General features: G+C 52.5%; 1 protein-coding gene across 1 annotated transcript; it reads right to left on the reverse strand.

The window, feature by feature from the left end:
• Positions 1-6,580: 6,580 nt before the first annotated feature.
• On the reverse strand, positions 6,581-36,846 carry QRFPR (pyroglutamylated RFamide peptide receptor). The gene is made up of 6 exons (XM_081091910.1): positions 36,329-36,846; positions 18,711-18,869; positions 15,393-15,454; positions 10,123-10,358; positions 8,441-8,538; positions 6,581-7,286 (listed from the first exon to the last, which is right to left on the reverse strand). Exons 1-6 carry the CDS (start codon positions 36,666-36,668, stop codon positions 6,943-6,945), a joined length of 1,239 nt encoding a protein of 412 aa, XP_080948036.1. The 5' UTR covers positions 36,669-36,846; the 3' UTR covers positions 6,581-6,942.
• Between the last annotated feature and the right edge of the window lie 34,401 nt (positions 36,847-71,247).

Below are 71,247 nucleotides of genomic sequence, written 5' to 3' on the forward strand. Positions count from 1 at the left end.
GTTTACCTACGCCGCTATCTTGGTTCTCTCCAGTGCAGCCGTGTTAGTCTCACAAAAGCCGCCCTCTAATGAAGTGCATCTCATAACTTTCCCGCTCTCTCACAGAACCTTCAAGATAGTATCCTGCAGTTTATCCCATCAACTTGGCATTTTCCTTAGGATGTCTCAGCGCGAGGATCTTTCAGGCATATTGTGTGTTGAGCAGGGAATTCTTTGTGGAGTCATGCGTTCAACTTGTTGAAATGTTAAGGGGAGACACCAAAGGGATCTCTCACAACACCATTCCTCTACCGTCCCTACTTTTATTACAAACACCCAGATGCAGAAAAGCAAGACCAACGCAGACCGCCACCGGGGAGGCACTTTTGTGTGACAGCGATGGACCATAACCACGGCACGTCACAAGATAATTCTTATTGCAATGTCTCAGCGTTTGAACATAATAAGGCTGCATTTTATTTTATTTTTTTAAACATATTTTATTGATTTTTTACAGAGAGGAAGAGAGAGGGATAGTTAGAAACATTGATGAGAGAGAAACATCAATCAGCTGCCTCCTGCACACTTCCCACTGGGGATGTGCCCGCAACCAAGGTACATGCCCTTAACCGGAATCGAACCTGGGGCCCTTCAGTCCGCAGGTCGACGCTCTATCCACTGAGCCAAGGAAAGGCTGCATTTTAAAGTATAAATTATTTTACAAGCATTGATATTTTAGTTTTTGCACATTTTATACATTCTAGCTTTATCATGATCTTGAGGCTTTAGAAATGACGATTACCAAAGTTATGAGTATGTACTTGTTTCCAACATCATCCATTAGCTTTGTTCAAAGCTACATCCCATTCTCTGGACTGGCCTGGACAGTGTCTAGAGCTAACACTTTGGCAGGTGCAAATTTAGCATATAGAAGACATTCGACAAATTTATACTGGATGGATGGGTAGATAGATGGGGTTAAAATGTGCATGGCTCCCTCCCTGACTGAGTGGCTCATTGACCGGAGTATACTCTCATACACCAAAAGGTTCGATCAATGTTTCTCTCTCACGCATCCATGTTTTCTTTTCTCTCTCTCTCTCCCTTCCTCTCTCTCTAAAATCAATAAAAACATATCCTCGGGTGAGGATTAAAAAATTAGTTAATTAGTTACTTTTTTTTTAAACGTGCATGGCCCCAATCTCATTGTAAAAGGAATTCAGCTGATTGCACAGTAAGGTGGCCAGGGTTGCCCAGGGGGGTAGGTGGCTGTTTTGGTTACTGTTGTCTGGTAATAATACAGTTTGAAGTCAGGAAGCATGCTGTGGTCACCTTTGTTCTTTCTCAAGGTTGCTTTGGCTATTCGGGATCTTTTTTGTTCCATACAATTTTTAGGAATGTGTGTCCTAATTCTGTAAGAAAAAGGTGCCATTGGAATTTTGATAGGGGTGCCATTGAATCTGTAGATTGCTTTGGGAAATATGGACATTTTTTTAAAATATATTTTATTGATTTTTCACAGAGAGGAAGGGAGAGAGAGAGAGAGAGTTAGAAACATCGATGAGAGAGAAACATCGATCAGCCGCCTCCTGCACATCTCCTACTGGGGATGTGCCCGCAACCCAGGTACATGCCCTTGACCGGAATCGAACCCGGGACCCTTCAGTCCGCAGGCCGACGCTCTATCCACTGAGCCAAACCGGTTTCGGCGGGAAATATGGACATTTTAACAATATTAATTCTTCCAATTAGTGGGCATGGACTATCTTTCCATTTATTTGCATCTTCTTCAAATTCTTTCATCAATGACTTACAATTTTCAGAGTACAGGTCTTTCACCTCCATGGTTAAATTTATTCCTTGGTATTATTCTTTTCGATACAATTGTAAATGGGATTTTTTTTTTCTTAAATTCTCTTTTTTTCTAGTTTATTGTCAGCATATAAAAATCCAACATTTTTTGTATAATAATTTTATACCCTGCAACTTTGCTTAATTCATTCATTAGTTCTAACAGTTTTTGATGGTATCTTTAGGGGTTTCTACATATAAAATTATGTCTGCAAATGGTGACAGTTTTACTTTTTATATTTTAATTTGGATGCCTTTGTTTCTTTTTCCTGTCTAATTGCTCTGGTTAGGATTTTCAAATATTATACTGAGTGAAAGTGGTAAGAGCGGGCATCGTTGTCTTGCTTCTCATCTTAAGGGGAACGTTTGCAGCTTTTCACTCCTGAGTATGATGTTAGCTGAGGGTTTGTCACATATGGCTGTTATTAGGTTGAGGTATATTCCCTCTATACACACTTTGTTAAGAGTTTTTATTGTAAATAGATGTTGAATTTTGTCAGATGCTTTTTCTTTATGGGTTGAGATGATTCTATGATTTTTGTTAACGTGCTGTATCAGGTTGACTGACCTGCGGATATTAAACCAGCCTTGCACTCCAGCAGTAAGTCCCTCTAGATCATGGTGTGTGATCCTTGCAATGCATGTGGAATGCAGTTTGCTAATGTTTTGTTGGGGATTTTGGCATCCATGATCATCAGGGATGTAGGCCTATAATTCCTTTTTCAGTGTCCTTGTCTGGTTTTTGTATCAGGGTAATGCTGGCCTCATAAAATATGTCTGGAAGTCTTTCCTCTTTTTCCATTTGGGGGAAAATTTGAGAAGGATAGGTGTTAAATCTTCTGTGAAAGTTTGGTAGACTTCACCTGTGAATTACTCTAGTCCAAGACTTGAGTCTGTTGAGGTTTTTGATGACTGATCCAATCTCCTTACTAGTGATCAGTCTGTTTAGATTTTCTATTTTATCACTATTCAGTCATGGAAAATTGTGTGTTTCTAGGAATTTATTCATTTCTTCCAGATTTTTCAATTTGTTGCCATTTAATTGTTCATGTGTGTCTCATATAATCCTTTGTATTTCTTTGGGATAAGTTGTAACTTCTCTTTCATTTCTGATTTTATTTATTTGGTCCTCTCTCTTTTTTTCTTATTGAGTCTAGCTAAAGTCTCAACAATTTTGTTTATCTTTTCAAAGTGCCAGCTCTGAGCTTCAGCAATCTTTTCTATTGTCTTTTTGTCTGTTTCATTTATTTGTGTTTTAATCTTTATTATTTCCTTCCTTCTGCTAATTTGAGGCTTTGTTCTTTTTTAGTTCCTTTAAGTGGATTTTGTCAGCATCACTTCGCCTGCCACGCATGGCAACAAACACCCTTTGGAAATAAAGATTGTATGGACGTAGCGTAAATGATTTGGCCATTCCTGTGGCTGGGCACTCGGGTTGGTTTGTTTTTCTATGTTTGGGTCATTGTTTCTATTGATGAACAGGGGTGCGCATCACTTTTAACTTTATTAAATATATTTAATGTTATTATTAAATATATTACAGAAGGTCTATTGATAATGCTTTTTTCCTGGAAAGCCTCCCTGTAGCTACTAGAGATAGAAAGGGACATTTCATAATTATAAACCGGCCGCTCACCAAGAAAGACACGCGTCCTGTGCGCGGCACCTGTAGCGTAGCCGCGGCCCATCAGCAGGCTGGCCGGCGGCTGGAGGAAGCCGGGGCCCGTGGAGGACGCGGACACACGTGGAGCACAGCAGGAGACGGAGCGCACCTCTCCCAGCAACTGATGACCCACCACATGAGGCGTGGGCACGAGCCAGAAAGGAGACCCTGCGAGGGTGACGAGTGACAGGGGGGGAGATGACACCTGTCCGTGCGCTCACCTGTGCCCTCTGGACCTGCGCTAGCTGGTCCATCTGATTATGAACTGGGAGCCCTCAGCCTGTGACGCGGGGGATGGGACGGTGCCCCGCTCAGGCCAGGCAGTTTGGCCACACGGTCACTGGTTGGTGTGGCAGGTGGTCTCCCCTGGCGCCCAGGAGCCACAGGGGCTACATTTTGGCGGCTAGGAGTTCCTTGCTGCAGGTGGCATGGGCTCGCTCCAGAAACCCAGGGGGAGTGATTTCCACAAGCAGCGGAAGGGTAGCCCAGCCGGCGTGGCTCAGTGGCTGAGTGTCCACCTGTGAACCAGGAGGTCACGGTTCACTTCCCCATCAGGGCACATGCCCGGGTTGCGGGCTTGATCCCTGGTTGAGGGTAAGCAGGAGGCAGTCAATTGATGATCCTCTCTCATCATTGATGTTTCTCTCTCTCTCCCTCTCCCTTCCTCTCTGGAATCAATAAAAATATATTTTTTAAAAAGCAGTAGAGGGATAAAGGGCCTGGTTTTGGTACCGTTGTCCCAGAGCCATTTGGTTGAAAGAGTTGCCTTTCCCACTGAATCGTGTTGCCACCTTGACCGTATTCGTGTGTTTCTATTTCTGGTGTCTCTATTCTTGCGCATTTACATCTATCCTCAGGCCAGTGCCACATTCTCTTGATCCTTGTCATTTATGATAAGTCTTTAAATAAGGCACATAGCCCTGCGACTTGGCCCTTCTTTTTAAAGTTGTTTGGGACTTAGAATAGCCGGAGGCGGCCTGGCATGCCTGAGGCTGGTGTCCTGACCCACAGGCGGGAAGGGAGGGGCGTTCTGCAGACACAGAGCGCGTGTGGCCCCGTGATCCATCGTGAAGCAAAGGGCTTGCAGGTGTGTGACACACATCCTTTCAGGGTTTCGTCTTTTTGCCCAAAGGCCGGCAAGAGGGAGGCTCGGTATTCTTCCCCTCCCCAGCTCAAGGCCCCCTCTCTGATCCACAAGCCTTTTCCGTTCTCACTCCACGCACCCGATGAGGGGAAACCGGATGGAATGAAGAGAGAGAAAAGGGGGAAAGAGCAGATCCCAGGGTGCGAGGCCAAGGGGCTGGAGAGACTCAGGGGAGGGAGAGAGGAGGCTGTCCCAGGGCCCCTTTGCGAAGGTGGGGACTCCCCGTGGCCTCACAGCCTGCTCCCCACTCAGGACTCGCTTCTCCCGCTGAGAGTAGGTGTTCCTCAGCGATGGACTGGACCTCCTCTTCCCAACGTTCACAGCAAAGAGCCATGTCCGATGGGAAGGAGCGGCTGCTGCGGCTTTAGTCTCTGAAGCGGCATTAACACAATGTGCGTGAGGAAGGTCGCGCTCTCCCGGCTGCCGGGAGCCTGGCCCGAAACGCTCAGATCCTTCCCTGATCGCTCAGGGCTCAGGCCCGGCTGCAGGGCGGCAGCACCCACCCTGGAAGGACGGGCCTCTAACCTCACATGCTCTTCCCTGAGTCCCAGGGGGAGTGTGCCTCGCGCTTAGGAAAAGGCGCCGGAATTTGCTGATTGAGTGAGAATAACCAACATCAGTGAGTCCAGCTGGTCCCTGACGGCTTCGTGAGACGGAGATAATCGTGGCTGCAGGTGCCCAGGCATCGCAGGGCACCCAGCACGAGGCCAGGATGAGGCCTTTCAGCACAGCAAGCACCAGCCACCCAGCCTCGCGGCCTCCGTGCACCGTCCTGAGCCAGCTGGGCCACTTGGTCGCCCGGTGTCCTGCAGACGCCTTCCTGAAACCACACTCTTCCCCCTTTGCTTCCTGTCATTCACGCTCACGTCGCCACAGACAATGGAATGTCCGCCTCGAGAAAGACGCCAGCAGCCGCGTTCTCTGGTTCCCAGGCCTCCCCGGGGGAACCCATGCGGGAACCTGCAGCTGTGCGGGCTGGGACTCAGTGAGGAGGGAGCGCTCATCTGGGAGGCAGAGGAGGAGCCGAGAAGTGGGAGTTGAAGTGAAGGGAGATGTAGGTGAGGCCTAGAGTGGGGCGCCCTGCGGGCCTGCCTGCCCCTTTCGCAGGGCCATCATGGGCGCAGTGAATGCCATGGGCTCGGGGTTGATTCTCTCTCGTCTGCTACCTGCGCCAACAGCCCCTCCTGGAGCCAGAGCCTTTCATCCCGCTGGTACAGGGCGAAGGGCTCACAATGCAAACATCCAGGGCAGCCTGGCCCACCATGTCACCCTCAGAAGAGACTCCTTCTCCTTGCGAGTGGAGAACCCGTTACAATGTGGGCGCGAGTGGGCAGTCGGGCAGGCAAGGACCAGCCTCAGAAAGGGAGGGGGGCAGAGGGAGGCCTGAGGGCCAGGGGCTGGGACAGAGCTCGGAACACGGCCATCTGCTCGCAGCCGCTGTTCCCACAGGAAGGAGTGAGCGTGGGGGTTACGGGGCACGCTCATGGGCACAGCGGTGGTGACTGGTGGGACCATCAGAAGCTTAAGCCCAGCCCAGGCCAGACCGGCTCAGCAGATAGAGCATCGGTCTGCGAACCGCAGGGTCCCAGGTTCGATTCCCGTCAAGGTACGTACCTTAGTTGCAGGCTCCTCCCAACCAGGGCCCTGGTCAGGGCGCGTGCAGGAGGCAACCAATCGATGTGTTTCTCTCACATCGATGTTCCTTGCTGTCTTTCCCTCTCTCTTCCACTCTCTCTAAAATCATGGAAAAACATCCTTGGGTGAGGATTAAAAAAAAAGAAGCAGCAGCAGCTCAAGCCCAGGTGTCTGCCTCTGCATCACTCACCTGCCGCCTGCTGCTCCCCGTCTTCCTCGGCATTATCACCATTGGGCAGACCTGGCCGCCAGCAGCATCCCCAAGCTTCAAGTTCAAGGGGCCCTGGAATTACATGCTCGACTCTTACTCAAGAAGGAAGATGCCATTTTTATTTTCTCATCCAGTTTCAACAACACAGAAAAGCCACGTCACGTTGACTGGAGGGGAGACTACCAGCCACGCGTGTACGAGACTTTAAATCCACACGAATGATCCACAGGACGGGTCACTCATTTCTCAAAACTGTGCGTTCATGGTTAAGGTCAGATTTTTATGGGGAAATGACTCAAGGTGACTCCGTTTCATCACACGACCAGTGAGAGAAGTCTCTGGCCTGTGCTCACAGTCCCTTCCCTTCCGATGGAGATGTGACATTAACGATGAGGGCGCTGTTGCCACGTGCACCACGGCCTGGCGCAGCTGCTCCGGCCCAGGACGCGAGGGGGGCGGTCACCGGGGCCGCCCTGTCTCCTCGGGCAGGTCGCACAGCTTGACCTCGATGTGGCCGTGGCTGAACGCCTCGCCCTTGGTCTCCTCCACGGCGTCCTCCCTCCGGCCCAGCGCGGCTCGCTTCTGCGTCATGGCCGTCCCCGAGGGCCCACGCCGCCTCCATGCGGGGGACAGGGTTTCCCTCACCACGCAGCAGCACACGGCGGCCAGGAAGTTCTTTTTGAAGTTCTCGTTCATGAAGGCGTAAACGATGGGGTTGCAGATGGTGTTGGCGAACCCCAGGAATTGCACGACGGCAAAAGTCATCTTGATGGTGACCTCGTCGTGCTCCTCCTCGAAGCTGCCTGGAATGAGAGGCACATTGAGAACGCGCATCTGTCTTAATGGCCCGAAAACGAAACCTCTGCATCTTATCCGCCTTTGGGTTCATGTTTAAGGTCAGATTTTTATGGGGAAATGACTTAAGACAGCAAGGAGCATCGGTTCGCACTTGGGCGAGTGGTTGAAGGTGTGGGAACTGCTCCAGGCCACTCTCGGGGAGCAGGGGTGTCTGCAGAACACAGCCCCGTAAGGAGCTTTCATTCCCAGAGCAGCCAGGCTGACCACCACGCCGGGCCCAGCAAACGTGGGGCTCATGCATCCAACCGGACTGCAAGCTGCAGTTACCCTGGGAGCCGTGGTTGCTCTGCAAACGTTCCCTGCTACGGAAACGTGGTCATCCGAGGACCCCGCCACGTTGGAAGCCATGGGGAGACTTCCGAAGGGCGGGAATGCACGGGTTACTGAGTTCATGGGGCTCGGGGCAGGGCTCTCGCTGGGGACAGAGGCTGCCTCCTCTCCTGACACCTGTGTGACTCGGGGGCGCAGAAGGCACAGCATGAAGAGAGGGTGTCAGAGCGTTCCTGGCTCGTCTGTAATTATTAAAGATGTGGTCACGGTCAGACAGAATTCTCTGCCAGGGAATGGTCTAGTCCAGTGGTCGGCAAACTCATTAGTCAACAGAGCCAAATAGCAACAGTACAACGATTGAAATTTCTTTTGAGAGCCAAATTTTTTAAACTTAAACTATATAGGTAAGTACATTGTTATTAACTTAATTAGGGTACTCCTAAGCTGGCCTTTGCTAAAAACGTCCTCAATCTGAGGGGTTGACCTCAGCGAACGTACTCCCACTTCTTCTAACGCCACTTCTTCAAAATAGACTCGCCCAGACCAAAAATCGACTCCTGCACATGGGCCACGAAGTTTCAATCACACTGTACATGTGCGCCCGCATGTGGTATTTTGTGGAAGAGCCACACTGAAGGGGCCAGAGAGCCGCATGTGGCTCGAGAGCCGCGGTTTGCCAACCATGGGTCTAGTCGCCTTGCAAACACGAAAGAAACCCATTCAACATTCGGTACTTGATCGGCCCCGCGCATAGCAACACATTTCCCAGGTGCGTTGTGCATCCCGGCGGGAGACACAGCAGGGCCCGTCAGGGGAGGCCCACACTCACTGTATTCCACCAGCATGTGCACGACGTGGAAAGGAGCCCAGCACGCGGCGAAGAGGGCCACCACGGTCACCATCATGGCCACAGCCCGCTTCTTCTTCCTGGGCCCACGGGGACACAGTGTCGGTTAACCTCTCCCTGGCAAGCGTGTCGGATCAATGGCAAAGCTAGTAAATCAAGCCAGAGCCCGGACCGCTAACCATCATTCCACCGATGTTAAAACAGAGTTAACGATCAGTTCAGTGTGGGCTGTTCATCACCTTCCCGTCGCCATCACCCTCACCCCCACATCTCACATTATAAACACCCTCGGACGTGTGTGCAGAGGGGGCCGGCCTCCCGCGGGCTGCTGGGCACGGGTGATGTCATCAGTCTTCCCAGCAAGCCTTTGACGGATGCAGAAACAGGGCCCCGAGAAGGTCAAGTAACCTGCAAGGTCAGACTGGCCAGTAAGGGATTTAAAGGAATCAGGGCTCCTTGGGTTTAAATTTAGGCAGTCTGACTTCCGTGCCTAAGCTCTTATTCTTTTACATTGAAGGCCATTCGCCCCTGTGATAGGAAAATATCAATATTTATGAAATATGGGCAGCCCTAAGATATAATTAAAATGTAAACCTTTATTATATCTCTAAGGGACATCATTAACCAGGATTTCAAACTAGTTTTCTCCATTACTCCTGTAGAGGAGACAAGCAGGTGCAAGCAATCGGCTCATTCGCCTGGTGCTTTAAATCTATACAAGTTCATAGTCATTATTTCTCATTTCAAGGTGGCAGCCCTTTCTTCCCAGGAGGGAGGGAAGCTGAGTCCCTGGAAGTTCCAAGCTGCTGGGCATCTCCTGCACTGAGGGAGGATGTCTTCCTTCAAACTGGGCACCAGGGGGCGCTGCGCACGTGAAGAAATGCAAAAGTCTCCTCAAACCACTGGACTTCTTACCAGGTTTTGTTTTATTTTTGTTTTTAATGGCCATTCCATGTCGATTGTAAAATGAGCCATAAGTTGCATTTTAAATTTTCCGCTAATGAATGCAATCAAAAAGCAATGCCCTTTGGTAAAGATAAAAGATATCAATAACTAAAGAAAATAGCACGTTCTGGCTTCTCAAGGATTTTCCTAAGTATCATCTCACATATTTTAGCGTCGTGCCTGGGCGGGAGGCAGGAGGGACGGACTCCGTGCTCCCTGGGACCTGTGAGGAAGGCGGGGCGGGAGGAAGGAGACTTCTGGGCATCACGGGGATGTGAGTGGCAGGGAGGGGAGTCCACAGCTCTCCCACCTCGTCCTGCTGACATATCGACGGAACAGACACTGTCTAAACCCCGAGGAAGCTTCCATCTGAGAGGGTGGATGTGGGGGCTGGTGAGCTTGCTCTTTCTTCCTGCCACACACGGACCCTCAGAAGTGTACAGAGAGCTCATCCCTACACGTGAACGACAAATGGCACTAACAAACGCACCCCAGAATTCTGAGGTCCCCGGTAACCGTCCCCTCCAGCACAACTAATTAAAAACATTTGAGCCTGGCTCAGTGGTTGAACGTCCACCTAGGAACCAGGAGGTCACAGTTCGATTCCCGGTCAGGGCACATGCCCGGGTTGCGGGCTCGATCACCAGTGGGGACCATGCAGGAGGCAGCCAACAAATCATATAGATACGAAACTGAGGAGGATCTTTCACTAAACCGACCTGGCGATTTTTGACATCTCGTTTCCATGGATGGTTCGAAGCACCGAGCTGTCGCCCACTCTCCTGTGGATCCAGAGTTTGTAACCGATCTTACTGTACAGGCTGAGCATCACCAGCAGCGGCAGGAGGAAGAGGATGACAAGGATGAAGGTGGTGTAGACCTTCTGGTGCACGGGGCTGCTCCACTCCTCCAAGCAGCAGACGTGCTGCTTTTCGTAGAGGAAGTCGTACTTGACCTTTGGGATGAGGAGGGCTGGGTGAGGAGAGCCAGCAGCCACGGACCACGGGGATGCAGACCCTCATGTGGTTACCATGGGGACATGCCTCAAACGACATACAATTTGTCCTTTTGTTCTGAACTGGGGGGGTTTTCCCACGTTGCTGCTTAAATTCTTCGGAGATTTAATACTTTCTTTTCTATTTTAAGTGGAATTGAGGTCCAAAGCCTGTTCGCTTTCTATCTCTCTCCACTCTTCACACTCTGGTCATAAGCTTTCAATGGGGTACAAGAACACTTCATTGACCGACATATGAATGAAAATACCAGTTACAATGTCACCCCAATAAATTTAATAAAACAAGAGATTCTGAGGTGAATGAGAAAGTGGGATCCAAACTGATATAAAAATATTGCTGATATAAAAATATTCAGACTCACTGATAAGCCTTTGAGGGGTGTATTTTATAGAAAGTCAATGTCTGTTTATTAATACCATTTCTGACAGACTCATCTCATCAGTTCAGATGTATTGCTAGTAACAATATTAACACATTGTATGCGGGAAACGTATTTGTACGTTCTTCCAGTGTAGTAGAGCACGGGACACGTATTAATACGTTTTTTATAGACTAGCGGTAGAATGCGGGTAACATAGAAATACGTAAACTAAAGTTATTGTAATTTTACTGAACGTTGCCATTTGCGCAAAAAATTAGCAAAAATGGCCCGCGCCACCTGTTAGCGCATGATAAAAACTACCCGCAAACAATGTGTTAAGAAAAAGAGCAATGCTAATAAGAGATAAAGTGAACATTTAGCATGTATTCAAACGTCATTTCTCTGGATAATAGGAATAAACGTTAGGGAATTTATCAAAGCGACTGTCACTTTACCCACTCTGGCACTTCCCAGATGGAAGATACTTAGATCTTAGCCGTCCTTCTGCCTCCATCCCCAGCAAATTTTATCTCCACTCTTCAGTGCCAATTGAAGGGGGTGGGGGGGGGGTGGTTTGTATATTCACCAAAGATAAACTTCACACTCTGATCTAAGCGTTATTTACAGACACCACGAACTGGGAATGAAAACACTCAGTGAAGAGTAAGTTAAAGATCCAGACTCCCCGGGAACAGGACATCAAAATGAAATCCACCTGACTCCATGCAGAGGGTGCCAGCAGGGCCAACCACGGGGACTGCTCGCTGGCATGTCCTAGCGCAGCACAGGTGGCCGGCCGACAGGGACAGGTGTGCACTGGCAGAATGACTGGTTGCTATGACGAGCACTGACCACCAGGGGCAGACACTCAATGCAGGAGCTGCCTCCTGGTGGTCAGTGCACGCCCACAGGGGGAGCGCCACTCAGCCAGAAGCCGGGCTCACGGCTGGCGAATGCAGCGGCGGTGGCAGGAGCCTCTCCCACCACCAGGGCAGCACTGAGGATGTCTGACTATCGGCTTAGGCCCACTCCCCACCTAAGCTGGCAGTCGGACATCCCCCGAGGGCTCCTGGACTGCGAGAGGGTGCAGGTTGGGCTGAGGGACCGCCCCCCCACCCAAGTGCACAGATTCCATGCACCGGGCCTCTCGTTGTCCTATATGTCAGCCCTGGGAGGGAGCCTGCAAGAAGAAACCAAGGGGTCGACCTGGTGGTGCTTTACGGCACCAGGTGGCAGTGCCAGCCTCAGTCAGGCTCGCACACACTGGCTCTGATAGAATGTAGGCGCGAGAAGGAGGCCGCAGGATGCATATAAATACGGTTATTTGCTTTGAAGAATGAACTCATACTTTTTCCTGACAGAAAGCAAATTTGATTTGGCTGCTCTGCCCGGCAGCAAGCACTGGCTTTGTCACTTAGATTATGTGTATTTTCTACAAACTAAATTAGTTCTATAGATTTAAAATCTATTTGGAGCATGTGCTACAGTAATTGTATTTATTTTTGTTAATCCTCACCCGAGGACACTTTCCCATTGATGTTTAGGGAGAGTGGAAGAGAGAAGGGAAGACAGAGAGAAATATCCATGTGAGAGAAACACATTGTTGGTCTCCTGCACGCACCCCGACCAGGAGCCTGCAACCAAGTACATGCCCTTGACCAGAATCGAACCCAGATCCCTTTGGTCTGCAGGCCAATGCTCTATCCACTGAGCCGACTGGCTAGGGCTAAAATAATTGCATTTTAAAAGCAGACAAATCCCCTAGAGTTCTGTGGGCAGGAAATGGACCCCACGGTGGGAATGAACGGGGTTTCCTGTGGGAGAACAGGCCTCGGAGAGAGGGCGGGTCACAGAGTGCCGGAGCCCATGCTCCCGGAGCAGCCACCGGAGCAGGAGCAGCAGCTGGAACCCGGGCAGTTTTCTCTTGGAGACATCCGTGAAGTAAAGGCTCGGTCACAGGCCAGTCACACTCAGGGGCACCTCCCCTCCTGTCGCCACTCTGCTCCGTGGCCCCCAGGAGAGAGGGACAGGCAAGGAGGCGGAGAAGAAGGGGATGGGCATCCCCCCTCCAGCGGGCTGGGTGCTGGACCCACAGCAGCTCCCACCTGGGAGGGAGACGTTGCCGACCCACGAGGATTCGGCCTGATGGGGTCGTGACACCGGAATGGACACGTTAGCGACAAACTAGCACTGTCCTGGCGGTGAGGTGACCGGGGGAGCGCCAGGCCCGTGCCAGGCTTCGTCCTGCGTCCCACCAGGTAGCAGGGGATAGAAGGAGCCGGCCTCCTGCCCGCGTGTTGGAGCCTCGCTCACTCAGCATCCACTTAGGTCGAGAATCAAGCCACATGCTCCCGGACAGAGACGTGCAGAAAAGCGAAACAGGCCATTCTCTCACATCATCTACAAAATAAACTCCCAACGGGCTACAGGTTCCGTGCAAGGCCTAAGGCCTGAAAGCATAAATCTCCGAGAAGAAAGCACAGCAAGCAACTATCGGACATCCGTCTGCGTGATATCTTTTTGGACACATCCCCTCAAGCAAGAGAACAGAATAAAAACAATCAATCGGAACTGCATCAGACTGAAAAGCTTTTGCTCAGCGAAGGAAACCACCAACGAAGGGAAAAGACCACCGACCGACTGGGAGGGCTTATTCACGAATGGTGTGTCCGATAAGGGGCTGGACTACAAAACAGAGAGTAAACGCAGACAACTCAATCACACACACACAAAAATAATAATAATAACAATCCGATGGAGAAATGGCCAGGGGACGTGAAAAGGCATCTCTCCAAAGAGGACATACAGATGCCAGCAGACCTCGGAAAAGAGACTCAATAGCACTAATCAGCAGGGAAAGGCAAGTCAAACCCACAGTGAGATGCCACCTCACACCTGGCAGAGTGGCTACCATCAGGAAGTCCACAGACACACGTGCTGGGGAGGATGTGGAGCGAAGGGAGCCCTCGTGCACTGCTGGGGGGAGTGCCGACTGGTGCAGCCACCGTGGGAAGCAGGATGGCGATTCCTCAAGCTACTAAAATAGAACTACCCTATGACCGAGCAATTGCACTTCTGGTATTTACTCAAAAAAAGAAAGAGAGAGAGAGAGAGAGAGAGAGAGAGAGAGAGAGAGAGAGAACACTGATTTATAATGCAGCCCTACATTCATTGCAGCATTAATTGCAGCATTCTCTACAATGGCCAAGGTAGGGAAGCAGCATAGGTGCCCATTGATAGATGAGTGGATAAAGAAAATTAGGTGGCCTGGCCAGCGTGGCTCAGTGGTTGAGCGTCGACCTATGAGCCAGGAGGTCACGGTTCGATTCCCAATCAGGGCACATGCCCGGGTTGCGCGTTCCATCCCCAGTAAGGGGTGTACAGGAGGCAGCCAATCAATGATTCCCTCTCATCATTGAGGTTTCTATCTCTCCCTCTTCCTTCCTCTCTGAAATCAATAAAAACATATATTTTTTTAAAAGAAGATGAGGTATATGTGTACAATGGAGTACTACTCAGCCATAAAAAAGAATGAAATCTTGCCATCTGTGACAACATGGATGGATATAGAGGAATCATGCTAAGGGAAATAATACTAGGCAAAGACAAATACCATGTGAGTTCACGTATATGTGGGATCTAAAAACAAAACAAAACATAACCAGACTCATAGGAACAGAGACCACAGGTGGTTACCAGAAGGAAGAGGAGAGTGGGGTGAGCAGGGGAAGGGGAACAGTCAACAACATTGTGAGGAGTGCACAGGATGAAGATGACACCAGAGTCAGGGGGTGATCACATTATAGGGCCTAAAAATCCCTATATTGTACACCTGAGACTAATACACCCAATATAAGATTGCATACCAACTTGATTAAAATTTTAAAAAAATAAATAAATAATGCCAGGTTTTAAGTGGACCCTTGTCTGAGGCACATCTGACACCCTTGCTGGTGGACCTCACATGCTGTGTTGATTTCAAAAGCACAGAAGGACGCACAGTTTAAGCATTGTCTTAGGGAGTCCTGGGCGACCCCCACCTGGTTTTGAAGACCACTGTCTGTGCTGGGCACGCCCCCCAGTGGGCGGGGCCACTAGAAACCAGCAGGGCCCCGCCCCCTCTGTGACTCCCCAGGCAAGGCGGGGCCCAGCTGACCAAGAGGCTGGATAAGACAATCCCCCCACGTTTCCAATTCAAACTGCAATTTGTCACTGAATAGAAGACAGGTGAGAAAGGACTTAGGACAGAGAATCAAATAAGTAGATAATCGATCACAATTTTTTTATGTGACTTTAAAATAAAAATATTTGGAGTGACCCCCGCATGCTCACGACCTGACTGGCCACGCAGGATCCTCGGCGAGCCGCGTCCAGCTGCAGGAAGATGCACACCCTGACCCTGGCCTGTCTGACCCACGGAAGGTCAAGGAAGAGCGAGGTAAAACAGCGGGGAAATCTGAGCACGTGTTATCTGAGTCCGGTTGGAAAACCGCCAGTGAAATCATTGAGATCACGCAGATTCGCTGAAATCTCTTGCAGGAAGGAAAATGATTTCAATCAAGAGGGCGGGACATTCTCATAGTATCAATATCAGCCCCAGCCCCGAACCCACCTCCAGCCGCTGCACGTGCCACATGGGGGCTCCCACGATGACCGCCACCAGCCAGACCACACCTGTAACAGGGCACAGTTATCAGAATATGACTCAGCCAAGCAAAACATGTCGTGCTCAATCCTCTAAGCATACAGACTCCAAGGCCCCGTGTACCCCGTCACCTCCCCAGGAGCCGTGCAATGGTCTCCTTGCGTGTTCTCACCTCCACCCTCTCAGCCCCCTCAAAAGTGCTGCTGGAAGAGTCTCCCTAAAACACATTTCCAATGTTTGAACGTCGGTAACAGTGTCCCATTGCCTCCAAATAAGACCCGACTCCCTGACAAGGGTCTTTGTCATCTCACCCACCTCCCGCTTCCCTCCTACATGTCAGTCCATGTTCTTCGCACCGAGTCCCCTCCTGGGGCTACAGAGCTGGCTTCCGTCCCTGCACCGGAAGGCACCGTGCTGCTCCGCGCCTCCATGCTGGCCTCCCGGATCGGCACCTGCTCGCACGCTCTCTGTGCACTCCTGCTCCAGGACTTGACTCAGAGCTACCTCCTCTAACAGAGCTTCTCGGGCCACTGCCCTGTCCAGCTAGAACGGGCCACCTGGATTCTCCCAGCCAAATAGGTGCTGGTTGGATGAATGAAAAACTGAAGCATGACACAGATCACCCTCTACAATTTCTTCTCGAAGAGGAAAGTCTGTTTACCTTCACCGCCCTCAGATGGGCACTCTTTTCCTATTTATGTAACAAACACAACAGCAGAAACCGGAGGCTGTTGGGAGACTTGCTTTAAGGATGTGTCCTTCGAAAGGAGCAAGAGAATCTTCAGGGCCTGGGACGGGCCGGAACCAAGAGCCCAACATCTACTGCAAGTAAACTTCCTGCTCCCACGCCTCTTCTCTTTCCATATGAGCAGGACCAGTAGGGACACCGTGGGTTGTCTTGGGTTCAAGGAACCAAGGAACTGAGACTCACTTAAGCCACATCGGGTTTTTTATAAGGACACATACCACCTGGCACACTGCCCAGAGAGCCTGTATGATTCAAGACAGTTCTCTCTCTCTCTCTCTCTCTCTCTCTCTCTCTCTCTCCCCCCCACCTCCCCCCTCCCTCTCTTTCATCCCTCATTTCTCTATCATCTATCTGTCTCTCTACCTATTATCTATCTATCTATCTATCTATCTATCTATCTATCATCTATCTGTCTATCTATCATTTATCATCTATCATCTATCTATCTATCATTTATCATCTATCTATCATCTATCTATCTACCTACCTACCTACCTATCTATCTATCATCTATCTATCTATCTATCATCTATCTATCATCTATCTGTCTATAATTTATCATCTATCATCTATCTATCTATCATTTATCATCTATCTATCTATCATCTATCTATCTATCTGTCTATCTATCTATCTATCTATCATCTATCTACCTATCATCTATCTATCTATCATCTATCTATCTATCTGTCTATCTATCTATCTCTGCACATGGCCAGGTACATCTATTCTACCCCACTCCTCACTGTATTACGTTACCTTGTGTCCAGTCATTTCTCCAGCCACCAGTAGTGTTTGGGCGGAGTTGAGTCTAATTGGCTTAGCTCAGTGCCAATCCCGGGTGCAGGGCGGGCTCAGGGGCAGACACCTAAGGCTGGGGGAACACTGCAGAGGGGTCTGTGAGCTCTGAGCAGGGAAGTCTGGCATCTGCTGCTGGGGCAGGTGCACAGTCATGGCCGGAGGTGGGAGAGGGTCCTGGGCGCTCTGAGCAGGACCCGCCTGGACTGCCTGTTACCAACTTTGCTTTCAGATGGCGAGCCCGCTCTGCGCCTTTCCTTTTTAATAACTCCATCAAGTGCTGCGCTCTGGGCCCTCCGTCCACACCACCCGCTGCCTCTAGATGTCCTGATGGTGAAAAGCTGCCAATTACTAAAAGCCAAGAGGCCTTTGAATTCTTTGTAGGAAGGATGCGACGTACATTTGGGAAGAACTAAAACGAGCAATTTTGTCCTGTCTGGTTTGTCTCCTTGAAAAGAGTGGCTTCGGAAGCCCTGGGCCCCCCGGAGAGCGCGAGAAAGGCTGGCCCCACTCTCCCGTCGGCTAAGCGCTCTCTGGGTGGTCACTTTGCTAGTAGCCGCTCTGGGAGAGCGGAGATTGTTTCACCTAATGCGCTCCACGCTGCGAGGGGCCTGGCTGTAAACGGCTGGATGCAACGATGGGGAGAGTCCCCCTGTGACTGCGGCTCTGGGACGGGATGTTTCCCTCCAGGGCCCGCTCGGCAGCCTCGTGGACGGACGCAGGAAGCCAACTGCCCAGTGGCTGCGTCTGTCAGGGCCAGCAGCACCCGCCCCAGTGTCCCCGCGGCCCAGCCTCTGGGCAGCACCCCTGTTCTCCGCTTTTCTCAACACACTTTTCCTGCCCCTGTGCCTACTGGGCACCGTAGCCACCTCTGGGGTCGGGAAGTCATAAGGACTGTTCCCGCAGCCCTGCCACCATGGGCTGGCTTAGGTCGCGCCAGCCCGCTGGGAAGGTTGGGCCCTAAACCGAAGGGGCACATCTGGAATGAGAGGCATGGTGCTGGGGTGGCCCGGAGGGGAGGAGGAGGGAGAGGGGGATGGGGAGGATGGGTGGGCCCAAGGGGGAGGGGGAGGGGGAGGGGAGGAGGAGGGGGAGGTGGCCTGGAGAGGAGAGGTGAGGGTGAGTGGGCCCAGAGGACATCGGGGAGGGTGGGGTGGGCCCAAGGGGAGGGGGGAGGGGGTTGGGCCAGAAGAGAGTGGGAGGGGGAAGGGGGAAGAGGAAGGGGGGAGGGGAGAGGGGGAGGGTGGGGTGATCCTGGAGGGCAGGGGGGAAGGAGGGGAGACAGAGAGGACTGAAGCCGGATCACCTTCCCTTTGCGCCCGTGCCCGCACCCCCTCACCCCCTCACCCCCTCACCCCCCCGCCCCCTCACCCCCGTGCCCTCACCCCCTCACCCCCTCACCCCCTCACCCCCTCACCCCCCCGCCCCCTCACCCCCGTGCCCTCACCCCCTCACCCCCTCACCCCCTCACCCCCTCACCCCCTCATCCCCGCGCCCTCACCCCCTCACCCCCTCACCCCCTCACCCCCTCACCCCCTCACCCCCGCGCCCTCACCCCCTCACCCCCTCACCCCCTCACCCCCTCACCCCCGTGCCCTCACCCCCTCACCCCCTCACCCCCTCACCCCCTTACCCCCTCACCCCCGTGCCCTCACCCCCTCACCCCCTCATCCCCGCGCCCTCACCCCCTCACCCCCTCATCCCCGCGCCCTCACCCCCTCACCCCCTCACCCCCTCACCCAGCGTGCTGAAGGCCCTGCGGTTGGTGTAGCGGCACTTGGCTCGGAGCGGGTGCACCAGGCCGTGGTGCCGCTCCAGGGCGATGCAGGTCAGGGTGAGGATCTCCGTCACCACGGCCGTGCACTGGGCGAAGGGCACCATCTTGCAGACGAAGGCACCTGGGCCGGGAGACAAGGGGCACCTCAGAGGGGGCGCTGGGTCTGCGTGGGGTCCGTTCTCAGAGGGGGGCGCTGGGTCTGCGTGGGGTCCGTTCTCGGGGGCGCTGGGTCTGCGTGGGGTCCGTTCTCAGAGGGGGGCGCTGGGTCTGCGTGGGGTCCGTTCTCAGAGGGGGGCGCTGGGTCTGCGTGGGGTCCGTTCTCAGAGGGGGGCGCTGGGTCTGCGTGGGGTCCGTTCTCAGAGGGGGGGGGACGCTGGGTCTGCGTGGGGTCCGTTCTCAGAGGGGGGCGCTGGGTCTGCGTGGGGTCCGTTCTCAGAGGGGGGGGGACGCTGGGTCTGCGTGGGGTCCGTTCTCAGAGGGGACGCTGGGTCTGCGTGGGGTCCGTTCTCAGAGGGGGACGCTGGGTCTGCGTGGGGTCCGTTCTCAGAGGGGGGGACGCTGGGTCTGCGTGGGGTCCGTTCTCAGAGGGGGGGCTGGGTCTGCGTGGGGTCCGTTCTCAGAGGGGGCGCTGGGTCTGCGTGGGGTCCATTCTCAGAGGGGACGCTGGGTCTGCGTGGGGTCCGTTCTCAGAGGGGGGGGGACGCTGGGTCTGCGTGGGGTCCGTTCTCAGAGGGGGGGACGCTGGGTCTGCGTGGGGTCCGTTCTCAGAGGGGGGCGCTGGGTCTGCGTGGGGTCCGTTCTCAGAGGGGGCGCTGGGTCTGCGTGGGGTCCGTTCTCAGAGGGGGGGACGCTGGGTCTGCGTGGGGTCCGTTCTCAGAGGGGGGGACGCTGGGTCTGCGTGGGGTCCGTTCTCAGAGGGGGGGACGCTGGGTCTGCGTGGGGTCCGTTCTCAGAGGGGGGCGCTGGGTCTGCGTGGGGTCCGTTCTCAGAGGGGGCGCTGGGTCTGCGTGGGGTCCGTTCTCAGAGGGGGGGACGCTGGGTCTGCGTGGGGTCCGTTCTCAGAGGGGGGCGCTGGGTCTGCGTGGGGTCCGTTCTCAGAGGGGGCGCTGGGTCTGCGTGGGGTCCGTTCTCAGAGGGGGGGACGCTGGGTCTGCGTGGGGTCCGTTCTCAGAGGGGGACGCTGGGTCTGCGTGGGGTCCGTTCTCAGAGAGGGGGGGACGCTGGGTCTGCGTGGGGTCCGTTCTCAGAGGGGGGCGCTGGGTCTGCGTGGGGTCCGTTCTCAGAGGGGGGCGCTGGGTCTGCGTGGGGTCCGTTCTCAGAGGGGGGCGCTGGGTCTGCGTGGGGTCCGTTCTCAGAGGGGGGGCTGGGTCTGCGTGGGGTCCGTTCTCAGAGGGGGGGACGCTGGGTCTGCGTGGGGTCCGTTCTCAGAGGGGGGGCTGGGTCTGCGTGGGGTCCGTTCTCAGAGGGGGCGCTGGGTCTGCGTGGGGTCCGTTCTCAGAGGAGGGGACGCTGGGTCTGCGTGGGGTCCGTTCTCAGAGAGGGGGGGACGCTGGGTCTGCGTGGGGTCCGTTCTCAGAGGGGGGCGCTGGGTCTGCGTGGGGTCCGTTCTCAGAGGGGGGGCTGGGTCTGCGTGGGGTCCGTTCTCAGAGGGGGACGCTGGGTCTGCGTGGGGTCCGTTCTCAGAGGGGGGCGCTGGGTCTGCGTGGGGTCCGTTCTCAGAGGGGGGCGCTGGGTCTGCGTGGGGTCCGTTCTCAGAGGGGGGGGCGCTGGGTCTGCGTGGGGTCCGTTCTCAGAGGGGGACACTGGGTCTGCGTGGGGTCCGTTCTCAGAGAGGGGGGGACGCTGGGTCTGCGTGGGGTCTGTTCTCAGAGGGGGGGACGCTGGGTCTGCGTGGGGTCCGTTCTCAGAGGGGGGGACGCTGGGTCTGCGTGGGGTCCGTTCTCAGAGGGGGGGACGCTGGGTCTGCGTGGGGTCCGTTCTCAGAGGGGGCGCTGGGTCTGCGTGGGGTCCGTTCTCAGAGGGGGACGCTGGGTCTGCGTGGGGTCCGTTCTCAGAGAGGGGGGACGCTGGGTCTGCGTGGGGTCCGTTCTCAGAGGGGGGGACGCTGGGTCTGCGTGGGGTCCGTTCTCAGAGAGGGGGGGACGCTGGGTCTGCGTGGGGTCCGTTCTCAGAGGGGGGCGCTGGGTCTGCGTGGGGTCCGTTCTCAGAGGGGGGCGCTGGGTCTGCGTGGGGTCCGTTCTCAGAGGGGGGCGCTGGGTCTGCGTGGGGTCCGTTCTCAGAGGGGGCGCTGGGTCTGCGTGGGGTCCGTTCACGTGGAGCCTCGGTCAAAGGCTCTGTCTGCAGCTGCACCACAGAGCGCCGTGGCCCAGGGGGTGCCCGCGGGCAGGTGGCTCCCTGAGGGGCTTCTGAGCTGCCAGGCTGGGGGACCCAGGAACCGAGCGGTCACAGGGGCTCCCAGACGGGCAGCAGCAGGCGGCCTGCCCCTCCCTGCAGGAGAGGAGGGGATGTGGGGACGGCCTTCTGGGCCCCACAACCTTTGGTCCTTCCCTCGGGGGCCTGCCACTCACACACAGGACCAGCTCTCCCCAAAGACGCCCCACCCCTGTTCCTCGGCTCTGCTCCTCCGACCTCCTGCCCGCGATGCCTCCTGGTCACCCAGTTCCTCCCTCAGCGGCTTTCACTTTCTCTGTCTTAAGCCCGTGGCCCCGGGCCAGCCCGGCTGCAGACGTGGCTGCTGCGATATTGTTTTGGGTCTGTGCGCCCCTGCAGCCTTATGTGTCTGACATCTCCGCGTCCGTGTTGGGGAGCCCGGCCTGCCGTCTCCGGGGCAGATGCGTCTTGCTCGTTGCCTCCACATGCATTGCTCTGCACGGTCACCTGGGCATCGGCTCGGGGACAGAGATCGCTGAGACGGCCTGTGGGCCACACTGTCCCCAGGCTGAAGCCCCTCCCGCTCCCCTTTCCTCAAACAACCTGCCAGGCTCTGCGGGGCGGCTCCTGCGGGCTCACCCACCCCTCCCTCCCTCCCTTCCTTCAGGGGAATGGCCTCCCCAGGCCCATCCTCACGCCCTGCCCTGGAGTCTTTGCTCAGATGTCACCTTCTCAGTCCGGCCGGCCCACTGCCCCCTCCCTCCTCTCAGCCCGCCTCGCTCTGTCCCTGCCGGCCCCCTGTCTCCTGCCCTGCCGGTTGGTTTTATTGTTTGCTGACCGTCCCCGGACCTCTGAGAAGGTAAACACACCGAGAGCCAGGCTTCTGCCCCTTCACGCGCCCAGGCCCGTGCGGTACCCACGGCGGCTCTCAGCGAGCCGGCCCTGAGCGAGCCACAGGAGGCTCTCAGCCACGCAGCGGCCTCCCTTCCGCCTGGGAGAGGCCGCCTGGGAGAGGCCACCTTCCCGTGATCCCGCCCCTACTCCTGCAGCTCTCAGGGAGTTTCAGACACACGGGCCACCGTTTCCTTACGAGTCTTCCCAGCGGCCCCAGCCGCTCCTCCACGGTCCAGGGGGACCCCCGTGCACAGGGGGGGCCTGGCTAACGCAGAAACCTGATGACTGCCCTGTCTTCCTGGTCTAAACACCCTCTTCAGTGACTGTGCCTGAAATGTTCACACCTTTTCTGCTAGAGTTTCCAAATGGTCGCTTTACATTGAACTTGGAATCACACTTGAAACGAACGGGGGCCACGTAATAGACAGTTTCTGTGGCTCTGAGATTCCTGTGACTCAGGGGAAATGGATTTAGGTGTTGCTCCCCATACTGCCCTTCCCACCCTTCTCCGAAGCTCCAACCCTGATCCAGTTCCCCAAATCCTAACCCTGCCCAGAGTCAAGGCCTCTCTTGCCCGGCACCATCGTTTAGATCAGTGGTTCTCAACCTTCCTAACACCACGACCCTTTAATACAGTTCCTCATGTTGTGGTGACCCCCAACCGTAACATTATTTTCGTTGCTACTTCATAACTGTAATGTTGCTACTGTTATGAATCATAATGTAAATATCTGATATGCAGGATGTACTTTCATTGTTACAAATTGAACATAATTAAAGCATAGTGATTAATCACAAAAACAATATGTAATTATATATGTGTTTTCCAATGGTCTTAGGCGACCCCTGTGAAAGGTTCGTTCAACCCCCAAAGGGGTCGCAACCCACAGGTTGAGAACCGCTGGTTTAGATGCTAAGTGCAGGAATTTCCTTTCGATACTAATACATTTTGTGGTTTGAACACTGCTCCTACTGTGAATGAAGTGGCTTTACTTCAAATCCTCTTTCGTATGTGATACTTGTGTAAATGAGCATGCGAACACATTCTTTATCTGCGCATTTATCCTCTCTTTGAAATCTTAGTGAGAATTTCTTCTATTCTTTCAACCAAGTTGTGTTGTTATTTTCTTCAGGTGGACAGTCCCAGGTTAAATGAGCATCAGAAGAAACGTTCCACGAAGTGGACACGGAACCATCATCACACAGCTCAGGCATAACTACCCCAACAAATGTGAGTGGCTGTCGCAGTGGCATCTCCTTGTAGCGCTATCCATCTTGTCCATCGTAATCGCGTGGGACATTGGTCCCCTGACTGCCTGGTGTCATCTGATTCATCTCTGTGGTAGGTGCTCCGAAGCCCAATGTCCCCCTCTGTGAAAAGGGACGGATAAGACCCACCCGTCCCGTGAGTACATGTGAGTACTTCACACAGTGGGATGAGCACCCGGTACCGGATATGTGTTTGAATAAATGCCAGCTTTTCGTCATCATCAGGCAGCCAGGCTAAAGCACTGAGCTCAGGGTGGCACAGTGGAGGTTGGCAGGTTGCTTGTGGCTCACCTGCCCAGCGCAGGACACCTCATTCTATAAGCTTATTTCCCAGTGACGGTGCCACAGCGCAGAGGAGAGGTGCCTTCCTGAGGGCACACAGCTGTGTGTGACCGCATGGAGCCGGGCCCAGGTCACGACGCCCTGTCTCAGGGCTTACGCCTCGTCCATTTGCTCACACGCCACCTGTTCCATAGTCCGCGGGACAGGTCTGCACCAAGCCCTGGTTCTACTCTCTGTCATCTTGCCCTCGTTATGAATCCAGACAGCATTCGCCCAATGCACTACTTCTCACGTTTCTCCAAGCACCTTGCTCAGAAGTCGCCAACACTGGTCACATCCAAACTTGGTCACATCCCCGAATCCGTCCATGTCCTGCACGGGACTGATCTCGGCTGAAGGTCCGAGTTCTTCTAAAACAGGTAGGTGCTCTTCAGCCCCCTCCTCATTTATCTTGATCTTTGCTCCTATTCTAACCTGCTCTGCTTTGCCCTTTTTAACTCGGGGAACATTTTTCAAGGTCTGGCGGCCTGGAGCGAAGGAGGCCCTGAGGACATCGGTTTTGTCTCTGCCCTTTACACATGTCAACCCCGACCCTCCCTTCACGTTTGGCTCCTGTTTCCGGTGGCTCTTCAGTGCACTCCCTCTACACGTGCGCCTTCCCAGTGGACTCGTGCAGGTCTAAGCTGTTTTGCAAGAATGTGTCCTTTGTGACATTTCTTCCCATAAATGGCAACCTGTGAGAAGTGCTGGCCAAGTGGCTCCACTGGTTGAGTGTAGTCCTGTACACCAAGAGGTTGGGGGTTCAATTCCCGGTCAGGGCTCTTGTCCAGGCTTTGGGTTCAATCCCAGGTCAGGGATCAGGGAACATATGGGAGGCAACCCATTGATGTTTCTCTCTCTCTCTCTCTCTCTCTCTCTCTCTCTCTCTCTCTCCCTCCCTCCCTCCCTCCTCCTTCTTCTCTCTCTAAAAATCAATAACAACATATCCTCAGGTGAGGATTAAAAAATAATCATAAAAATAAACTGGGGTAATCCTAGAATTCCTGGTGTAGGGCACTGTTTCTTGGGATGCCCTTCCCTTTTTTCCCTCTGGGGCCGTCAGGTTGTAAGTCAGTGTGCTCCTCAGAGCCTGCCTAGAAAGGCTAGTTCTTATATTTTCGTTGTCCATCTACCTGCATTTCTCAACCTCAACACAATTTCCTCTGGTGCATGAACTCTGCTCCCTGTGGGCAGGTGAGGCAGGAGCCCCTCCTGGGGAGACAGGCAGACATAGGTCCTCCCAGGGTTGAAAGAGCCAGTGAAGATGAAGAGGGTTGAAGGCAGGCGGTCCAGTGCCCACCAGGTCATGAGCGACCACGGACCCCAGCTTAGACGCTGCTGCCGACCTCTGAGCACCCTTGGCCCCTGCTTGCTCCTCCAGCTTCACACCGATCCTGTGTGCCTCCAACATCCTTCTGGTACATTCCCTTCTCGGCGGTTCTCAGAATGAAGTGAACTTACTTGACATCCTTTTTGTTTGTTACTTTTTCTCTAGCAGGTACGTTGCCTAAAGTGCAGAATAGGCTGGTCAATGCTCCTTCTAACAGCACAGTCCAAATCTGACGGTTTCCGTTTGCCTCCATCGTTGCTTCCATTTCTACTTGAAAACTGCAATGGTTCCCCTTTGCCTACTGGACCGGATTAGAAGCAAATGCTTTGGTTTGATGTTTATCACTCTCCTGCCTTAACTTGCTTATGCAGTTTTATTTCCAGAAGGTAAACGCTTTTCTGGGCACGAATGATGTCCACTGACCTGTACTCACACCCGCCTTCACCTCCCATCACACACAGTGCAGGCCTCAATAATTTAAATAGGAATAAGAGCTCATTATTTCTGAAAATGAGGCTTGGAAACAGAAAACAATTGGGCCAGTATTTGTTTTCACTCCCGTGTAACAGTGACTCTCAAAAGGATTCAAGTGAAAAGGACAGAGTGAAACGAACAGAGTACTCACGTGCAGGAAAGATGAAAATCATTCTTAGGTTAATTTAGAAAATGGCATAAGGAGCTATAATTGCATGAAAGCATCTAATGATGATATCCACTCTGAAGAATTTGTTCCAAGGTTGAGTAAAAGAAAACAATGTGAGTTGATTTTGTTCTTCTTTCCTAGCTCTTTAAGATGTAATATTAGGTTCCTGGGACTTGAGGAAATAATAAAAATTAGAGCAGAATAGAATGAAATAGAGAACAAAAATACTATATAAAAATTAATACAACAAAGATCTGGTTCTTTGAAAAGATTAATAAAATTGACAAACCCCTGGTTAGACTCACAAGAAAAAAAGAGAAAAGACCTGGATGAACAAAATCAGAAATGAAAGAGAAGTCACCAAGACATCACAGATATACAAAGGATCATACTAGGGCCGTGGTCGGCAAACTGCGGCTCACGAGCCCCATGCGGCTCTTTGGCCCCTTGAGTGTGGCTCTTCCTAAGCCTTAGGAGGACCCTAATTAAGTTAATAACAATGTACCTACCTATATAGTTTAAGTTTAAAAAATTTGGCTCTCAAAAGAAATTTCAATCCTTGTACTGTTGATCTTTGGCTCTGTTGACTAATGAGTTTGCCGACCACTGGCCTAGAGTATCATGAAACACTACCTGCCACCAAATTCAATACCTGGAAGAAATGGGTAAGTTCCTAGAAATATATAACCTTCCTAGACGTAATCATGAAGAAATGGAAAATCTCAATAGACGGATAAATACTAAGGAAATTGAAACAAACATCAAAATCCTCCCCCCAAAATAAAAGTCCAGACCAGATGGCTTCACCAGTGAATTCTACCAAACATTCAAAGAAGATTTGATACCTACCCTTCTCAAACTCTTCCAAAATATTGCAGAAGAGGCAATACTTCCTAACACATTTAATGAGGCCAATCTAGCCCTGGCACCATAGCACTAGAAAACTACAGACCAATATCTCTGATGAATATGAATGCAAAAATCCTAAACAAAGTACTAGTCAATCGAATACAACAATACAATAAAAAAAATCATACACTATGACCAACTAGGGTTCATTCTAGGGGCACAAAGATGGTTCAACATATGCAAATCAATGTAATACACATTAATAAAACAAAGGATAATGAGCATATGATCTTATCAATAGATGGAGAAAAGGCATTCGATAAGATACAACATCCATTTGTGATTAAAACACTCAATAAAATGGGTATAGAAGGAAAGTACATCAACAAAATAAAGGCTACATATGACAAACCCTCAGTCAATATCATACTCAATGATGAAAAACTAAAAGCTTTTCCTCTAAAGTCAGGAACAAAATAAGGCTGTCCATTCTCATCACCTTTATTCAACATAGTTCTGGAAGTCTTAGCCTGAGCAATTAGGCAAGAGAAAGAAATAAAAGGCAGCAAAATCGGAAGGAAGGAGTAAAAGTGTCACTCTGCAGATGACATGATCCTGTCTATAGAAAACCCTAAAGGTTCCACCAAAAAACTATTAGAAACAATAAACAAATACAGTAAAGTTGCAGGATACAAAATCAATGTACAAAAATCCACTGCCTTCCTTTATACTAACAATAAAGCTTCAGAAAAAAAGAAATGAGAAAAAAAAATTTCTTTTGCAATAGCAACAAAAATAATAAAATACTTAGGAATAAACTTAACAAAGGAATGAAGGACCTATATTCTGAAAACTACAAAACATTATTAAAATGCTTGATTTAAAGAGATTGAAAAAGACACAACAAAATGGAAAGACAGTCCATGTTCATGGATTAGAAGAATCAACATAGTTAAAATGACCATATTACCCAAAGCAATATACAGATTTAATGCAATCCCCATCAAAATTCCAGTGTCATTCTTTGAAATAATAGAATAAAAGTCATCAGATTTTTATGGAACCACACAAAAAAAATACCCTGAATAGCCTAAGCAATCCTGAGAAAAGAAATTAAGCCAGAGGTATCATACTACCTGGCTTCAAATTATACTACACAGCTACGATAACCAAAACAGCATGATATTGCCAGAGAAACAGACACACAGACCAATGACACAGAAATGATCTCAGAAATAAAACCACATGTATATGGGCAAACCTTCTTGACAAAGGAGCCGGAAACACATAATGGAGAACAGAAAGCCTTTTCAATAAATGGTGCTGGGGAAACTGGGAAGCCACATGCGAAAGAATGAAACTAGATTACAGTGTGTCCCCGGGTACAAAAATTAATTCAAAATGGATCAAAGACGACCTAAATATAAGATCTGAAACTATAAATTACATAGAAGAAAACATAGGTATTAAACTTATGGACCTTGGTCATAGAGAACATTTTATAAATTTGACCCCAAAGGCAAGGGAAGTAAAGGCAAAAATATGTGAATCAAACTAAAAGCTTCTGCACGGCAAAAGAAACTGACACCAAAACACAAAGGCAACCAACCTGAATGGGAGAGGGTGTTTGCAGACAGCAGCTCTGACAAGGGGTTAATATCCAAAATGTATAAAGAACTCACCCAGCTCAATACCAAACAAACACACAATCCAATTAAAAAACGGGGAAAGAACCTGAACAAACACCCCTCCCAAGGAGACAAACAAACAGCCAACAGATACAGGAAAAGGTGTTCAACCTCACTGGCAATTAGGGAAATGCAAACCGAAACTACAGTGAGCTACCACCTCACACCTGTTAGAGCGGCCATCACCAACAAGACAAGCACTAACAAGAGCTGGAGAGGGTGTGGAGGAAAGGAACCCTCATTCACTGCTGGTGGGAATGTCAACTGGTACAACCACCATAGAAAATAGTATGCTGGTTCCTCATAAAATTAAGAAAAGAGTTACCATATGACCCAGCAATCTCTGTTCTGGGTCAAAAAATTCAAAAACATTTATTCACAAAGATATATGTACCCCGATGTTCACTGCGGCATATTTTTTAAAAATATATTTTTATTGATTTCAGAGAGGAAGGGAGAGGGAGAGAGAGAGACAGAAACCTCAATGATGAGAGATGCCCCTCCCCCCCCTTTTGGGATCAAGCCGGCGACTGGGCCTGCGCCTTTGACTGGAATTGAACTCGGGACCCTTCAGTCCCCAGGCCGACACTCTATCCACTGAGCCAAACCAGCTAGGGCCAATGCAGCATTATTAATGGTGGCCAAGACATGGAGATAACCCAAGTGTCCTTTGATAGAGGACTGGATAAAGAAGATGTGGTACATATATATTACTCGACCATAAGAAAAGATTAAATACTGCCATTTGTGACCACATGGATGGACCTTGAGAATAGTATGCTAAGTGAAATTAGTCAGTCAGCAAAAGCTAAGAACCATATGACTTCACTCATATGTGGGATATAACACGGAAACTCATAGACACAGACAACAGTAGGGTGGTTACCAGAGGGAAGGGGAGTGGTTAGATAGTATAGGGGCTGAGACATATGGTGACGGAAGATGGTTTGTCTTTGGGTGGTGACCACACAATGATGTATACAGATCATGTACCATAGAAATGTGCACTTGGAACCATATGATCCTATTAACCAATGTCACCCCAATAAATTAAAAAAGCATGAACGGACATTTACAGGTTATTTATTTATTTATTAAATATATTTTATCGATTTTCTACAGAGAGGAAGGGAGAGAGATAGAGCGTTAGAAACATCGATGAGAGAAACATCGATCAGCCACCTCCTGCACATCCCCCACTGGGGATGCGCCCGCAACCCAGGTACATGCCCCTAACCAGAATCGAACCTGGGACCTTTCAGTCCACAGGCCAACGCTCCATCCTCTGACCCAAACCGGTTTCGGCTATTTATTTTTTTAATATATTTTATTGATTTTTTTACAGAGAGGAAAGGAGAGAGATAGAGTTATAAACATCGATGAGAGAGAAACATCGATCAGCCACCTCCTGCACATCCCCCACTGGGGATGCGCCCGCAACCCAGGTACATGCCCCTAACCAGAATCGAACCTGGGACCTTTCAGTCCACAGGCCAACGCTCCATCCTCTGAGCCAAACCGGTTTCGGCTATTTATTTTTTTAATATATTTTATTGATTTTTTTTACAGAGAGGAAAGGAGAGAGATAGAGAGCCAGAAACATCGATGAGAGAGAAACATCGATCAGCTGCCTCCTGCATACCCCCTACTAGGGATGTGCCCACAACCAAGGTACGGAATCAAACCTGGGACCCTTCAGTCCGCAAGCTGATGCTCTATCCACCGAGCCAAACCAGCCAGGGCCATTTACAGTTTTTTAAAGGGAAGGCTACTGATACAATCACTATTTCAAACAGTGGTTTACACAGACCCAGAGGCCGCGGTGGGTAACACCCTACATTTCAGATCAGCCAGAGATGTGGCAGTGAACATACCCAATGGCCAGACTAAAGTGCTAGCTCGGCGGATGACAGGTAAGAGAAGAAAGAACATAGACGGGCCCAGGCTAAGCACTCAGAAAGGGCAGAACCAGAACGCGAACGTAACACCACGTGCACTGAAGGAGCAGTGTCTGCTAGCGCATTGCACAGAGCGGAGCAAGAGGCAGTGCAGCGTCTTCAGGGACATGTTTCACTTCCACAAATCCAGGGATATTTGTTTAGGGCAGAAGAGCCTCATGTTCATGTAGCATCGCCCCCAAACACAAGGCAGCTGCTGCGGTGGCCGCGGAGGAAAGCCACTGTGTGGACGGAGAGAGGAGAGCGTACACAAAGCCTGCACACCACGCACGACGGGTGCAGCGAGCCCATCTATTCGAAGGGAGAAGGGAGCCTGTGGTGGAGCTGGGGCCTCGCCTGCTCCTGCCCTACCGCCTGGGCTCTGGGCGCTGGGGAAACCTTGCTGTGGGCTGTGCTAACTTAGAACCTTTCTTCTCGCCCGGCCAGTGTGGCTCAGGGGTTCAGCGCTGACCTATGAAGCAGGAGATCACAGTTCAATTCCTGGTCAGGGCACATGCCCGGGTTTGAGGGCTCAATCCCCAGTGGGGGGTGTATAGGAGGCAGCGGATCAATGATTCTCTCTCATTGATGCTTCTATCTCTCTCCCTCTCCCTTCCTCTCTGAAATCAATAAAAATATATTTTAAACAAAGAACCGTTCTTCTCATCTTTCTCCACATGTCTCCTTTCTCCACATTTTCATCAGTGTTAACTTCTCTGCACGTCCCTCTGGCAGGAGCCCAGCAAGGTCGGGGGCTTTAGTAAAATGTAGCTGCTCCCGCACAGAGGCCGCCCCGAGGTCCACGTGGGACCCCCTGCGGGCAGCCTGCCTCTGCAGGTCCCGGCACCGGCCTCCAACTGCCCCTTTAAAAGCGGCAACAGCTGGACACCACTGTCTGTGCGGCAGGCCCTGCGCTATTCGAGCGCTTTGCATCCACTGTTCCTCTCGGCCTTCCTCACAGCCCAGGCCTGTCAGCGTTTACAGATCATCAGTGGTTCTCAACCTTGGCTGCAAGTTAGAATCTTTTCTTTATTTTTGTGTTTTTTTAAAAATTTTTATTGAATTCAGAGAGGAAGGGAGAGGGAGAGAGAGACAGAAACATCAATGATGCGAGAGAATCATCGATCGGCTGCCTCCTGCTCGCCCCCCCACTGTGGATCGAGCCCGCAACCCGGGCCTGTGCCCCGACTGGGAATGGAGCCGTGACCTCCAGGTTCACAGGTCAAGGCCCAGCCACTGAAGTTCTGTTGGGAACTTCTGGAAATCCGGTGGCGGGTGTCACCCTCAGCCGGTCAATGGGAATCTCAGGGCAGGAACGGGCGTTGTGTGTGAGCTCCCAGGCGATGCCCAGCGTTGCCGAGGCTGAGACCCGCTGCTCTAGGAGGAAGTCCCCACCAGCTGCTCAGAGCGCTGAGTCTGACACTCTCTCTCCCAAGCAGCCGTCGCACCTGCAGCAAATGCACTGGGTGTGCGGTTCCCCGGGCGCTGCTGCTACCTGGGGTGTTTGAAGTCCTTTCCTGGGATTGCTTTCGGTCAATTTCCCAGCCACCATTACAGTTCTTCTCACTGACCACAGGCCCAAAGGGGGAGCCACCTTCTCACTGCACCCCAGGCCCTCAGGGGAGCCACAGCGCTGTGTGCTGGGGCCTGTCCTGTCCCGCTGGGGCTGCACCCACTGCAGGAGGAAGGCTTGGCCCACTCTGTCCCTGGCCCCAGGCACTCCCCGCCTCACCTTCCTGATGCTGAGAGCCAGGAGGAGACTGGGTTAGAGCTGACTTCCCCGCTCCTGGCAGCTCTTCAGAAGGAGTCCTCCCACGCCTTAAGCTCCCAAACCTCAGTCACCACAAGTCCCCGTCTCCTAGCCCCTCCCTAGGCCCTGAAGAGCCAGGACCTGAACATCCCCACCCTGACCCGAGGCCCCCACTTCCCAACACTCCCACTGTGGGTCCCCACTGCACGTCCCCACTGAGTGTCCCCACTGCGCGTCCACACTGCACTCTCCCCACTGCGCGTCCACACTGCACTCTCCCCACTGCGCGTCCACACTGCACTCTTCCCACTGCGCGTCCACACTGCACGTCCCCACTGCACTCTCCCCACTGCGCGTCCACACTGAGCATCCAGAGGCCTGATGTCAGCAGATGCTCATGCTTCCTCCATCCTTCCTTAGAACCCCCCTCCCCTCCTGCTCTGAGTGAGGTCTGGCTCATCCACAGCACACCCTGCTCAGCACCCACACCCCACAGGTCACCCTCCTCAGCACCCACCTCCCACAGGACACCCTCCTCAGCACTCACCTCCCATAGCACACCCTCCTCAGCACCCACACCCCACAGCACACCCTCCTCAGCACCCACACCCCACAGCACACCCTCCTCAGCACCCACCTCCCATAGGACACCCTCCTCAGCACCCACACCCCCCAGCACACCCTCCTCAGCACCCACCTCCCACAGCACACCCTCCTCAGCACCCACACCCCCCCCCCCGCACACCCTCCTCAGTGGCTGATGCTGGGACGCTAATGCAGGTGCATAAGGGGGTTGGCGGGCAGCTTGCCTCCTGCTGGGCAGGCTGGGAGCCCAGCATCCCTGACCACCTTCTGGTGAGTGTCACTCAATGAAACAGAGTGTCCGGGATCCCCTTGTCTCCCACGTGCTGTCGTGCACCCAGGGAAGCCCATGTCTCAGCTCTGTGGTGTGCCGGACGCCACTCGTGTGGGGCTGTTTTAAAGGTCTCCCTCCCGGCATCAGTTCCCACCGTGGAAATCTCCCGCCGCGACCTGCAGCAGCAGCAGCACGAGGGCTTTCCGTGAGGACCTGGGCAGAGCCTCGCGGGCGGGCTCAGGGCGGGCTGGCTCCCGGCGCAGAGGGACCGCGTCTGGACCAGCGACTGGCCTGGAGCCACACCGGCTGGGTTTTCAGTCCTCAGAGGATGTTTTTATTGGTTTTGGAGACAGAGGGAGGGAGAGGGAGAGAAGGCGGGCAGAGAGAAAGAGACATCTATGTGAGAGAGAAACACCAGCTGGCGGCCTCCCGTATGCACCGGGACCAGGATCAAACCCGAAACCTAGGTATGCGCCCGACGAAATTGACCCTGTGACCTTTTGGTGTACAGAGCGATGCTCCAACCAACGGAGCCACCAACTGGGGCTCAGAGATCAATTCCCTAGGCTTTCGGGAGCATCTCTGTGCAGCCAGGCCTGAGAGCCGTGGGCCTCACCTGGGGATCTGGTCAAAATGCAGCTCTACCCGGAGGTGCTGTTGGTCCCCAGCCAGGGACGTGAGTGGCAGAAACAGACCAACACCCGGTCGGTCATCCCCACCCGCCACAGTCAGAGCGTTTGGGGAGGCTTTGGGACTCGTCCCACCTGGAAGTCTGTGAATTATTTGGGGCCAAACCCCCAGAAAGGCTCTCTTTCCCCAAGTGCATTTTACCTTTGGAATGTGAAGTAAATGCCAACATCATCAAGATCTGTCATAATAAAATGACAAAAGCAATAACAGCAATAAAAGGAGAGCTGACAATACTGGGCAAAGCCCCCCACCCGGACCCTCCCCAGCAGCCCTGCAAGCTCTCCCCTCTCCCTGAGTGTCCTTCTCTGTGTCGCCTACTCAGGTTACAAGAATATTCATTCTATAAATCTGGCCCCAGACAAGCATAGGCCACCTCCAACCAAACACTCCTGAACAGAATTACTGCTTTGCATCTTCATGCCATGGTTAATTTTTTTTTTCAAAGCACTTTTACTAGCACATGTTATCCTCTCACTCACCCTGTAAAATAAAATCAGCAACGTATTGCCCTTTCTCAGCATTTAGCAGCTAAAGGAAACGCCCTTCATGACGCGGGAGGCGAAGAAACAGGAAGCGCGAAGGAAACCCGTGCGGGGCCACCGCGTCCTCAGGTGGGAAGAGGCAGGTGCATCCTTCCCTGGCCTGGCTCTCCAGCTGGCTCGGCTCTGAGGGCTGCCTCCTCCTGCTTCCCAGCGTCCGGAACCCTCACGCTTCATGGAGACACCGAGGTCCAGACACGAAGAATCGGCATGGCTTAGAGCCACAGGAGGAATCTAGGCTTTTGATCCTCAGTAGAAGGTCCACTTTGCTCAGCGATGCTGTCCTTTAAACATGGAGCTACCACCTCCCAGCAATACATTTGCTTCCTAAGTCTGTCTTCACAAACATTTAGAAACAAAAGCGCCTGTGCCTATTTCTAAGGACAATAAATTATATAAGACTAGTAGCCCTGCCCTGACCGGTTTGGCTCAGTGGATAGAGCGTCGGCCTGCGGACTCACAGGTCCCAGGTTTGGTTCCGGCCAAGGGCATGTACCTTGGTTGCGGGCACATCCCCAGTAAGGGAGTGTGCAGGAGGCAGCTGATCGATGTTCCTCTCTCATTGATGTTGCTGGCTCTTTATCCCTCTCACTTCCTCTCTGTAAAAAAATCAATAAAATATATATTTTTTAAAAAAGACTAGTAGCCCTGCACATGAATCCGTGTGCCAGTAGGTTGCTGCAGCCCTCCTGTAGCTCTTTGCCTGCCGCCCTGCCCTCCAGTAGCTCCCCCCGCCCCCCCCCCGCCCCCCATACCCTGCTGCCCTGCCCCCTCCTGTAGCTCCCTGGCCCACCCTTCTGCTGATTCGTGATCTGGTTGTGAAGCTTGGTTGTTAGGCCTCAGGGTGTAACAGCTAATTAGCATATTCCTCTCTTATTATATAGGATGATCAAAAGATTCCACATACACTTTATGGAGGTAGTTGCACTGGGCAACTTTAACATACTCCACCGGGTAATTCAGAGTGACTGAGGAAGCCTCTAACCACTTCCCACCCCCAGCACTGCAATCCACTTGCCAGTCGCTGCTCCGGATTGGAGTGTTGTCTGCATGGGGGGAAATATTTACATTCTACAGTAGACGGGAATGAGTGGTGGGAAAGCAATGCCAGGGAGAGAAACTGAAGATCTCAACTTGGTGATTGTGGGATGCAAGGAATGCCCTGCAGGAGATTAAAAGGAATTAGCAAGGGGCGGGAAATGGCGGGGCCTGAGGGCAGAAGGTCAACTTCTCTCACAGCCTCCCCCTGTCTCCACCACTTTTTGTGGATTCTGGATTGAGGGTCTGAGTGCACCCACCCAGGGCAATGCCTCCTTCCCAGGCGCACCCAGGGACCTGCGGCTGCTTGTGGGTGACGAGGACCCACTCTCCAGCTGTCTCTGGAAGGACTGGATTGTTCTGGAAGTGCAGTGTCTACTCTCCCAACCTCCACACACTGCCCTGGACTCAGGGACCCCCAGGCTCTGCGGTTTCCACTCCCCACTAAGGAGGGAGAGGAACTCTCCTCTCTCGGGAGGGCAGAGGTTCTGTGTTCCTACCCCCGCCTGGCCCTGATAACCCTTTTATAAATGACAGGTCCAAGGCACCCTTCTCTGCAAATGGATTATATTAGTCTTTGTAAAGGTTTAAGTCCACAGGTCTGGAAGCCACACTGGCACCTTGGGGAGTAGCCGGGGTTGGGGATGTGGGGATGTTGGGGCTTTTAGTATTTGAAACATTTTTATCGTTTATTAAAAATTAGAAAAAACAAAACCTTTGTAATTATCTTTTATTAAATATTAAGGGGAAAAAACCTTGGTGATTATCTTTTATTAAAAACTAGAGGCCTGGTGCACAGATTCATGCACCGGTGGGGTCCCTCAGCCTGGCCTGTGGGATGGGGCCGAAACTGGCTCTCTGACATCCCCTGAGGGGTCCCGGATTGTGAGAGGGCACAGGCCAGGCCGAGGGACCCCACTGTGCATGATCGGGGCCAGGGAGGGATTGCAGGAGGGCTCCAGGGCATGTCTGGCCCATCTCGAACAGTCCTGATCAGCCGGATCCCAGCAGCAAGCTAACCTACTGGACAGAGCCTCTGCCTCCAGGTGGTCAGTGCGCGTCATAGGGACTGTTCCGGTGGTGGAGGGGTGGGCACTTAGCATATTAGGCTTTTATTATGTAGGATTAGAAAAAAAATCTTGGTAATTATCAAAAGAAGCTGAACTGGCTGCAGAGTGGGAAGCGCCTCACCCCCAAGCTGGTCCCTGACCCTGTCGCTAAGCCACAAGGAGAGAAAAACTCGGGATAGATCCCAAGAGGCAAAAAACTTTTCTGCAAGTGAGCACAAGCGAGGAAGTTCTAAGGCCGGGCCCTCTGCTAGAGAGGCAGTCAGGAGGTCAGAGGAGCCGACTGTGTGGGGCGGGGAGGGTCCCCTGGAAGGACAGACGGGCGGGCGGCGGACTCACCCCCCAGCCAGGTGTCCGAGACGTTCTGCAGCGTCGTGACCGGGATGCAGAAGAAGGCGATGAGCAGGTCGCTGAGCGCCAGGGAGCAGATGAAGATGTTGGTGACGGTGCGCATGGCCTTGCTGCGGGCCACCACGTAGACCACCAGCGTGTTGCCGAAGAGCGCCAGCGAGAAGATGAGCGCGCCGGCCAGCACGAGGGCCAGCTGGGCGCGCGCCGGCAGCTCGGGCACCGAGACCAGCGGCCGCAGCCCGTACCGCGCGATGAACTGCCGGCGGGTCAGGTTGTGGTCCCGCAGCAGCCGGGAGAACTGCTCGGGGGTGATGTTGAGCGACTGCATCGCGCCGGCCCAGCCCGGTGCCCCGACAGCCTGGCTCCCCCCGGGCGCCGGCAGGCAGGCAGGTGCGGAGAGGGCAGCCCCGGCAAGACGCGCGCACCGACCGACCGGCGGTTCTCAAGTGCAAGTGCGGCTCCGTCCTCCTGGGCGCACCGCCGGCTCTGGCTCCGGCTCCGCGCTCCAATCCGCGCTCCTGGCGGGGAGGTGGGGCTGCGCCTGGCTGCGCGCTGTCGCCTCCCACCCGGGGAGGAAGGCCGCTCCGCTCTGCAGCACCCTCCTCCTCCCCAGGGCATGGATGCGCAGAGCTGAGGTCCCTCGTTTGCTTTCTCCTCTTATGAAATAATGTTGTTTTTAAAAAATCATTATTAACGCAGAGGTCCTGTGCGTCCCTCACCTGGTTTCTCCCTCTGATTCCATCTTACTTAAATCCGGGAGAGCTGGGCACAGGCCGTGTGTGTGTGTGTGTGTGTGTGTGTGTGTGCGTGCGTGTGTGTGTGTGTGTGTGTGTGTGTGTTGGGGGAGAGGGGAGCCTGTGTCATTTTATACCAAGTGAAGACCCCGGAACCACCACCAGAATCTGGCCGGGGACACCTCCCTCCTGCCCCCAGCTCTCGCACCACCTCCCACCCCTCCCCGTCACCAATCTGTCCTCCAGCTCAGTGCTGCTTCTGACGGAGGTTATGTACACGGCGGTACAGGGCACAGCCTGTGGACGCTGACTTTCCCACTCAGCACAGCGCCCTTCAGACCCGCGCCCGCCGTCGGGTATGTCCGGCTCCTGTTTGTGGCTGGGGATGAATCACAGCTCCTTGCACCGGGTCACTGCTGTGGGCATGCGGGTGTTTCCCGGTGGGGCTGTTACAAGTAAAGCTGCTATGGAGTCGTGTCCAGATTTTTTGTGTAAACATACGTTTTCACTTCCCCGGGAAATGCCAAGAAGTGTGCTGGTTGAGTTTATGGTTTGTAAGTTTAGGTTTTGAAGAAATTGCCAGATCGCTCTCCAGAGTGGCTTGCACCATGTTGCATTCCCACCAGCACTGTATGAAATTCGGTCTCTCCACATCCTTGCCAGCATCTGACACTGTCTTTTTTTTTTTTTTTTTTTTTTTTGGCGGTGGTGAGTGTGTAGCGATACCTCACTGAATCTTCACCTGCCTGACAGCGATGTTGCGAAACATCGTCTGGGTGCTTGCTTGCCATTCCGGGTGTCTAGCGTGTGCCTTGCCTGTATTCTAATTGAGCTGTTTGGCTTATTAGCTGTTGAGTTTTACTGGCTCCTTTCATAGGCGAGACACCAGTCCTTTGCCAAATGCCTGGTTTGCACATATTTCCTTTGGTCTGTTACCTTGTTATGTATCCTCTTAACAGAGCCTCACAGGACACAGTTTTTCATTGCAGTGAAGTCCCATTGATCAGTTTCTCCTATTGATTAGACTTTTGATGTCCCATCGAATTCTCCACCAAGTCCTGTGACCCCAAAGTTGCTTCTGTGTCTTCCTCTGTGAGGCCAGAAGTTGGAAATAACTCACGTGTCCATCATGAGTGGGTGAGCAAATGTGCCCTGCACGTACCATTCTACTCAGCCTTCACGAGGAAGGACATGCTCACACAGGCTGCAACATAGATGAGCCCAAGGACAGTGTGCCAGTGACATCCACCGGTCACAAAAAGACAGCACAGCGAGACTCCGTTTACCTGCGGCGTCTGGCGGCATCAGGGTCACAGAGGCAGAGAGCGGGTGGCTGGGGGGCAGGGAGCAGGGCACGGGGCCTTGCTATTTCCAGGTGCGGAGTTCCAGATGTGCAAGATGAGAAGACTTCTGACAGCCATGGGAACGTACTTACCGCTGAGCTGTACACTCAAACGTGGTTAAGATGGCAAATGTTACGTATATTTCACCACAATTTCTTCCAAAAGGAAAAGACTGCAATAATGAACCACGCTTTATAGGCATTATTTTATTTCATTTTCACAATGACTGTTCATCGTCCTTTCTATGCAAATGAAAAGGGGAGGCAGAGAGACTATTACGAAACTCCCTCAAGATCACACCGTTACAAACTGTTAGTTTGCTTCTCAAAATTCCGGCAGTCAGACCCTTAAGCCCATGCTGTCTTTACTACAAAGCAAGGGGCTGTAAACCAGCGGTACAAGACCAGGAGGAGGAGGCGGCCCCGGGGCATGAGGCTGATAATGAGGCCGTGGGCAGGCGTCCTACCAGCAAACCTGGTTCCAGGACGCTACCGCCGGGTGGGTGACCCAGCCTCCAGCTCCCTGACGAGGAAGCCGGGGCCCAAGGAGCAGCATCGCGCACCATTGCAGTCCTCATGACCTAAAAAAGGACGGAAGCAGACCTTTCCCTGGCTCTGGACCCAGAGAATTTAGCTCCTTCGTTTTTGCATAACAAATCTCAAAGGACACAATATACCACATGCCCAATAGCAGTGAGCCGTTCACAATGCAAGCCTAATGGCAATCATGGCTCTGAAAGCGGTTTGCACAAAGACCAGGAGAATAACACCTAGGCGTGCTGCTGCCTGCTGATTGGGCCCAGTGGGAGAGAGCTTGGGGAAGGGATCACCATTCCTCTCACTGCCAGGCTGTGGGCAGGGCGCGCAGAGGGTGCGGAGCCACAGTGAGACACAGGTTATCTCCGCAGCGGATTGGAAAGAGATCGCGTGTTCCGCACACAACGTGTCCCCCAGTTAGTTTCAGCACATTAAGGGGCTCAGCTGCATTGTCTGCTATTCAGGTGGACCCAGCCCATTCGGGCCAGCTCAGCACCCGCTTTGCGTAACGTGCAGCCTGAGAATCCGCGTGACCAACATGGCTGAAGAGCCGCCACTGAGAACCTTCAGGAAATCGGGAGGCCTAGAAAACCGGTGTCAGCTGGACATGGGTGAATGGTCACCCTCCCCCAGAAGGCAGATGGGGGTTTTGAACCACGCATGTGCCCTGGCTGGTTTGGCTCACTGGATAGAGCGTCAGTCTGCGGACTGAAGGGTCCCAGGTTCGATTTCAGTCAAGGGCACATGCCTGGGTTGCGGGCTCAATCCCCAGTAGGGGGCGTGCAGGAGGCAGCCATCAATGGTTCTCTCTCATCATTGATGTTTCTGTCTCTTGTCTCTCCCTCTCCCTTCCTCTCTGAAATCAATAAAAAAATATATTTCGCGCACACACACACACACACACACACACACGGCCAGTGAGATTGCAGAGGGCCTTGATAAGGAGCAGGGGTCGTCAACACAGGTTTCTGGGAGAACAGTTGTGGCGAAGACTGCGTTACACAGGGGTTGCTAGGATCCCAGCTGACCTATAGCCTTGGGATGGCAAGAATATGGAAGGTTAATGGTTCTACTGTGAGCAGTTTTAAAAAAATCATGTGAACTGTTTAGCACCTTGCCTAACAAGAAATGGGTGATAAACATGAGCGATTATGATTTTCTCCTGTAAAAACAGCAAGCATGCATTTAAAAGAATGGTGAGCTTAACCCGAAGCCCTTCAGGAAATGTGTTCATTTCCACTAAACTTTTTTTTTTGTCACTATATGCAGTCACTGGAGAGAAACTCCCTATTTTGCAGTCTCCTGAGGTTCATTCTTTCAAACACAAGTGTTATTTAAGGATTTGCACATAAGAGTGAGAGAGTAGCTGAGTATCAGAGAGGCCTTAGGGTCCTTCTAGGGGACTTTCACAGTTAAGTTTTTTTGTTGTTGCTGTTGTTTATTTTTAAATATGCTTTTATTTTTTAGAGAGAGGAAGGAGAGGGAGAGAGAAATGTTGATGAGAGAGGAATATGATTGGCTGCCTCCTGCACGCACCCTACTGGGGATCAAGCCCACAACCTGGGCATGTGTCCTGATCAGATTCAAACCTGGGACCTCTTGATGCATGGGTCGATGCTCAACCACTGAGCCACACCATCCAGGCCACAGTTAAGTTTTAACCTCCCTAATATTAGCTGATTTGTCCAAAAGTTGTTTTAATAAAACAAAGATTTCATGCAACATATTACTAAATTAATAAGGTATGATTTGATTTAGTATGTGAGAGAATGCAAGTCTATATTAATGAAGAGATGGTAAAGGGTTAACTGGTTTTTCTGAGTGGTATAAGAACAAATTCTTTTTTCTTTCTTTCTTTCTTTTTTTTTTTCCTAATCCTTATCCAAGGATATTTTTCCCATTAAAATTTTTTGTCCCTATATGTGATTTTTTAAAATACTTTTATTGATTTCAGAGAAGAAGGGAGAGGGAGTGAGAGAGAGAAACATCAATGATGAGACAGAATCATTGATCAGCTGCCTCCTGCATGCCCCACGCTGGGGATCAAGCCCACAACCTGAGCATTTGCCCTGACCAGGAATCAAACCATGACCTCCTGGTTCGTAGGTCAATGCTCAACCACTGAGTCATGCTGGCTTGGCTTCCATTAATTTTTAGAGAGAGTGGAAGGGAGGAAGGGAAGGGAGGAGAGAGAAAAAGAGAGAGAAACATTGATGTGAGAGAGACATACTAATTGGATGCCTCCCACACATGCCCCAACTGAGGCTGGGGTTGAACCTGCAACCCAGGTACATGCCCTTGACTGGAATCGAACCCACGACCCTTTGGTGCTCAGGCCAATGTTTTGACCACTCTCACTCTCTGAAATCAATAAAAATTGAGACACACCGGCCAGGGAAGAACAGATCCTTTTAGTTACTTTGTTTTGGTTATAAATATTTTCTATTTCCTCCTACAAGGAAAATATATAAATGAGGAAAATATATCTGAATTTTAAAAGGTAGAGCGACCAGGAATGTCAAGATCTAACATTTGTATGAGTGGGCATAAACACACATGGAATGCACTTGTTTACATGTTCTAGCCCAGGGGTTTGGCCGACAGGAATCACAGCCTCCAGCCGTCGGTGTAGGGAGCAGCTATAGGGTGAAGCCTTGCATTGACCTGTGGCAGAGCCACAAACAAGTCCCAGCTTAGAGGGCAGAGCTCTCCTAGCATAATTAAGCCTGACCTTATAGTGCCCCCTAGATCCTTCCTAGGTAGCTAATGGGCTGTGGGAGGTGCAGCAAGTGCTGCCCAAACAAGTAAAACTCACAAGAACATTGTAACTATGTTGACCACTACCTTGTTTTCCTCTGACTATAAAATAAAGGCTCAGCTTGCCATCTGGATCCTTCTCTGTGGCCTCATCCAGGCACAGGAGACCCACCAAGCCCCAGCTATATTCTCTTTGTCTGTCTTTTCTTTAATCCTTCACTGTCCCTCCTCAGGCTCACCGAACGAACCCTTGGCTGAGCTGACATGGCACACGTAGGAAAAAGTGAATCAGAACATCCACCCACTTACTCATCAATCACACTGTTCCTGGGACGCTCAGCATGCTAAGGGCTGTGTCAGGAATAACTTGGTAACTGCGAGACACTGTACAGCTGGTGGCAGAGGCTTTTGGCCTTCACACACAAAAAAACAGAAACCAAATTTCCCCAATTTTCCCAGGCGCCGGGCAGGTTCTGATTGAATTACAGGTGGTTCAGGTGACTCTCAGAGGCAGCCCCGGCCTGCAGAGAGGGTGCTGATTCTGCTGGACGCGGGGAGGAGTGTGAGGGGTGAAGGGAGAGCCTGGGCGGAGGCTGAACAGAGGTGGTGGAGCAGCGGGGAGGAGGGGTGCCCAGTGAGGTCCTCTGTGCCCCCACTCACCGAAGGGTGCCCTGTTTCACCGAAAAGGACCTGGCACCTCTGGTGAAGGAGCAACCTGTGCTGGCCGCCCTGGGGCTTCCCTTGTGAAAACAAACTTCCCGGTGCAGGCACATGTAAGTCATCACGAAGCCCAGCACCCGTGGGGAGAGGGCTGCCCAGCCTCAGTCTCCGCTGTCACTTGGGACAATGGGGTGAGCAGAAGAGGCAGGGGCAGAGGAGGCCCCAGGGCAAGTCTCAGCAGTGGGTCTAAGGGGGAAACGTCGGGAGGTGAGCCTGGCGATTCCGGGAGGCTGGGACCACCAGAGCTGCTGCGTGTCCGCGAGACCTGGAGGCAGATGGCAAGGCTGGGGCTGGACTCAGGGACATGGACAACACCCCACAGGGGTGACTCAGGGATGACAGGAGGCTGGAATCAGCCATTCTATCAGGTCAGCCTGCACTGGAGCCTGGGACGGGAAAGTAAGTGAGGAGAAGAGAGAGAGACAGTTCTTAAAACTAAGGTTTAAGAATATGTCCTCATGGAAGTGTGTCACAGCCTAACCGAGGGCGGCTGAAGGTTGGACTGGGACCTAAGGCTCAAGGTCAGACTGGGACCCAAGGCTGAAGATCAGACTGGGACCCAGGGCCTAAGGTCAGACTGGGACCCAGGGCTCAAGGTCAGACTGGGACCCAGGGCCCAAGGTCAGACTGGGACCCAGGGATCAAGGTCAGACTGGGACCCAGGGCTCAAGGTCAGACTGGGACCCAAGGCTGAAGATCAGACTGGGACCCAGGGCCCAACGTCAGACTGGGACCCAGGGATCAAGGTCAGACTGGGACCCAGGGCTCAAGGTCAGACTGGGACCCAAGGCTGAAGATCAGACTGGGACCCAGGGCCCAAGGTCAGACTGGGACCCAGGGATCAAGGTCAGACTGGGACCCAGGGCCCAAGGTCAGACTGGGGACCTGGGACCGTGATCTCTGACTTCACAATGGGACTGTTGCCACTCCTCTCTGAGGAGCTGCCAGGCTGTCAGCAGCTGCAGGGCCTCCATCAGTGCCTGCAAGTCATCGCCAGGCATGTGGACTGAGTCCAAGCAGAAAGAGCAGCCTGCCAGGTGCCCGGCCTGGAGCCTCAGGCTGGGAGCCTGGGGCTGGGGCAGCCTGGGTTTGGGGGATCCTGGGGCTGGGGGAGCCCCGCCTCCGGTGGCACCTCAGGAGGGAAGGCAGGTTCCCCCTCTGGGTCCTATGGGCCCATGAGCAGCTGGTTCTGAGCTGAGCTGGGGTTCAAAGAAGCCGACAGGGGTGAACCAGGAAGGTTGGGAAGCCAGCATGGGGCCTGACCAGCTGCTGGAGGAGGGGCTGGGTGCTCTCCCAGGCTCCCTGATGCAGGGCGGCAGGGGCAGCCACCGAGGCTTGCTGGCTTGTTCGTTTGGGGGAAGAACCCCTTGCTTGTTTAGAAGAATGAAAGGCAGGACGGTGCTATTAACAAGAGTTCACAGCCAGCACAGTGCCAGCGCTAACCAATGGCGGTAGCTGGAGTCCCTGGCGCAGAGCCTGTGGTTTAATGTCAGGTGCTGAAGCGCCCGGGAGGAGTTTGTTCTGAGGCTGGAGAAGTAAAAACGGAATTAGATCAACCACTGACTGGGCAGAGCGGGCATGATTGGGGAACAGCGGGTTCTTTCAGCCTGTCAGCGTGTGTGTGTGTGTGTGTGTGTGTGTGTGTGTGTGTGTGTGTGTGTGAAAGCTGCCCCTGCCACAACCATTCTGTTTAAAGACAGAAAAATACAGCGAGGGGCCGAATAATACGAGGGTTAAGAGGCAAATGGATGGAGCAGAATTCCTGACTCTGCCCCTTATCCCCTTGACTGTGCCGCCGAGGTCAGGACAGTACCGTAGGGTGGTGCTGAGGACTCACTGAGTTTACACGCATACACGCTCCCAGCCCTGGATGATACCCCACGGGGTGACACGGGGATGACAGGGGGCTGGAATCAGCCACTCTATCAGGTCAGCTTGTGCTGGAGCCTGGGATGGGAAGGTAAGTGCAGAGAAGAGAGAGAGACAGTTGTCCCGTGATGGCGAGTCTTAGTAAGCATCACCACGTCACAGCCTCCCTGTGAACCCGCAAACTCAGCTGCACAGGGGACTCTCCCGGGGACTTTAGGGCGCAGGCCCCGGCCCCGGCGCAGCTGATTCGGGTGCAGCTGGTGTCGGGGAGTGCGAGAGGCCCTAGGGCAGTGATGGCGAACCTTTTGAGCTCGGTGTGTCAGCGTTTTGAAAAACCCTAACTTAACTCTGGTGCCCTGTCACATATAGAAATTTTTTGATATTTGCAACCATAGTAAAACAAAGATTTATATTTTTGATATTTATATTATATATTTAAATGTCATTTAACAAAGAAAAATCAACCAAAAAAACGAGTTCGCGTGTCACCTCTGACACTCGTGTCATGGGTTCGCCATCACTGCCCTAGGAGATGCCACAGCAGAACCGAGTTTGAGAATCACAACTGCACAGAACAACTCCCCCGCGCTACTTGGTGATTTTGTTTCATTAAATACAGGTCATCTTGATCGTGGATGAGCCTAACCTCTCACTAAAGACAGCGATCAAACTGCTGATGCAGAACCTGGTGGGAGGAGGCGGCCTGGGGACCCGAACGTGGGCGGTGTCAGCTTTGAGCCGCGATGCTGGGCTTATGGTTCTCATGAGGGAGGATGACAGCGGAAACCATGCACAGCAAGAAATAATCGCCAAGGGGATGGAGCGAGGGACCACCAGAGGTCACTCTCCCTGGGGAGCCCCCCGGGAGAGTCCTCTCTGCTCAGGGGTGCTCAGTGGGTGTGTGCCCTGCTCCTGTGGTTGGTTCACGGTGGAGGTGACACACAGGTGCTGACCCGTGTGAGCATGGAGCGTGCATGCCGCTGTTCACCGAGGCCTCCCCAGGGCCTCCCCCAGGTCCCGCCTATAAAAATAGTTCCCAAGGCTGCGTCTCCCCAGCAATGCCAGGGGGTCATCTCCCGGGAATGCCAGGGGTCATCTCCCAGGGAACGCCAGGGGTCATGAAGAGAATCAGCTTCCGTTTCAGGTTGAGGAGCAGACCTTCCCTTTGGCAGAGGGGAGTTGGCACGTGTTGCTCATTAGCTCATTAGCTCTGGGAAAGCAGGGCGCAAGGAGGCCTGGCCCGCAGGCAGCGCGGGGCTGATTCCCCGCAGGTAGCGCTGTGTGGGGCTCATCAGCCGCAGGTAGCGCTATAGGAGGTTCATACCCCACAGGTAGTGCTGCACCGGGCTCATCAGCCGCAGGTAGTGCTGCACCGGGCTCATCAGCCGCAGGGCTCATACCCCACAGGTAGCGTTACAGAGGCTCATCACCCGCAGGTTGTTATGCCCAGATTTCAAGGTTCCCAAGAGCCCACCAGGGAGCCAGCAAGTCTGATGCAAAAGCAAAGAGTCCTTTATTTCAAGCTAGCTCGAGCTCCCCGTCCACCACACTCACCGACACAACGGCAAGCCAAGTGGCCGAGAGAGCGAAGCCTGATGGGACAATGGGGGTGGAGTAAGGGCAGGAGAGGGGACTGTGGGCCCTGCCGATTGGCCAGGCGCGAGTGGGTGCCTCATTACACAGGATGTAGTCATATTGATGGCATGCACTTCCCTTGATTATCATTGGTTAGTCCAGAGAAATCCTGGGCATGGCCAGCAGAGGCCTGGGCCTCCGGGAAGAAGCCCCGCCGAGCACATGGCTCTGCCCAAAAACGGAGGACCCAGGGCAAGATGGAGGGCGCAGTCCTCACCCCTCCATTGAGAACGCGGGGCAGGGTGGGGGCCACGCGTCCGCAGGTCTCCGCTCGCTTGGGAAAGGAGGCTATCCCGGGATGGGCCGGCGGCTCTGGGCGGCTGCAGCCTGGGCAGTCCCCACTGTCCCCCCGTCTGCAGGGCCATGCGGGGCCTCCTAGCTCAAGCGCGGTGGGAGCTGAGCGCACAGGCCCTCCGGCGAACTGTCCTGTTCCCTCCCTCCCGAGCTCTCTGGCCCCGCACCGCAACCCTGGCTCCGCCAGCCGGCCTCCTCGCCCCTCGATAGGCGTCCTTCCCGGAAGGCTGCAGGCCGCTCCCCAGCACCCAGGAGCCCGGGGTTGCCGTTCCCCTGCTGGAGGGGGCTCCGGCCGCCCCTGCTCCCCCAGAGCCCCGGGCCTGCCCCCTCTCTGCGGCCCTCGGCCTTCCCGGGCAGGAAACTAGACCAGGGGTGGCCAACCCAGCGCCAGTGCCCGGAGATGGGCGGAGACGGGCGGGGACGGGCTGGCGGGAGCCCACTGCGGGGGAACGCCAGGACCGACCGCGGGGAGCGCTGGGCATCAGGGCCTCTAGGTTGAGGTCTCACCCTTTCACAGGTGGCGCTGCAGGGGGCTCATCACCCGCAGGTAGCGCGGGGCACTGTGCTCATGGCCGAGGTGGGCGAGCCAGGCGGCAGCCGGAACTGCACGCGGTGATCGGAGAAGCGACGTTTCCTGAAGAAATGATTGCATGCTGCTTGCTGCTTAGCGACCGAATGTGGGGCGGTGAACAAAGGCAGGGAAGGTCTCCGCGGTTTGTATGGGGGCTCGGCATGGAGGGCCAGGCGGCGTGGGGAAGAGCTCCTTTTTTAATACACTTTTAGTGATTTCTGAGGAAGGGAGAGGGAGAGAGAGAAACATCCATGATGAGAGAGTCATGGATCAGCTGCCTCCTGCTCGCCCCCTGCTGGGGATGGAGCCCCCTGCCCAGAATCAAACCATGACCTCCAGGTTCCTAGGTCCACAGGCAACCACTGAGCCACACCAGCGGGGCGGGAGGAGCTCTGTAGTGGCTCTGGCCCCAGCGGGCCCCTCCCGTCCAGCAGGAAACGGTGATCCATCCGCACCTGCGGACGACCTCGTGCATTACGTGGTGACGAGATGTCGGTCCCACCACAGTCACTGACCCAGGGCCACGCAGCCGGCGGACACCGCATGCCCGGGTCCGAGTCCCTGGCTCTGCCATGGCTGCTGGGGACAGTGGGCACTGTGTTCATCTGGAAAACAGACACCATCCAAGTACTTTTTCTCAAAAAATCCACATTTGTAAACCGTGACCAGGATCTTCCTTCCTGGCTGGGGTGGGGGGGTGGGGAGGGGAGGTTGTCACAGGAGCCGCTCCGAGGGGGACGGGTGGGCAGGGCACCCTTTAGGAACCGAGGATGCCATGCGCCCCTGATCTCAGATGGGGAGACAGGCTGTGAGTCAAGGCCCCTGGGCTTCCAGAACGCAAAGCGGGTGAGACTCACCCTGTCTCAGCGCCCGCTGCTGTTTGCTGGCGGCTGTGCCGGTTTGCTGGTGGATCCTGGGTCAGCAGTGCTGGCGCGGGGCAGCTTTTTCAGGGATGGGTCTTGGCCGGGTCCACCACGGAAAATCGGTTGCTGGGGCCACGCCGTCGCAGGGGCTGGTGCTTCGATGTGGAATAGACAGGGAAGCCCATGTTCTCCAGGGTCTGGAGCTGTAACATCGGCCCCAGGGCTCCGGGTGACTGGCTACAGGCCTGGGCTCGGATGGTCAGTGACTGTCTCGCAGGTCAGGACACTGTGGACACCCTGTCTTAGAAATGGCCGAGGGTGGTCGTGGGCGGCTGACTCCCCAGCTCCCACCCCACCTGCCGCAGAGCTGGGGGTGGGGGGGGCTGGAGAGGGGGCCAGGCAGCGCCATCACCTTCGGTGCTGGTGTCATAAGCAATGGACGCCCTCCCACTGGGACGTGAAGTTTCCATCCTGTTTAACGTGTGCAACACCAGTGTCATCAGACGCCGAGTCAACACAGCCCCCAGGATGCCTAGGACTTTTCTCAAGCTTTTGGCCTGGGTCCGCCCTGCAGATGGAACTCCTGGCTCCCTCTGCTCCTGTCCTTCCAGCCACTTGCAGGGCGGGTCTGTGTTCCAACGGTCACCTGGGAAGTGGAGGTTGTGTTGATCAAACAGCCGCAGATATGCCTGTTAAAGAAACAGTCCGAGCCCGGCGGCATGGCTCAGTGGTTCAGCATCGGCCGATGAACCAGGAGGTTGAGGTTCGATTCCTGGCCAGGGCACATGCCCGGGTTGTGGCCCCATCCCCAGTGTGGGGCCTGCAGGAGGCAGTGATCCATGATTCTCTCTCATCACTGATGTTTCTATCTCGCTCCCTCTCCTTTCCTCTCTGAATCAATAAAAATATATTTTTAAAAAGAAAGAAAGGAACAGTCAGGGCCAGAGCTGTGACCAAGCTATCTGGGTAGCTCCAGGCGGTGACGGTCGCCGAGTTGACCCCAAAGGGGCTGCGGTGTGTGCAGCCAGGCCGTCGGAGCTGCATGCCACTTAGATCGCCCCTCCCACCCATTAGGTTCTACTCTCCACAGGCAGACTGTCCCCTCTAGCTCAGTACTCAGTGTCCGCTTCCTGGTGATAGTGACTGGAAGGCAGGAACGGGGGACATGTTCTTGTTCGTGTTATTCCGTAGCCCTGCTCCTAAATCACAAACAGACCAACCATCCTCACCAAAATGACCTATTCCCATTTGCAGCAGAGTGTCTTTATCCGAATTTTATGGTTTCCTTCATGTTATGAACCAGCTAACACTGTCGAACGTAAGTATATAAAAGTACACTGTGAACTTGGTGGATTTATCAGCTTCCAGGACTTATGCACACACTTATATTAAAATTATGTACATCAGCTTAATTTTAAAATATATATCTGGCCCTGGCCGGGTGGCTGAGTTGATTGGAGCATCATCCTGAGCACCAAAAGGTTGTGGGTTTGATTCCCAGTCAGGGCACATACCCAGGTTGTGGGTTCGATCTCAGGTCGGGGCATGTATGGGATGCCACTGGTCTCTCTCTCTCTCTTTCATCAATTAACATCTTTAATCCTTGGATGAGGATTAAAAAATATGCCTTATTTTGTAATTCAGTGATCAAACTTTGCTCTCATCTTCAGCATCCACTGAGATTTTCCAGCTTCTACGCATGTCTGCCCCTGTATCCCCTGCAGTATTTGAATGGTTTGAATCCAGTGTTTGAGTTGCTTTCATATGAACTGTTCTTTCTGTCTTCATATCTGCTCTGGAAGGAGGCTGTCAGGCATCCTCTACCTTTTCATGCACAGTCATAAAGGGTATGATGTCCTGTCACCTTGGTTCAAATCTCGGCTGTCGTTTATTTGCTGTGACATCTGAGCAGGTTGTTGCTTCTCTCTATCTCTCTCCCCTCATCACAAACTGGGAATGACCAGTACCTGCTCATAGGATTTGCATTATTTCACATAAAGTCTTTGTGCAGTGCCTGATACGTAATAAACACTCCACAGTCTTAGCTGCTATTATTTAGGACTAGAGGCCTGGTGCATGAAATTTGTGCACTGGGAGGGGGGTGTCCCTCAGCCCATTTTGCGCCCTCTCTAATCTGGGACCCCCTTAGAGGATGTAAGATTGCCAGTTTAGACAGGAATCGGGCCTAAACCAGCAGTCGGACATCCCTCGCACAATCCAGGACTGCTGGCTCCCAACCACTCTCCTGCCTGCCTGATTGCCCCTAACTGCTTCTACCTGCCAGCTTGATCACCTCCTAACCACTCCCCTGCCAGCCTGATTAACACCTAACTGCTCCCCTACCGTCCCAATAGTCCCCAACTGCCCTCCCCTGCAGGCCTGGGTCCCCCCCCCCCCCCAGCTGCCCTCCCTTGCAGGTCTGGTTGCTCCCAACTGCCCTCCCCTGCAGGCCTGGTCACCCCCAACTGCCCTCCACTGCAGGCCTCATTGCCCACAACTTCCCTCCCCTGCAGGCCATCTTGTGGCCACATGGGGGTAGCCATCTTGTGTGTTGGAGTGATGGTCAATTTGCATATTACCTCTTTATTATATAGACTGACTTCAGTGAGTTCTCACCTCCAGAGCCAACTCCACTGCTCACAAACCATTATTTCATTATTTCCCCTTCAAAAATTTACAGAATTTGTTTTCTTAATTATGCTCCAAGTGACCTAGTTATGAGGCTATAGGCTATTTTGAGAGAGAGAGAGAGAGAGAGAGAGAGAGAGAGAAAGCTTCAAATCCAGGCACCTGCCATTAATCCTGTTTTATCTTACAGTAAGGCCCTCATGGTTACAGGCTGAGATAGAAATGTCGCAATCTTCTCTGTCTTTAAACGCTATGCTTATGTGATATTTCAGTGCTGTCTTAAACATGCTTATATATTAAAATATACATGCGAAGGCTCTCACATTTAAGAACCAGGGAAAATCATGTCCCCAGAACGTCTTTGGTTTCGATGGCCCCCAGGGGAAAGCATTTAAGTTAGAGAGAATTACAATAGAAGCAACAGGCAGCATTCCTGCTGAGTGTGGCCTGGGCTTCGTTCGTTGTTCAGAGGGAGCGTTTCATCTCGCTGAGCAGCACATGCCTGGGTCCGTCCCAGCGTGGAGACCGCGGGAGGGAGGCCCGCGGGTGCTGAGGAGGGCGGTGCTTGTCAGGAAGATCTAGTGAGACAGCACGATCTTCGGGGAAACTTTAAAAGCCTCATGTAAGCCCTTTCCAAGGTTAAACCTGAGAAGCATACACCTAGTATCGATCACGGAACACTGCGTAAACTTTAACATCGCCAATCCTTTTCACTCATCAAACTTTGTTAGCAACCTTCATCCAGCGTTTTAACAAATGTCCAGCTGAACTGCTCGCTCTTATTCCAAAGACGAGCATGGAGTGGGCCCAGGAGGGGCTGGTCCGTGGAGAAGTGTTTCCCTACCGAAGTCCTCCCGGGAGCAGCGGGACACCCACTGGGTGATCAGCCACACCGGCTCTTTCTCCACTTCCAGGGACAGGCCACCCTCCCGGGAGCACTTGGTCAGCCTGCAGAGGGAGGGACTTCTCGCTGGTCAGGTAGATGCCACACCCCGTTGTCAAGATGATTTGCTGCATCGCCTTAGGATGAAATCCCTCATGGCTCAAGTTGCGTCTGTGTCCAGAGCTTGGGAGCAAGCCCAGCTCTCGGGTCCCTGCGTTTAGCGTCAGGACCTGCGTTTAGCGTCATCCTTGTGGATTCCGGGCGCATGACAAGGGAGTCGCTGGCCCTGTGGTTACCCCCTGAGAAAGGTGCCCAGCTCCATCTCCTCGCAGCCCATGAAAGAGTCAGAATCGCTTTTCAAATCACAGAGTCTACAACTCGAGTATTGTTTCAATGAAAACCTCCTTACTGACAACATTCAAAGATCGAGAAGGCAGCCTTTGCCTCTGAAGGGTATTATTATAAACCACAACAAGAGACTTAAACAAAACACACACACACACACACACACACACACCATGAACACACACACACACACACACACACACACCATGAACACACATGCCAGCAGCAGGCACTTAGGGATAATGCCTGTAAGAGGCACTAGACATCAGAGGGCAGCCAGCACTGAAAGGGCCAAGCCCGCGTGCAGGGGTTAGCATTTGCACTGGGTTTTCAAGGCTAAATAGAATTCTAGGACAAAGGGAACCATGGTGAGCACAACCTTAACGGCAGGAAAATGTAAGGCATTTTCTAAAACACGGAGCCCGCGTAGGAGAGCATGCACAGAGCGCGAGGAAGGTGGCGTGAGGCCTGACTCCTTCTGCCTCCTGTCCAGCAGAGTGCCCCTCTCCGCGGTGACAAGTACCCCGACGTGTAGGACACTTCAGTAGTTTGTGGTCAAGGGCATGGGTTTTGGAACTAGGCCACCGTGGATGCACATCTTAGCCTTGCCTATGAGGTACAGGTCCTTGGCTAAAGTCCCTTCCGCACCCCGGGGCCCTGCAAGCACTGGTCACTTCCACGCATGTGAAATGTCTGGCCTGTAATAATTACTCCGAAACGTTTTCTCCTCATGGGTGTTGGCATCTTGTCAGTGCGCCATCTGCCAAGCAGGGCAGCACAAATTTCAGGTGCACCTTGACCGTCCACACCCGTGCTCTGAAGTTACGGAAATCCTATGGAAATGGGGGAAGAAGAGTCAGAACTTTCTCTCTCTCTTTCTCTCTCTCTCTCTCTCTCTCTCTCTCTCTCTCTCTCTCTCTCTCTCCAAAGAACTATAGTGTAACCATTTCCTAACCAAACGTCATGCAGAGTACCTCAGATGTTACGTAGGGAGTTGTTTGATGATAGAGATTCTGACTATACTTTTTTTCTCTTTTGAAAAACGGGAATAAAAGCGACTTCTCAAACTTGATGGAATAATAAAATTACATAAGCACATTTTATATCACTTAGCACAAAGTAAGCATTTGGCAAAGGACAGTGGTAATGAGGAGGTTGCTATTCTCCCAATGAAGTGGGTGGTAAGGAGCTTTTGACCCAACTCCATTGTTCTATTGTGTAGCCATTTGAAGCCGCATGACAAAACCAGGGAGCCGACAAGATCAAGGACTAGGACGGCTAATGGCTTGTCTCTTTGAGCGCTGCAACCCCCTTAGCTGAGTGCCTTTGGCAAGTCTCTGAAAACGCTTTTCTGCCTCCCCATTGAGACCAGCCTTGGCTAGACCACAAACACCTCTGCCTCTCAGCAAGCACAGCACTCAAGCCCCCCCACCCACCCACCCCCCTCACTCAACCGTGGACAGTGTCATCCAGGCTGGCTACTCTCTCCCACACCTGCCTCAGCATCAGTGATGTCCTCTGGTCCGTGGTCCCGCTCCTCATGCTTCTCCTCCTTCTGCAGAAGCTTTTCTTGCCCGACCCACACCGGAGCTCCAGGCATGGGCACCACTTCCCTCGTCTCCGCCTGCACCCATCCCGCGGAGGCTGGCAGTGGAATTACACCCAGGCTGTTAGCAAAGATCTGTCCCTAGCCCTGCACGCTCCCTGAGCTCCAAGTCAGCTCACAGGCCGAGTCCACCTGACTGACAGCCTGTGTCCTGAGGCCCTGTGCTGGGTTTCCACAGACTCGGAGACCTAAACAACAGGACGGCCTCACAGCTTTGGGGCCAGGAGTCTGAGACCGAGACGTGGGCCAAAGGGAGAACCTTCCTCGTCTCTCCCAGCTCCGGCTGAGCCCCGCCGGCCTTGGCTTCTGGCTGCAGAACTCCAGTGTCTGCCTCCTCCCGCCCTCTTAACAACCTTCTCCTCTTCTCTCTGTCTGTGTCTTCTCTTCCTTCAAGGGACACGTCCCTGGATTTAGGATGCGCCTGGGCAATCTAGAATGATCTCATCTACGGATCCTTAACCAACTCCATCTGCAAAGACCCTTTTCCAAATCTGGTCATGGGCACGGGTTCCCAGGGTGAGGATGTAGACATATCCTTTTTAGGGGCCACCATTTAAGCCACTTCACAATGCATCATGGACTCAACAATCAAGTATCTTCCAAATCCAGCCATTCCCACCATTGTCATTGCTTCCATCCCAAATCTATCCATTCCCATCATCATCATTGTTAGGTCGGAGAGAGCCCAGGATCGGATACATGCAGACATGACAAGATAATGGACTTCCCCTGGAATTTCTCACAGATCAAGGTGCCAGACACAGATACCAGCTTCTTCTCCCTGAATTCACATACCCCCACACAGATAAGAACTTCGTCCTGAATATTCCGCCCATTCCCTGCAGCAGAGAATTCCTCAGCTCATGTCCCCGCCCCTCACCCAACCGCAGTATAAAAAAAGCGCCCCCCTCCCTGTTGGCGTGAATCCACGTGCCCTGTCCTTGGGGTACGTGGGTCTCCCGGGGACGCAGAATAAACCTTTTCCTTTCCTTTCTTTTCTGATTCACTGGACTCTATTTCTTGTGCCACCTCCTGAGCCACCTAACCTAACAATCATTATCACAGCTTCCATCCCAAATCCAGCCATTCCCTCCATCGTCACAGTTCCCATCCCAACTATAGCCATTCCCACCATCACAGCTTCCATCCCAAATCCAACCATATCTGCCATCATCACAGCTTCCAGTCCCATTCAAGCTACCATCTTCTCTTCTCTAGACTCTGCACACCTACTTCATGGTGTCCCTGCTTCTCCACAGTCTAGTGTCTACACAGCAACCAAAGTGATCTTCTCAAACATAGACAAGACCACATCTCCTCCCTCCTCAAATTTCTCCAAAACTTTCCCATCAGACATAAAACAAAATCGGAAGTCCTCACCAAAGACCACTAACGCCCTGCAGGTCGCCCCCCTCCACCACCAAGCTCAGCCCCTGCCACGGCTCTCTGATCACTCCGCTTCAGCACTGTGCTTTCTCGACCTTCCTGATTACACCAGGTGTGTCCCTGAGGCCAGGAACATCCCTCCCGATCTGCACCAGGTTCTGTCCTTCCTCCTGATCTGCACCAGGTTCTATCAGGTTTCTGCTGCTCAAATAGCACATCTTTACTTTTTATTTATTTCTTTTTAAATAGTATCCCCAGGACTTACAACTGGAAGCTTGGGCCTTAACCTATTTTGCCCACCCTCTACACTCCCCTCACCCCTGGCAGTTCAGTGGGGTTTTTGGTTTTGTTTTGTTTGGGGTTTTCTTGTTGTTGTTGTTGTTGTTTGGTTTGGGTTGTTTTTTCTTTTAAGACTAGAGGCCCGATGCACAAAATTTGTGCAAGAGTAGGCCTTCCTTCCCCCTGACGAGGGGAAGCTGCTGGCACCGGCTTCCCTCTGGCACCCAGCCCCGGATTCATCCAGAAGGACATCCGGAATGATGTCTGGTCTAATTAGCATATTACCCTTTTATTATTATAGATTCTACATAAAGCTGAGATCATATAGTATTTATCTTTGTCTAGTTTATTTCACTTAGCAAAATGCCCTCAAGGTCTACCCATGTTGTCACAAATGGCAGGATTTCCTTTTTGTGAACAAATAGTATTCCATTGTGTGTGTGTGTGTGTGTGTGTGTGTATTTATTTATATTTCTACCATTCCATAGGTTGCCTTTTCATTGTGTCGGTGGTTTCCTTTGCTGTACAGAGCTTTTTAGTTTAATGTAGCCCCACTTGCTTATTTTTGCATTCATGGCCTCTAGTTTTGGTGTCAAATCTATGAACTCATTGCCAAGACCGATGTCAAGGATGGCATATGTTAGAGGCTCTCTTGCACTGCCCTTTCTAAATAGCTCACCTGGCTCTCTCTGTCACCTTTGTCTGCCTTATTTTTTTCTGTAGCATTAATCACGACCTGGTGTTTTACACGCCCTTTCCTGCCCCTGGTATGCTCATTTCTTGAGGGCTGGGCTTCATCTTAGACACTTGTTTCTCCAGTACTTACCACAGTGTCTAAGAGATCATAAAAACTTCAAGTTGATTTGTTGAATAAATTAATGAGAGAATGTTCCCTTAAAAGGATGAAGAGGCAAGAGATTTTGGAGTAAGGCATACTAATCTAGGGCATACTTTTCACTTGTCCATTAATTTAATCTTGAACTTGCAAGACAAATGAATAGGCAATTTTCATCCTCATTTCCCCCCCCCCCCCCCCCCGCGGCCTCTCTCTCTTAAAATCTTAGATATTTGGTGGTGATCTGAAAAAATGAAGAAAAAAAAAAAACCACGAGGTTATAATCTAATTCAAAATACAGGCATATTTGTCATTTAAACTATCTGAATATCCAGAATGTTTTAGGGAGGCCTAAAATGCTTTAATAGTGGCTCAGGTTGCCTCATAAGTACTGTACTACCTTGGAAAAGAGGACGCATATTCAGTAGTATGCTCTTTCATCTACCTCTCCCTTTTTATGTTTTTTTCCAGTTTCCTTTCATCTGGGATTCAGGCATCACAGAACAGAGGCCCCTCCCTATTTGGAAAAGTGTATATTCCCATTCCCACTACAGATGGTGATCCAGAGGTTACATAATGAGTCCCTTAGGAAGTGGGTGAGCACATAGATGTTGGCAATTTAGTGTTTAATCTGGACATAAAGCCTGGCATTTATCAAAAGTTTACTTTTTATTTTCCCTGCCACGAAAATCAGTCTGTCCCAGAGCTACCAGTATTCTCAGTGGTGGTGAGTTAAAATGTTCTCTGCCTGGGAGAACCAAGATGGCGACATAGATGAACGCCAGTACACATCGCCTCCCGCAACCACATCAATATTACAACTAAAATACAGAACAACCATCATTCAGGACCACCTGAAATCTGGCTGTATAGAAGTCCTACAACCAAAGAAGTAAAAAAGAAAGTACATTGAGACTAGTAGGAGGTGCAGAGACACAGAACAGGCTGGCCTGACACCTAAGTGTGGCATATTTTTTAATTGGGAAGGACATCTTGGCTGAAGAGGCCTTCTGTGAGAAGCAAAACGTCCCAGCCCCACACCAGACCCCCTAGCCCAGGGTTCCATAGCTGGAAAGAGAAGTCCCCATAACTCTGGGCTGTAAAAACCAGCGGGGATTGTGGCTGAGTGACTCAGAGGCTGGTGGAGTCCCAGGCAGTTCCTCTTAAAGGGCTGGCATATGAACTTACAGCATCCTGCTTCCTCTGAGCTCTAGCACCAGGCAGAGGCTTTGGGAAGATCCAGTGACATACAGGGAGAAACTGGATTATCTAGCATAGGAGCAAGAACTCAGGGGCAGCTTTCTCCCAGACGGGTGCTCACAGAAATCATTGTTCTAGGTTGGGACCTCCCCCATCACAGAGCTGACTTGCAGGTGCCATATCTTAATATATATCAGCATGGCTCACACTGTTTGCTCCCCCTTGATGATTCCCTGAGACCCCCACCCCATTTAATTTGCAGCCCCACCCAAGCTGTTTGCAGCAGCTTTTCCATATGAATGGCCTATCCTGGCTTAGGCTTCAGACTTTCCTAAAATCTCTCAAATAAGCAGCAGCTGGCATCAGCATGCCCCAAGCCTATCTATAAGAGGCCCAAGCACCAACCTGTCTTGCTTCACAGCTTGGCCTTGCCTGGGTACTTCCAAGCTCAATATAAGCTGCAGCCATCTGCAGATCTCTCTGTAGCTCCTGCTGGGTGGACAGCTTCAGACCACACCAGATTATAACTCTACACATCCACAAGCCACACACTCAAGAGGCAGACTCAGTGAGCACCAAAGCCCCACTGAAGTAAGTCCTGCTCCATTGGGGTATCTCTTGCACAGCAGCTCTTCCATTGTAGTCAAAGATGGTCCTCACAGCCAATTGGCCTGGAGGTCAATTCGTCCCAGTGATGCCAAAAGCAATCAAGGCTCAACTACAACAAGACTTTACACATAGCCTATGCAGGGGTGCACCTAGAGTGCCCAGCTCAGGTGGCTGGGGAGGCTGAGCCTCTATACCCTACAGGACACCTACTACACAACACCACTCTACCAATTCCAGGAGACAGAGCAGTTCTACCTAATACTTTGAAACAAACATAGGGAAGCAGCCAAAATGCGGAGACAAAGAAAAATGTCACAAATGAAAGAAATGGAAGCAATCAAAATACTGGATACAGAGTTCAAAACAATAGTTGTAAGGATGCTCCAAGGACCTTAATGAGACCTTTAAGGGATTTAGTGAGAATTTAAAAGACATGAAAAAGGACCAGTCAGAAATGAAGCATACACTAACTGAAATAAAGAACAATTTACAGGAATTCAACAGTAGAGTAGAGGATTCTGAGAATCAAATCAATAATTTGGAATATGAGGAAACAAAAAGCACCCAATCAGAAAGAAAAAAGAATCCAAATATATGAAGATAGTGTAAGGAGCCTCTGGGACAACTTCAAGCACACCAATATTCATATTATGGGAGTGTCAGAAGGAGTAGAGAGAGAGCAAGGTATTGAAAATCTATTTGAAGAAATAATGACAGAAAACTTCCCCCACCTGGTGAAAGCAATAGACGTACAAGTCCAGGAACCACAGAGAATCCCAAACAAGAGGAACCCAAAGAGGCCCACACCAAGGCACATCATAATTAAAATGCCAAGAGCAAAAGATAAAGAATCTTAAAAGCAGCAAGAGAAAAACAGTTAGTTATGTACAAGGGAGCATCCATACGACTGTCAGCTTATTTCTCAACAGAAACTTTGCATGCCAGAAGGGAGTGGCAAGAAATGCTCAAAGTGATGAATAGCAAGACCTGCCACCAAGATTACTCTACCCAGCAAAGCTATCATTTAGAATCGAGGGTCAGATAAAGAGCTTCACAGACAAAAAAAAACCTACAAGAACTCATTACCACCAAACCAGTATTACTTGAAATGTTAAAGGGTATTCTTTAGGAAGAGGAAGAGGAAGAGGACAAAGACCAAGAAGAAAAAGAAGAAGAAATAAAAATTATGAACAATAAAATGGCAATAAATACATATCTATCAACAATTGAATTTAAAAATCAAAATAAACAAATAAGAAATCTAAGGAATAAAATAAACTGATGAATAAAATAGAGCCAGAGGCATGGGAACATGGAACAGACTGATGAATCTCAGAGGGAAGGGAGGCGTCGGCAGGAAGAGATTAACCAAAGATCTTACATGTATGTATGCATTACCTATGGGCACAAGCAATAGGGTGGTGAGGGCCAGGGGTGGGGCAGACACTGGGCAGAGGGGGACAATGGGAGGAAAAGGGGAAACATCTGTAATATCTTGACAATATCTTCACAATAAAGTTTTTAAAAAGTGTTCTCTGTCCCTGAAGTGGTATTTGTCGCGGGGTCTGGTTGTCGGGATGAGGAGGCTGACAATCTGAGGGCGTGCCTCTCCCCCCACTGCCCACAGATGAACAGGGCTAGGCCGAGTGCACAGCCTGCTGAGCCCAGCTCCATCTGTAGGGGATGTTTTCCTGGTGATAAATAATTGAACATTTTTATAAGAAGTTTTTACATAATTCCTCAAGATGGGATCCAATTTCAAAGATACCATGTACCTGTAATGAGCCTCAGACAAAGCAGATCCCAGGGCTCCCCTCTCACCTCCTCTACAGGAGGGAGTGTTTCCATGGAGACACTGAGCAGCCCTGGGAGGTACCACTGAGCAGAATGTGGACCCGGATGTCCACTCTGAGTGGTTCTTCCACTTGAAGCCTTGAGTTGGTGTTGACGGAAAGTCCTAACATGACCTCTCTGGTTGGCAAATGAAAAGCAGTGAGAACGAGTCCACACGGCATTCAATCCAGAGCCTGCTGGACACTGGAGCTCGGAGCCGGTCCGGAGGCCCCCAAACGGTGCTTCTTCAGAACCTGAGGCGTCAACACTCGGACAGAGGGGCTTAGAGCTCATGCTGGATGGACGTGCACGTCCTCGGTGGAGGGAAATTACTCAGGCAGAGCATGAAATGGCTGGAGTTTTAACTTTTTTCCAGTCATTTTTTATAAACTTTGGCCACGTTATCATTTCCTTTTTTGTTGTTGTTAATCCTCAGCCGAGTATATTTTCCCCATTTATTTTTAGAGAGAGTGAAAGGGAGGTAGGGAGAGAAGAGAGAGGGAGAGAGACATTGATGTGGAAGAGACACACCGATTGGTTGCCTCCTGCACCCATCCTGGCCTGGGCCCTGGATCAAACCTGCAGCCCAGGTACATCCCCCTGACTGGGAATCAAGCCAGAGACCCATTGGTGTGCCAGCTGATGCTCTAACCACTGAGCCACGCCGACCAGGGCCAGTTATCATTTCTTTATCTACTGTGAAGTGTTCATCCTCAGACTAATCGAGTGGATGCAAAAAATTACATTTAATGGTCGTGATTTACTAAATAACCCAACTGCAGGTTGTGCCCCATTTGTTTGCTGGGATTGCAGATCCGTGTCCCACAGACTTACCCCGATTTCCAGTCGCTGCTGTCGGAACAAGCGAGAGAACAACTTGTCACGTCTGGTCGCCCCGTTTTCTGATTAAACACAGACGTCACACAGAAATAAGGTCACAGCCACAGAAACCTCAGCATAATCGGGTTCTTTCACTCAATTGGTATTTGCGGGGACTACGGGGACTTTTGTTTCTTGAGCTAAATGTCAGACCTGCGGTGCAGGACAGCCCCATGGGAGCAGAACCGGGGAAACGCACGCACCGCTCACCTGCCCTGAGAACCCGCCTTGCTTTCTCCGCGGGGTTCGTGGGAGACAAAGAGCGCAGTTCAGACCTGGCAGCCCAGGAATAAGGTCAAAGTAAAGCAGGGAAACCATCGTGGCCGCAGGGCAAGCCTTCCCCCTGCTGAGTCCCCACACCTGCAGGGCCCTTTGGCGAAACAATGATCCAGGCGGCAGCGATGAAGGAGGTAGAAACAAACAACTGGCCAATGAGTTGTTTTCTCAAATTAGAGACGTGAACCTCCGATTCTCAAGGAGGTGGAGGATGCCTGGGGGGAGCTTGGGAGCATGTAACGAAGATGGGGTCAGAGATGGGCTAGAGCCGCCTTCTCCGTGACCTCCCGGTCACACCTGGGACCTGGGGGCAGGAGCTCCCCGGGGGCAGGAGCCTCCTGCGGTGGACGGGGCGGTGCGTGTGGTCAGCCCTGGCTCTGGCCCAACTCGGAGCCAGGAGGCGGCCAGCAGCCAGAGGCGTGAGTGAAGGCACCTCGCTCCGTGCCTTCCATTTCTACATCTGGGGGGAATGTGTGTTTTTAAAACATCCCTCCCAGCTCTACAGCCTAGAACCTCTCCCCGTCGCCTCCTAAAAGATACGTTGCCGTCCTCTGTGGCCCAGGACAGCAAAGTCTACGTTTACTGAATTCAGATCATCAGTCGATGGTTAAGGATAGTGAGTCTGTTCATGCCTCTGTCCTTGAAAAAGATGACGCCAAAGAGCGTCTATCGATCAGAAACTGAGTAGCCAGGGGTAACGTACTTCAGAGTACGCTGCATTCTAGGGGACCCGGGGGTGCATTACATGCTAAATTAATGTCCAGTGTGCTGGGAAACGGCGGGAGCTGGTGACCTCGGGCAGGGAGGCGGGTGACACGGGGAGTGTCTGCATCGCGCGTGATGCCAGCAGCTGACATTCATTCTCCATAACGTGTCGGACGGAGGCTTTGCATCCATCCCCGTATCTCAAGCCAGAAAGTGTTGTCTTCCCTTCAGCTGAGAAAAGTGAGGCTCATGACCCAGCTCAAGCCCAGCTCTGGGTGGCCCCCACTCCTGCCCGCCCCACGCATGGCTGCCTGCTCAGGGGTGAACCGGGAAGGCCCAGGAGGAGGGAGAAAGCCTGCAACCCCCAGGACAGACCTTTGCTCCCTGCCCCCGGTACTGGGTCCCTAAGGGAGGGAAGGCGACACGGGTCTCGCTGGCCCCAGCAAATCCCACCTCCGGCAGAATTAGACAGCGAAGGCGACCTAGGGAACTCAGGCCGAGTCTGAATGACTGATGCGAGAACCTTCCCCATTTTACATGGAAAAGTAGAGGAACTCATCAAATGGGCAATGACTTTTTTAAAAATTAGAGACAAAAAAATGTACAAACCGAAGAGAAAACGTGAAAATCACAACTGCTTGTTGCTCCCACGTGTGACCCGGGGCTGCGAGCGGCCCTGAGCCTGCGCTGGGGTGTGGCCTGCAGGCCTGTGGATTTGGCCGCTGTGGCTCAGCCATGGATTAATTTTGCACTCACCTATGTTTTAAACTCTTTTGATAAAAGCTTTTCCTTCCTAAAAGGGCTGGCAATCAGGGCCCCACTGTGTTTCCAGGGCATCGAAGCCGCGGGAGGGCTGGAGAGCGATCAGACACGCACGCGGCCCTCTCTCCCGTGGGAGGCTGCTGGCTGCCGTGGCTGCATCAGCTCTGCCTTTCCCCGCGGTCTCGGGGTGAGGATTCAGGGGAGCAGCTCAGCGGGTCCGAGGATGCACAGGTGCTGTCCTCCAGGGAAGCCTCGGCAGGCCCCCCCTCCCCGCCCCCACCCCTCCCACGCCCCCCACCCCCGCTGCTCAGTCAAGGAACCTTAAGTGCTTCCGTGTGGTTTATTTTCATACTAAAAACAGCGGTAATTACGTGCTTCTGCTCCTCTCCGTCTGATCTGAGAGGTGTTGGGAATGAGCCCCCAAAGCCAGTAAGTGCTGAGCTGTCGTTCAAACAGAATGTTCTCAGTGTGTTCGCCTCGCAGAACACAGCGCGCTCCGCTCACTGCAGCGCCATCCTGGCTGGTCGTCCCCAACTCCCTGGTGCCTGTGCCCCGTCCGTGTCCCCTGTTTCCTTGGCCAGAGGTGAGACAGAGGTGGGAGTGAGAGGTGGGAGCGCTGGCCAGGCGGGGCTGCAGGCTGGGGTGATGAGGATGCACCCGTTTCCCCGCTCACCAGTTCAGCTACCTAAGCCTGGCAGGCGGGGCTGGTGGGCAGCACGGAGAGCAGGCCAGGGGCAGGACACCGCGTGCCTGGCAGCGGCTCGCAGAGGGACGCGGCAGAGGATGCAGAGCCCAGGGCTCAGGAGGCGCTTGGCTTACGCCCCGGTGTTGGAAGGAGGGTGGCTGTGTGGGCCTAACACAGGAGCAAGATGCAGTGTTCCTGCCCCCAGGTGCTTCCTGAGCGCTTCCCGCGAGCCCGACCCTGCACCTGCGCTGAGCTCTCAGGGGAAGAACTAGCTGAGCGCACACCACGGGCAGGGCCTCCTCACAGAGGAGATGCGATGAAACAGCCAGCGAGCTAGGGATGTGGTCGTGTTGTTAAAGCCACAACGGTGGGGTTCCCGGGGGGCTGCGGGGACAGGAGACCAGCGCCCCAGAGGCTGGGAGGCCGGACAGGGAGTCACAGGCACTCATGGTCCTCGTCCTGGAGGGTCTGCCTGAGCGGGAGCCACCCGAGGTGCCAAGGAGCTGGGCTCCAGGGGAGAACCCTCAACTGCTCCTCCTTCACGTCATGGACAAGCACACAACTGGCTGGGCAATTGAGGGTCAGGTGCCAACAGCCCAACCTCTGGAGCCCAAGAGAAACCCGGGGCTGTGCAGCCCTCTGCCGGGGTAGGCGGCCTGGCCACCTGGCCCCATCGCCGCCATGTGGTCCCTGCCAGGCAGCCCGTTTGACTCAACACATTGGACTCTTGACTGAGGCTTTCCTGTGGAGACTTTCTGTAACCCATGGGAGGGGGAGGGAGGGGGTATATATATATTTTACTGATTTTTTACAGAGAGGAAGGGAGAGGGATAGAGAGTTAGAAACATCGACAAGAGAGAAACATTAATCGGCTGCCTCCTGCACACCCCATACTGGGGATGAGCCTACAACCAAGGTCCATGCCCTTGACCGGAATCGAACCAGGGACCCTTCAGTCCGCAGGCCGATGTACTATCCACTGAGCCACACCGGTCAGGGCCCATTGGGAGGTGTTTGAAGTCAGTGCTCACAGAATCTCCGGACAGGCTGGCAGATGCAAGAGCAGGCTTACTGGACGTACAAGATGAACTGAGGGCATCACGGTGAGGGGAGGGAGGGCAGGGTGCACACGGGCCGAGCTGGGCACCGTGGGGACAGCACCGACCAGCTCACTCCTCTGAAGGGCGTCCCTCCGTGTCACCTGGAGTGAGATGTGCGTGCGCCGCCCAGGCCACCTCACTGGTGACGTGGCAGGAACCAGACCTGGTCGGTGCATCGGGAAAGCCCCCGCTCGCTCTGATTCGCGCTTCCCCAGGCAGGGGGAGGTGGCCGTGGGGAGGCGGCTTCCGGAAAGGGAGGGATGGGACCGGACTGGGTGTGTGTGGGGGTAGGAGGTGGCCCGTGGGTGTGCAGGGAAGCGAGGGCTGTGAATTAAACCTCACCACCCCCCAGGCTGGCCCCCCGCAGTCTCCTGCTAACAGCCATTTCATGTGGCGCCTCTGAGTGGGTTTCTACACAGAAAATGCCGACAAGAAGGGCGGATGCCATCCCCTCACCCACCATATTCCTCAGAGAAGCACAGTAAGCTATGATAATAATCATGCATTTTGTGTTTGTTTCTCAGTAGGTCAGAGTTGTGTGTGTGCTGAATCACAGTAATAATTACAGCAGCATTAAGAGATATTAGCAGCTGTGTTTTCATTTTGTCGCAGCTTAAGATGGGAAGACACCCACGCCAGTAAAGGTCTTTTAAAATATTAAACTTAGATTTCAAATTTCCATACGCAGAGAACATTTAAAAGAGAATAATGAGATCGTGACTCTCATCTATAATAATAAAAGCGTAATATGCAAATCAACCGAATGACTGAACAGCAGAACGACCATCGGGACAACCTTCCAGACGACCACGCTTTGACATGCACTGGCACCAGGCCAGCCAGGGTGGGTGCGATGCAATTGATCGGGGGCGCTGCCATCGTCCCACAATTGCCCTGTGGAGGGAGGGACCACGCCACTGGCAGGTGGGGAGATCAATGGGGGCAGGGGGCAGAGGGGTCCCGTTATTGCCCCAAAGAGGGAAGCCCAGGCCAACCCTGTGCAGCAATCAATCATTGAGCCCTGGCCAGGTGGGCGGGGCCTCCCTCTGTTGGGCAATCTATCACAGAGCCTCACAATCGATTGCCCTGCAGAGGGAGGCCCAGGCCAGCCCTGTGCAGCAATCAATCATTGAGCCCTGGCCAGGTGGGCGGGGCCTCCCTCTGTTGGGCAATCCATCACAGAGCCTCACAATCGATTGCCCTGCAGAGGGAGGCCCAGGCCACCAGTCAGCGACACTGTGGTGGGTGTGTGGGGCTGGCCAGTGATCGCCCCGCAGAGGGAGGCTTAGGCCAGCCAAGTGATCGCAATCCAGGTCTGTCACCTGCAAAGGGAGGTGACCGTTGGCCCGGGAGGGGGGCAGTGCTGCACAGATGGCAAGCAGTGGCAGCAGCGGGGGCGGGGCCAGATGCCAGCAGCTGGGGGTAGAAAAGCCCTGATAGGCCCTGATCACTGGCCAGGCCTAGGGACCCTACCTGAGGGGTCCCAGATTGTGAGAGGGAGCAGGCCGGGCTGAGGGACACACACACACACACACATACACACACACCATGCACGAATTTCATGCACTGGGCCTCTAGTAGAGACATAAAAGTATTACATCTAAAATCTCAAAGATTTTATCTAACTCACTAAATAAACAGGGAACCAGACCAACATTGCTGATTGTTCAAGAAATCAAAGAACCATGAACTTTTTTTGTCCTCACCTAAGGATATGTTTATTGATTTTAGAGAGAGAGGAAGGGAGAAAGCGAAAGAGAGAAAGAGAATCATAGATCAGTTGCCTCCCCCACATGCCCCGACCAGGGATTGAACCCGCAACCTAGGTATGTGCCGTGACAGGGAATCAAACCCGTGATGTTTTGTTGTATGGGATGATGCTCCAACCCACTGACACCTGGCTGAGGCAAAACCATGGCGTCCAGGAATGGGTTTACCAATGCACTCAAAGGGGCTCCATCCCTCAGAGAGGGTTACGGGGTCCCCTCCCTGCTGTGGGTCTGCGCTGTGGAGGGTGGTACACGGTCCCAGGCGAGGAAGGGAGTGGAGCCGTTATAGAGCCAGACAACCTCCCCAAGGCGCACGGGCACAAGAAGGCCCTCCCTCCAGCAGTGTCTAGTTTATTCCCAGGTTTCCCACATTTCTTTTCTTTCTTTTTTTTTTGTTTTTACAAAAGATACCTGGTAATTGTTATAAAACCTATTTTCTAAAATAGCAAATTTTTTTATTGATTTCAGAGAGGAAGGGAGGAGAGAGAGATAGAAACATCAATGATGAGAGAGAACCATTGATGGGCTGCCTCCTGCACGCCCCCTACTGGGGATCGAGCGGGCAACCAGGGACCTGGAATCAAACTGTGACCCCCTGGTTCATCTGTCGTCACTCAACCACTGAGCTATGCTGGCCAGGCTCTAAAATAGCAATGTTTAAAAACAAGAGCAATTCTTTTCTTTTTTTTAAATATATTTTATTGATTTTTTACAGAGGAAGGGGAGGGATAGAGAGTTAGAAAACATCGACGGGAGAGAAACATAGATCAGCTGCCTCCTGCACACTCCCTGCTAGGGATGTGCCCGGAACCAAAGTACATGCCCTTGACTGGAATCGAACCTGGGACTCCTTAGTCCGCAGGCCGACACTCTATCCACTGAGCCAAACCAGCCAGGGCAAGAAGAGCAATTCTGAAAAGAATATCCCATTTCCACCTCACCATGTGGTCATGTTGCTCGGTTTCCTCCAGCAGCTGACAGATGTGCTAACTGGGAAGTGTCGGAGGAGAGGCCGCACTGAGTGCCTAGCTAGACACGGTGCTCAGTGGGGTGCCAGCTGTCCTGCACTCCCACGGAAACGCGGAGAAGATGGCGCAGGTGGGCAGGGCCAGAGGGCAGGCCCGGTTCCGTGGTGGAACCACCGAAGTGGGCAGGGACAGAATGAGGTTCTGGGGGCACACGTGTGGCAGACTCCCAGGAAAGACCGTCTGACAGGGGTGTGAGTAAATAAGGTGGCGTTTCCCAAAGAATGGCTAGGGACAGCCACCTTTTGGGGCGGGGGCGGTGGTTTGGGGGTGCGCAGACCTGCAGAGCCTCAGCACACTGATGCACACGGCGATTCGGTTCTAAGAAACGTTTGGAAATGAAATGGCATTGGGTTTCCTGGCAGAAGAAAAAGACCAAGTCACAGGCCTGACGGGGTGGCTGACATGGAAGTGGTTGGATGGGTCTGGGGACCAAATGGCCGGCAGAGGGTTCATATGGAGAGGGGACGTATGTTGGTTGTATGTATGGGCATGATGGGGGGGGAGGGAAGAGGGAGAAAGAGAGGACTTGGCAATGCCAACCTATGGCCTGGCTGATTCTCCACAATAGAAAGCACCCCCTTCCCCTAAAGTTGTCTTGTCTTCCCTGCACACAACGGCTACACCCAGGGCCTGCTGCCCATCAGAGCAGCGAGCCCTGCAGAGGCAGGAGCTAGGGTGCTGTCTTCACGGGTCATATTTACAGACGTACACGCTGGTCGCCTCCCACAGAGGGGAGTGGGCCTAAGCTGTCAGTGGGACATCCCCCAAGGGCTCCTGGACTGTGAGTGGGTGCAGGCCAGGCTAAGGGACCGGGCCAGGGTCCGGGCCAACTGGTGTGGGAAACCGTGTTTCTTAAATACGTTTTGTTTGCTTTTTATTGATTTCAGACAGAGAAAGGGAGAGGGAGAGAGAGATAGAAACATCATTGAGAGAGAAGTGTCAACCGGCTGCCTCCCACACGCCCCCTGCTGGGGATTGAACCTGAAACCTGGAATCAAGCCACCTACCTGCAGTGCATGGGACTGCGCCCAACCAACTGGGCCACACCAGCCGGGTGAAGCCATGTTTCCTGAGAGTCTCTCTGCACCTACAACCGCCCACAAAGCAGCTCCCTCCCCTGGCTTGTTTGGCTCAGTGGATAGAGCGTTGGCTCACGGACTGAAGGGTCAGGGTTCGATTCCAACATGAGGAACTGTATTAAAGGGTCGCGACATTAGGAAGGTTGAGAACCACCGCTCTAAGAGCTAGAAATACAGGCCAGCAGACGATGTGCCGCCTTAGTCATCGGTGAATCCACGCTGACCGAGCCCCCGCCTGACGCCAGTTCAGGAAGCGGCGGCTATGACGCGGGCCTTGGGATCGCAGGTGGCGCCGGGGTTTCTGGTGGCGCAGGGGCGTCTACTGTGGCATCCGTGACCCACGTTGTTCCCTGGAATGTCCAAGGACAGAATGGCCATTGCTGTGCACAGCCCAAAAGGAGCAAGTAGATGAAATCACCAGAAGATTCATACAAAAGATCGGGAGGGAAATGTGCAAGTCTCAAAAAGCAACAAAACAAGAGGAGGCGGCTAACCGAGCCGTGGGCGGCAGCTAGGTGAGCTCTGAGGAGACCCATGGCATCGAGGACACAACCCAGAGGAAGGCCGTCCGTGAGAAGGAACGTTAGTGGAGAGCGGGAGGGATCGCCAGCCCTGTGTGGCTATGGGCTGTTGCCAGCATGCTGAAAGCCGACAGCCGTTAGGGGCAGTCTGTGAATACTGGAGAATAGAGTAGAAGCAACAGGCCAGCATGCCTTAGCTTTGTAACTGGCCCAACACCGAAGAAATCTGAGGAAGCTTCTGGTTTTATTTTATTGTTGGTTAATCCTCACCGGAGGGTATCTTTCCATTGATTTTTAGGGACAGCGGAGGGGGGCAGACAGAGAGAGAAACATTGATGTGCCACACACTGATTGCTTGCCTCCTGCAAGAGCCCTAACCACGGCCAGAGATGGAGCCTGCCACCGAGGTACGTGCCCTTGACTGGAATCGAACCCTGACCCTTCAGTCCGTGGGCCAACGCTCTATCCACTGAGCCAAACAAGCCAGGGGAGGGAGCTGCTTTGTGGGCGGTTGTAGGTGCAGAGAGACTCTCAGGAAATGCGGCTTCACCCGGCTGGTGTGGCCCAGTTGGTTGGACACAGTCCCATGCACTGCAGGTAGGTGGCTTGATTCCAGGTTTCAGGCTCAATCCCCAGCAGGGGGCGTGTGGGAGGCAGCCGATTGATACTTCTCTCTCAATGATGTTTCTATCTCTCTCTCCCTCTCCCTTTCTCTGTCTGAAATCAATAAAAAGCAAACAAAACGTATTTAAGAAACACGGTTTCCCACACCAGTTGGCCCGGACCCTGGCTGGGTCTCTCCTCAGTCCTCCTGGCAGCACCAGCCTCCCCTCCCCCCCCCCCACCCCTCTTCTCTGCCCCGGGCCAGGTCTCCCCAGCTGGCTGTCCTCTGCTCTCTGTGCCGGGTCTGCTCTGCGGCCAGGCCTTGTCAGACAATCACTAGAAGCGCTGGAGGGAGCTAGAAAGCTCCGCGCCCTCAGTTGCTCGCTCTGACAGCGATGGTGGAGACTTTGCCTTCCGTCCCATGTGGCCGGCTGTGCGCCTGGTCCCAGGCCGGCCCGTCACCGGCTGGGATGCTGCTCTGTGTTTTCCTTCCCCCTCTGTTCACTCCAGTTCAGTCGGTGACGGTCTTTGCTCTCCCGCGTGTCTGTTCTCCCGTAGGTTTGCCGTAGGCGGCCTTGTCACTTTCGTCTTCCGCATCTTGCACAATCCTGTTTGGTGAAATTCCATCCTGAAGGGCAGCTTCCAAGGGGGGCATGGAGGGTCTGACTTTTGGATTTCTGCAGAGCAGTGGGTGGGTGGGATGGGGAGGGTAGGCCACCGTGCCCATCACAGAGCTCCTGTGGCCACACCCCCATCAGGAACCATCCCCACCCACATCTGGCCTCAGAGGCTCAGATTTCAGATTTCAGAAATCTAAAGCACTCCCATGTCAGCAACACCCCATAACTAGCACATTAACATTTCTACTAATGGGATAAACACTCTCAGCAAAGTGGGAAGAGAGGGAGCCTATCTCAACTTGATAAAAGTCATAGATGACAAACCTACAGCCAACATCAGACTCAATGGGCAAAAACTAAAACCATTTCCCCTAAGAACAGGAACAAGACAGGGATGTCTGCTTTCACCACTCTTATCCAAAATAGTACTGGAAGTGCTAGCCATGGCGATCAGACAAGAAGAAAACATAAAAGCACAAATTGGAAAGGAGGAAGTAAAATTGCCGTCCCCCCAATCACCCCGCCAGTTGCCTCCCACAGAGGGGAGTGGGCCTAAGCTGTCAGTGGGACATCCCCCAAGGGCTCCCGGACTGTGAGAGGGTGCAGGCCAGGCTAAGGGACCCCCCCCAAAGTGCATGAATTTTGTGCACCGGGCCTCTAGTATTGTAATAACTATGTGTGGTGTCAGATGGATACTAGATTTATCAGGGTGGTCACTTAATAAGTTACATAATGTCTAATCACTAGTTTTTACACCTGAAATTAATATAATTTTGTATGTCACCTGTAATTGAAAAATAAATGTAAAATAATAGTAATGATATTAGCATCTACTTCAGAGTTATTAAGCATAAAAATAAGATAATAAATATGGCATTCAATGCAGTGGAACATGGACCAGGCAGTATAATTATAGCTAATAAGTGCCTCTTTTAATAACGAACAGAAGCAGTATGTCTTTTTTTATTTTATTTTTTAAAATATACTTTAATTGATTTTTCAGAGAGGAAGGGAGAGGGAGAGAGAGATAGACACATCAATGATGAGAGAGAATTATTGATCAGCTGCCTCCTGCACACCCCACACTGGGGATCAACCCACAACCCGAGCATGTGTCTGACCGGGAACCAAACCATGACCTCCTGGTTCATAGGTGAATGCTCAGCCACTGAGCCACACCAGTTGGACACCATATGTCTTTTTTTAAATGAAGATTATGCTTTTAAAAAGTAAATGTTAAGTAATATCTAACCACAATGTCCTATTTTCCACTGAAATTCCCCCCAAGTATATGGGAAAGGGGCTGTCTTGCCTACAACATTTGGTGATGATCTAGAGAAGTTTGGGAGGAATATCTGGCAACTGACATAAGATACCGATATAGATGATATGTGTGCCTGTTAACTGAATTTATCTCACCCAGGTAACTGTACCCCGCTCCTAGGCCCTGCTCCCTAAGATAAGCCTCAGGCCGTATAATATTTTTCAGCCTGAAGCAGATGGAAAGTACTTACGTAGTGTCTGGTGTATAGTGAGTTTTGTCTAAGAGGTTTACAAAAATGATTTTATTTCACCCTGACATCATTCCTTTGAAACAGAGATGGGAGGACTTCAAACTTAACCTCACACACACAAAAAAAAATTCACAAGGTACAGAAAGGGTAAAGGGCGCTGGGTGTGCTGGAAAGATAATGGGCAGGACCTGCCCTCTGCCACCCTCTGCCTGGGCTGTCTCCACGGAGGGCAGGAAGCGTTGTTTGGATTTTGGAATTGCACAGACACGACTGTAACCTGACACTGCTGAGTTAATTAATCCAATAAGGACTCACTAAAGTTTTATGATGGGCCAAGCATAGCTTAAGACATAAGGTCCCTGCTCTTGTAGAGCTCATAATTTTTCAGTGAAGCAGAAGAGAAATATATTAATGTGTGGGGTTAATTTCAGATGGTGAGA

The sequence above is a fragment of the Myotis nattereri genome, assembly GCF_964212035.1.
Source record: "Myotis nattereri genome assembly, chromosome: 5".
In the NCBI taxonomy this organism is placed as follows: Eukaryota; Metazoa; Chordata; class Mammalia; order Chiroptera; family Vespertilionidae; genus Myotis; species Myotis nattereri.

Bases quoted from the DNA above. Each gene is read 5' to 3' on its own strand.
- QRFPR (XM_081091910.1), bottom strand. From the start codon at position 36,668: ATGCAGTCGCTCAACATCACCCCCGAGCAGTTCTCCCGGCTGCTGCGG. The intron at 15,455-18,710 runs GTGAGGGGGTGA...GCCCTGTTACAG, and splicing joins CAGGGCCTTCAGCACGCTGG to GTGTGGTCTGGCTGGTGGCG. The intron at 10,359-15,392 runs GTGGGTTCGGGG...CTCATCCCAAAG, and splicing joins GGCACGTGCAGCGGCTGGAG to GTCAAGTACGACTTCCTCTA.